The sequence below is a fragment of the Nicotiana tabacum genome, chromosome 15 (genome assembly GCF_000715075.1).
Source record: "Nicotiana tabacum cultivar K326 chromosome 15, ASM71507v2, whole genome shotgun sequence".
Classification (NCBI taxonomy): domain Eukaryota; kingdom Viridiplantae; phylum Streptophyta; class Magnoliopsida; order Solanales; family Solanaceae; genus Nicotiana; species Nicotiana tabacum.
Window position 1 is genome coordinate 99851595 of NC_134094.1, and position 72089 is coordinate 99923683.

Consider the following 72089-nt stretch of genomic DNA (forward strand, 5'->3'; position numbering starts at 1 on the left):
CATGTAACCATATCATAGATGCATCATTATAAGGTTTACATGGCAGGTGAATGGGCCCATATTCACCTTTGATAAATTTCATAATTCAAGGGATTCAATCCCAATTTTAGTTGGTATAATAATCGCGAGAACAAGTAACATAAGAGAATTCATAAAGAATCTTCTTCAACACTTACCCATGTTAATTCTCATTTATTTTACGCATCTAAATCAAGATTGCTCAATAGGCCATGCTTGATAAAGTTGTTTTGTATTAGTAAGCTTCAGGTTTACATCATGACATGTGCAATCGTTAATTAAACTTCCAGTTTACCGCGACATGGGTTTTATATCAATAAATATCCAGTTTACTCTGTCATGTAATTTCGCCATATTTTTTATTTGTGTAATACAAATCAGGCAATAAAGCGGGTAGTATTCATATATACATATTATCCCACTACAGTTGTAGTAATATAAAGATATTAAATTTTTATTATTTATACTCTCAATATAACCAACAACTTTCGCGAATACTTTAGAAACTCAATAAGTTTTTTTGAGACTTACTACGACACAAAATAATATAATTGGCTCTTCCAGAGCTCTCAATTAATTTTGTACTACCACTTATTCATCAATATCTATATGGTGAATAAGCTTTTAAGGAGAAAGTTATACCATTATGGTCATGGTCAAACTTATGCGCAAGATCTGTTTCTTGCATTACTGTTGTCTTTTAATAATCATATTGCTACAAATATTTTGGCGTATAATAAGTACGTGACCAATGACCATTTATGCCATAATAATGACATTATTTTCTTATTTCCTCTCAAACCTCCTTCTAGAGGTGAGTGTGGTATATACCACTAGCACGCTCATATTCTTCCAAAAATGAATATGTATTCATAAATCACATGTTGTCATATTCACATCATGAATAGACCATAATCATTTATATGTGCTTTACAAAATCTCATGTCAAATCGATGACAAATATTACTTTCACATAGTGAATGATTATTTTGATAATACTTATTGTTCTCGTTACCACAATGATGACGATTATAATTTCGTCTATTGCCACGTCCACATCCATTGATACAATTCATGGTAATAATTTTGTCTTCTTTAAGACGTATCACATACTGTTATCGCATTCTCTTAAGGGAATGAGAATGAAGCAAATTAATGGGACGGGTTTTCACTTCTTGTGCTCACAATCTTACATGAATTTGATCATGGCAAGACATAAAAATTTTACCACTTCGGGTGGTTATAATTTCTTGCAAACTCTATTAGAGTTATAATCAAAGTTAATTGTCTTTGTTGTATTTAAAATTAAATTATATAATATTAAAAATTTAAAAGAGAAAAATAAAGAAAAATACTTACCTTAAATCCAAAATTTAATCATGAAGAAAGTTAATGGAACAATTGACAATCATTATGCTCAATCCCAAAGCTTCTACTCAATTGGTTAGAGTCTTTGTGCTGATAACTTGTTATAAAACAATAAAAGAAAAAAAGAGTATTGCATAAAAAAGTAGGGAGAGAGAATTCTTATTGATTTGGGATCAATTACAATGGAATATGACCCCTCTATTTATAGGAAAAAAGTGACTTAGCCACCAAGTAAAATCCCTAAAATCTCTCTAAAATATAAACATTCACCTTAAATAAAACTCTATTTATAACAAGTTATTCTTTTTAGCAATAATCATTACTCTAAAACTGGGATTTACTCTAAAATTATCTTGGTAATTAATTACGCCTTTTTGTATCTCAAAACTGGGATTTAAACTTTTAATTTTACCGTTTATATATGTAATTTATTTATTTAATTGTAGGAGGATTGGGTGGTGAGTAGCTGGCACTACACAACAAAAGAAATCTGGAGAGGCCATGCTGTAAAACCTGACTCATCCTAATGTCCAGCGTGCCACAATCACGTGCATGTCACACGCGGCCACCTCAGTTTTTGAACTATTTTAAGTTGTAACTGATTCGGTCGTTTTCTCTTGCTTTTAAATAAGTATTGAAATCTAATTACATTTGTAACCACTTAACTATTTTCTCATGAGTTAGGAAGGAACATGCCACGCAAGTTATTGTCACCAAGTGGTTTGTTTCTCCACTTGTCCTAATTAATAAAATAACACTTCATGGAATTTAATAAGCATTAGCTGGTTTCTCACTAATGCAACCTTACTTAATTGTGTGATTAGTCTTTTTATTGGAGCATTGAGACCTAACCTATAAATTGTCCTGTTATTCGATATAATATTAATTAGAAGTGTACAGTTCCCAAGTCAATCATAGACTTCTTAATATATGCTCACTCCGTTAATTTTTACTTGACACGTTTTGACTTTTCACGTCTCTTAAAAAATAATAATTGACATAATAATTTTACCACAATAACGCTATTAATTGATACTCAATAATTGAACCCAAATTCCTAAATAACTTCTGAAGAAAAAAAATACTCCAAACAACAAGAGAATAAAAGATGACTTTAGTGAACTTTTGTGTTTAACGAAGGGGGATAATGAAGAGTTCTCTATCAATTCTAATATTGAGCATTGGAAAACGACAATTGACCATTATTTATTCAAGAAATATTGGCTAATGAATTAAGGGTAAAATAGAAAAAAATTGTCTTCTTTTGATATGCGTAAAGTAATAAGTAAAACTGAAAATCTATTTTTAGTATACCTGTCAAGTAAAAGTGAACGGAGGGAGTAGATTCGGAATAGATGGATTGAGAACATTGCATGGTAAAAATTTATTTGCAAATTAAATTAGTCCATTTTTATATTTTCAAGCCCAAGATCCCTTTTATCTTAAGACCCAAACTCATGCCATGTGTCAAGTGACATGGCATGTCCAGTCAAACTCAAAACCAACAAGATGATATCACTATTAAATGATGTGGCAATCTCAGTCCAAAATAGTGACCAATATCAAGAGTTGCAAGTATCTAAAATGACATGTCTTGGCCGATCACAATCAAGCTTATCACATAGCTTATGTGATAAGTTTGATGACTCACCTGAGCTAATCAGAATCAAGCATGAGAGTTTATATGTAGCTGAATTGTCCATCATCTACAATTATAAATAAAGGGGTTACATAACTCTCTGGAGACATTGGGAGTTCGAGAAGAGTATTCTGCAAATGGTGAAGGCATCCGCAAAGAAAGAGATCAATCATCAAGTGCATAGTTCTTCAACAAAGGAGTGATCAATGGAGTTTTCCTAGAGATCAATCCAAAACAACGAAGTGTTGCTCGACGTTCTTGGCAATTAAATATATCACAAGGAGGTTTGCATTTACATTCGAAAAGGATGCTGCTCAAGCCCTCGAATCACGGAGAACTTCAGAGAGGAAAATCAAGGGATACATAAAATTGTACTCATAAATATTTATCAATAAAATCTCTTTTTCTTCATATTATTTTTATTGCAGTTTATTTTCTGTACTACAGAAATTTATTGCGAACAAGTGTTCCTTAGAAATGGACTGATTTTAAATTTAGAATTCGAGATCACGATGAACATTTGGCAAGATTAGAAAGATCTATTTTGTTTCTAGTTACTTGATTGTCATTTTTTTGTATCAAGTGTATAAGGTAAAATATGCTATGACACGTGGCCGTACGAGAAAGGGACACGTGGAACCCAAGACAGAGGGATGGCTAAAGATCGAAGGCAACTGTTTCGTTTGTCACCGGAAAGAATAACGCTCATAAAGATGTGATAAATATTTTTTTCCCGGTAGCATTTAATAGAGAATATTCCATGGCATTAAGAGTAGTTACCCGTTACAAGAAATTTGCCATTTATATTCACCGTTATATCTTCCTCAATACCACTCATAAATGACATTAAAGAAGGGTGTGAGCACCTAATTATTTACCATATTTATTTATTTATTTTATCATTTTTAGTATGTAAATAGTTTTCGAGTTTAATCTACATATTTTAGCTTTTGTTTTACCTTTTATAGGTTTTATTTAAGAAAATTAAAAATGATAAAAAAAAGTTACATTTTTAATATAAGTTTTATCTTCATTTACAAAGAAAGAAAGAAAAAATTCCAAAAAAAAAAAGATATAGCTTTTCTTTAGTTTAGTGCAATTTTAAAATTTAGAGATTTTCGATAAATACGTGGAGTATGTAATAATTTTACCTTGTTTTTACTTATTTAGTAGGAGTAGTATTTTATTTTAGTATTTTTTTTATTCATCTTTTGTTTAAACAAAAAAGAGAACAAAAAGAATTAGGAAGAGAACCAAAAAAAAAACTGTCACATGTCAAAGATTCCTCCTATATCCTTAGTAACAGATTTTGGCACAATTCCTCACTTGTGCACTCCACACGCGACACTCCTGACATTTTAGAAAAATATGCTCTCAAGTCTCAACAATACACCAGATCCTTTTTATTATTTCACTCCAAGCAATCACCTTATAAAAAAGCCGAACCTGAAAAAACAGAGAGAGCGAAGGAAAGAAAGAGCAGCGGCAATTTCTTCTTCTTCACCGAGTTGTAAAACCTCCATTATAGCCTATAAAACTCTAGGAAAACACCTTTGTTTGCACCCCAAAAATGTAGCAGCTTTCTCCCATAAACTTTAATCCTTTTTCTTCATCGATAAATCATAACAAAATCAGTCAAAACACCACCGAAAATCAGCTGAAAATCCATAGCAAAAACAGTCCAAAACGTGCCCTCCTCAGCCCAAAAACAGCTGAAAATGTAGCCATGAAACCCCAGTTCGAAAACCAATCCAAAATATCATGAAATCCCATAAAATATCCGCCCTCACAACATCCTCTCTACGGGTCAGTGAAGGGGTCGAGCCCGTCGAAGTCGACGTGCTGAAGGTTCCTGTTGGTTGAGCTTGTTTGTTGCTCATTTTGGTCGCCGCCTTGTCCGGTCTGTTAGATTCATTATCTCGAAGTTCTTGTCCGGCACTTGTTTCTGCTGTACAACTTTGTTCAAGGAATTTTATTTATTCAATCAATTGGAAAATCAATTTTTGGCTTCACAAAAGGTCCAATTCCTTACTTACTTTTACTTTTATATTATTCTATTAGTGAATAAATATTTTATAAAAGTGCTTTCTTTTTCTGTTTGAAAAATCTTGAATGTCGCCATATCTTAATGTGTGTTAGCATACTTTAAAGATTATTGATTTTTAAATACGATTTGTCTCTTAAATTAAGTTAAGTTACTAAATGAGCTTACAGTTATTTACTTGGAGTTGGACATGGGATATTCGAATAATCGAGTTGCTTCTGTTTGTTTAATAACTTGAAAGGAAGATGCTGTAGAAAATTTTGATGACAAAAGAAATAACTTTTCGAAAAGAATGATTTTAGATTCTTGGGCCAAAAGAATTCTGTCATGGTCTATAATAGTAAGCTAGCATATTTTAATAGGTATGAAATTAACTCAAAAGGTGGAATAGTTGGAAATATTTTTAAATGTGAATAACTTGTCAATACTCCTAATAGCTAGAACAACTTCACTTCTTTCACAATTTCATATCCATAAATCATAGCCTCACAACAATCTCAAATATAGCGAAGAAACAAATCATTCAAATCGCTAGTATGCTTTAAGCACGTTCTTAATTAATCAACTATCGTGATTATGTATACATTCGCGTGGCATAACCATGATTCCCGAAAATAAAATCCAAGTACGCGTTCGCGTGACGTTGGCCAAAAATAATCTTAATAATTAATAAAGCATGATTAATTGTATACACGTACGCGTGACATGACTTTAGCGCACTTAATAAAACGGATTTACGCACATATGATCTGTTTCAAAGATAAGTTCATAATTAAAAGCGGCAAAAGGTGAAAACTCACATAGGTTTTAAAATATGTAATTAAACAATTAATTAAGCCAAGTATGATTAAGAGCGACCTTGCTAAAACCATAAAATCTGGGAGTGCCTCACACCTTCTCCCGGATTAATAAAATTTTTTACCCGGTCTTCTGTATTTCGCGGACTTTAAACTTAGTCAATTTCCTCGATTTGAGATTTTAAAATAAACCGGTGACTTGGGATACCATAATAATTATTCCAAATAGCGACTCTAATTAAATAAATAATCTCATTTCGAATAATAGCACTTTAATTGAAAAGACTCCCTATTCTTCGAAAAAAGAAGGTGTGACAAAGGGCACGACCCTAGGACCTTCTTCATAGCTATAAATAGTGAGCTCAGTTGTCATTGTAAAGGACACGAATTTTCTGGCAAACTTATGCTATACTCTATACAAAGCTCAATCCAATCTTATCTTCTTATTTCTTGATTTTCTTTGTTGTTATGCCCGGAAACCATGTTCCCGGAATCATTGCTTCTGTTGTTTCGTCTATATCATAAGGCTAAGTATTGTGCAATTCTTCAATTATTTATTTATTTCAAGATCATATTAATTCACTTATCTAGAAACCACGTATAAATTCAATTGTACCATTTTACAGGTAAATAGTTTGGCTTCCATCATGGGGCCTAGATAGTCGTGCAATTAAATCGATCCTTGCCTTTTTTAATAACGTGTTTTGATTGTTTTTGTCTTAAAAAAGATCATAAGGCATGGCAGATAACACTGTTAAGGACATGCGCAACCCCGAGATTCAAGGGGATCAGCCTCATTCCGAGGATTCAATCAGTGACACCCATAATGAGGGGAATGATGCTACACCAGTGCATGACAGGCAGTATCCTCGACATGTTCGGGGGACCACTTCCGATGACGCTGATGAGGAACATGTTGTCGACGAAATAAGGGTCTTGCAAGAGCAACATGAGATCATTCTGGGCCACCTCACGTGACATGATAAAAGTATGACGGAGTTGAAGCAAGCATTGTCTGGAGCTTCACATAATGCAAATAGACGAGATCCAATTTCTCCCGGAGTTCCCACGAATCAAACGGCACGGAGGATCGACAACAACACTCCAGGGGTGAAATTGGCTCTGATGGGGCAGGGGGAATGGATATGGCCTCAACAATGAGAATGATCCGTTCAAGAATGAACTTTTATGATTCATGAGGGAAGTGAACGCCCGCATGGACCAGATCTCGGGCGCGCCACTAGTGCTGAAAGGTCCGGACTTGAAAATGTATACTCAATTGTCATACAAGCCAAGTGCGGCATCAGAGTTAATCCTGAAGCGATTTAAAATGCCTGAAGTGCCAAAGTATGACAGAACTTCAAACCCTCAGGTGCATATTACCACCAACACAACGGTGATAAAGGGAAATGATTTAGCCCCTCACGAAATTGAATCTGTGCTGCTGAAGAAATTTGGAGAAACCCTCAAGAGGGGAGCCTTGACATGGTATTCGCTGTTACCTGAGTATTCCATAGATTCCTTTGAAATGCTTGTTGATTCTTTCATCAAGGCTTATGCCGGGGCAAGAAAATTACAGGCCCGAAAGGATGACATATTCAGGATTGCGCAAGGAGAGTCCGAGCTGCTACTAGAGTTCGTTACCAATTCTAGAAGGAGAGAATGTTGCTCCTGGCTGTCCCAGATGAATGGGTGACTGAGGCATTTACTAAGGGATTGAATCCGAGGAGGTCAAACGCTTCCCGAAAATTGAAGGAAAACCTACTTGAGTTTTAAGCAACGACCTAGGAGGATGTCCACAACCGATATGAATCAAAAATAAGGGTCGAAGATGTTCACGTTGGTTTTTCATCGTCAACCAAAGGACGAGAAAAGAATAATGAAAAATCAAAGGATGATTATAACGCGGACATGCAGACTTCGAGGGGTCGATATTTCCCCTACGAACGAATCGAATACCGCATCAGAGGTTTTCAGGTAGCGAACAGGTTCACCATTGACAGGAGGACTGATCATGGTCGGAACAATCGATTACTGTAGGATAAAGAAATGATAGGATAGCTAGATTATCCTTACCCCAAATTATCAGAATACAACTTCAACGTCATTATAGTGGAGTTGGTATCGTCCATGAGAAACATCAAAGAAGCACGGTTCCCAAAACTGATGAGATCTGATTCCAGCCAGAGGGATCCTAACTTGTGGTGTGAATACCACGGGATGAATGGCCATCGGATAGGGGACTGTCGACATCTTCAGAAATAAGTGGCAACATTACTGAAGAATGGTCACCTTAGAGAATTCTTGAGTGACCGAGCTAAGAACAATTATGGTCATAACCGAGACAACATGAAACCCTCGAAAGTAGGAGAAGATCCCTGTCAAATAATCAACATAATCTTCGGAGGGAACAAGATTAATGGGGCCACCTTTTCAGCAGCAAAGAAGATGAAAGTATCAATAATGCATAGCAAAAGGCTTCGGGAAGACGATATCACTTTTATGGAGGAGGAAACAGACGTATTGTTGCTACCACATAACGACACACTAGTAATTTCTTTAAATGTGCTAGATTTTAAGATTAAACGTGTTCTAGTGGATCCAGGGAGTTTGGATAATTTCATACAATGGACGGTATTGAAGCAAGCTAAACTCACCGGAAGCATTATTCCGGCCACAAAGCTCCTCGCTGGATTCAACCTCGCAAGTGTGACAACTTGGGGAGAAATTTTATTACTCACGAACGCTGAAGGAGTAATGAAAACAACTCTTTTTGAAGTGGTAGATAGTGATATGGGATACAACATCATTCTAGGAAGGCCATGGTTGCACAAGATGAAAGTTGTACCATCAACGTACCATCAATTATTGAAGTTTCCAACGCCCGAGGGAATTAAGCAGATAAGGGGTGACCAACCGGCGACAAGGGAGATGAATGCAATTTCGGTCTCCAGTAGCAAAGGAAAGGAACACATGGCATAGCAATTATAAGGATCAATACCTACTCCTGAACTAGATGAAGTTAGCCAGGCATCGAAAAATTATCAGGTGCCGAGATATTTCCAAGTTCCAGAAGAGACCGATGTAACGAAGTCCACATCAGAAGAGATGGATCAAGTGGCATTGTTCGAAGAATTCCTAGAAAGGAAATTCCACTTGGGGACAGGACTGCACCCAGAATTCAGATCCGATCTCATTAAATTCCTTAAATCTAACGTCGATTATTTTGTATGGTCGCATGAAGATATGATAGGCATCCCGACAGAGGTAGTCGTACACAAGTTAAGCTTGAATCCTAACATACCTCCGGTAAGACAAAAGAATGCTGAAGCCAGAAATAAATTCGTCAAAGAGGAGGTAACCCGCTTACTTAATATTGGTTCGATCCGAGAGGTAAGATATCCAGACTGGTTAGCTAATGTAGTAGTAGTTCCTAAGAAAAATAATACGTTTCGCATGTGTGTAGATTATAAAGATCTTACCAAGGCGTGCCCGAAAGACTCGTTCCCATTGCCAAACATCGATCAAATAATTGATGCTACGGTCGGGCATGACTTAATGAGTTTCCTCGATGCTTATTCCGAGTACAACCAAATTAAGATGAACCCGGAAGATCGGGAAAAAACTTCGTTTATAATGAATTTCGGTATATATTGTTATAATGTGATGCCCTTCGGGTTGAAAATTGCCAAAGCCACTTATCAACGACTCATGAACAAGATAATAGAAAATCAAATAGGAAAAACTATGGAAATTTTTATAGATGATATGCTTGGTAAGTCTTCAAATGTAGGTGATCATCTTAAACATCTGCAAGAAACTTTCGACATCCTAAGGAAGCATAATATGAAACTTAATCTCGAGAAATGCGCGTTTGGGGTCAGTTCTAATAAGTTTCTGGGATTTATGGTATCCCAAAGGGGGGTTGAGGTAAACCCCGATAAGATCAAGGCCATAAAAGATATCCCGAACCAAATATCAAATGTGAAGGAAGTACAAAGGCTTACGGGGAGATTGACAGCTTTGAGCAGATTCATTTCCCGGCCGTCAGAAAAATGTCATCATTTCTTTGCACTACTCAAAAAGAAAAATAGTTTCGAATGGACCCCAGAGTGCCATCATGCTTTGAGGGATTTAAAGAAGTATTTATCAAGCCCTCCATTTTTTTCAAAACCAAAAGAAGGGGAAACATTGTTGGTTTACCTCGCGGTCACGGAAGTTGTGGTAAGTGCGGTTTTAGTCCGAGAGGACGAAAGTACGCAATCACCCATTTATTATGTTAGTAAAATTTTAACAGGAGTAAAAACTCGTTACCCACATTTGGAAAAACTGGCCTTAGCTCTCGTAGTCGCTGCTCGGAAGTTGAGGTCCTACTTCCAATGCTACCCAATAGCTGTGGTGTCTACTTTCCCTTTGCGGATATCCTCCATAAACCCCGATCTCTCGGGTAGATTGGACAAATGGGCCGTTGAAATGAGTGAATTCGACATAGAGTATAAGCCGAGGACTGCAATGAAGTCACAAGTCTTGGCTGACTTCGTGGCCAATTTCAGTCCAGGATTATTGCCTCTAGCAACCACAGAAGTAGTAATGGTGTCGGAATCGGCATCATGGGTTTGGACCTTATTTACGGACGAAGCTTCCAACGTAAAAGGGTCTGATCTCGGTATAGTCTTAATCACGCCTTCGGGGGAAACCCTAAGGCAAGCCATCAGGACGGTCCATTTAACTAATAATGAATCAGATTATGAAGCTTTGATTGCAGGGCTCGAGTTGGCCTGGGGACTTGACTCCGAGGTCAGTGAAATCAAATGCGACTCACAGCTGGTGGTAAATCAGGTCTACGGGATCTTCGAGACCAAAGAGGAGCGCATGCAACAATACGTGGTAAAGGTTCAAGCTCTGCTGGTGCGATTCCGAGAGTGGTCAATTACTCATATCCTAAGGGAAGAAAACGCAGAAGCAAACACATTGACAAACCTAGGATTATCAACAAAAATAAAGGGATCGGAATCCAGGACGATAGTACAATTGATGAACTCAGTCCTAGATACAGATGCTTACTATGAGGTGAATTCAAATAATCTGGTCTGGAACTGGAGGAATGAAATTATCGATTATCTCGAACATGGAAAACTACCTGAAGACCCTAAAATATCCCAGGCACTGCGCACCAAAGCAGCGTGATATAGCTCCAAGGGAGGCCAATTGTATAAAAAATCTTTTCAAGGCCCACTGGCCAGATGCTTAGGAGCGTCCGAAGCTAACTATGTCATGAGAGAGGTTCATGAAGGGATATGTGGCAACCACTCAGGCACAGATTCCTTAGTGCTAAAGTTAGTAAGGGCAGGATATTAGTGGCCCCGCATGGAATAATATGCCAAGGACTTTGTACGAAAATGTGATAAGTGTCAACGTTGTGCGCCACTAGTGCATCAACCGACAGAACCCTTACATTTGGTTATATCTCCTTGGCCGTTGATGAAATGGGGGATGGACATCGTCGGACCACTACCACCGTCTCCCTGAAAGGTAAGATTTCTTTTAATTTTGACTGACTATTTTTCTAAGTGGGTGGAAGCAAGCCCTTATCAAAAAATCGGAGAAAGCGAAGAGGTGGATTTCTTATGAAAAATATAATTTGCAGGTTCGGAATACCAAAAGAAATAGCATGCGACAATGGGCCACGGTTTATCGGCTTAAAAATTACAAAGTTCCTCCATGATTTAAAAATAAAGAGGATCACATCCTCACCCTATCATCCAAGTGCAAACGGTCAAGAGGAGTCGACGAACAAAGTGATTATTTAAAACCTCAAGAAAATGTTGGAAGCTGCCAAAGGAAACTGGCTGAGGAATTACCCGGAGTTCTATGAGCATACCGAACTACGGCCAAGTCGAGCACATGGGAAACTACTTTTTCCCTCATATACAGTGCATAAACGTTAATCCCGATAGAAGTAGGGGAACCCACCTTGAGATAATTCCAGACAGATGAGGAATCAAACAACAAAGCAATGCTAGTCAACTTGTAACTGCTCGATGAACGCAGGGACTTGGCACATGTAAGAATGGTAGCTCAAAAGCAGAGAATAGAGCGGTATTATAATCTAAGATCCAACCTCCACTATTTCAAAGTAGGAGACTTGATCCTAAGGAAAGTAACTCACAACACCCGGGAGCTCAACGCGGGGAAGCTAGATCTAATGTGGGAAGGCCCCTACCGGGTTTCAGCTATTACCGGAAAAGGTTCATACGAGTTGAAAAACCAAAATAGAGAAAACTTGCCCAATAATTGGAATGTGGCACACCTCAAAAGATATTATTGTTGATGAACATTATCCTATCAGAAAGCATACTACGAATACAGCAGCAATAAGACCTTTAATAGCAAGGCACAAAAGCAAAGATCCACTTGGGGATGGTTAGATAATCTTTTTCTTTATAGCATATCCCCACCAGGAAGTTAAGTTTGCTATTGAGCAAAGGTTACCCGATCATTCACAAGCACAAACCACTAGAGGGTTGTTAGATAGTACTTTGCTCGATAGCATAAGTTCCTAAGGGGAAGTAAATTGTGTTACCAAGTTAAGGATTATCTAGCAATGCATTAGTGGAATCTTCTAAGATACAAGACTTCCCGTGTTCCAATTCGCACTCTTCGCATTCGAACACTGGTGGGAATGATATGAGGATACGACAACAATGATCTTCACGTCGACCGGAAAATGAAAAACCAGAAATATAATTACATCATCGGGACCGGTGATTCTGCGGTCAGCCCCGTAGAAATAAGTTGTACAAGTTAGCCACAAGTAATGACAATTTCTTTTCAGCATAGCAAATGCTTATGTAATTTTTGAAAATAGAAGGAATGAAATAAAATCCTTTTTTTTTTATCTTGTTTCTTGTCTGAACGATGAATTAATATTGTCATTTCAAAGTTAAACAAGTACTTCAAATCCTAGTGTCGTAATGAACAGAAGACGTCCTCTTCAAGAGCGCCATAAATATAAGAGGGCCCTCTCTTATAAAAATCCTCACGTTAAACGGTTGGTTCCGGAAGAATTTATGCCTGGAATAAAAAATGCCTTTAGAGAAAGATACACCCGAAGCCGTATATGAAAAGACGCAAAAAGTAAACTTGCGCAAATATTTATCAAAACCCTCACGAAAAAGGGCTGACGCCCAGAGCCAAAAATGCTTTCGGGGAGAATACACCCAAAAGTTCATATAATAAGACGCAAAAAAGTTTGCGCAAAATTCTTAAAGAAAATGAAAGATTAAAGACTTGTATAAATATTCTAACGATAAGAAGACTCAAACAATACTTGAGCAAAAGATATTTTTATTTACAAAAACATGTCAAAATGGCACATGTACGAGAGCACTACAACATTTAAGGCCTCCAGCCACCCCTGAAAAGTATGGCCTAAGATGTCAAGAAGTGTAGTATTTGATCAAAGGCAACACTTTACGCCTTTAGCCTACGCTTTTACGGGGGTGGTCTAAAGAACCGTAACCTTTGACCTATGGCCACGCTTATTACGAGTCGCCTTAGAAGCCACGCTTCAAAAGTGTAGTCAATGCGGTAAAAAAGCTACACTTATATTTTCTCTTATAGCCACGCTTTTTATGACATAAAGCTACATGTTTGAAGCGTGGTCTTTAGTTCCTTATAGACCACATTTTTAAAGCGTGGCTTCTAAAGCAACAATTATCAATCATAGCGCTAAATTGCCTGTCCCTATGGCCACATTTTCTAAACGTGGCAATTTTGTGTACGCTTTAAAATTATTTTTAAAATATTTATATTTGCCACAATTGTGTGGTTAAGAAATTTTAGTTGCCTACAATAAATTCTATATTCACATTTGTTTCAAGCATATACATTATGGTCTCAAGCATTAAATAAGATAATAAGTAACACAATAAAATAGGTCAAATGCATATACTTGAAATAGACTTGAACAAAGAAATATAATTTGTGTAGTATTGCCCATACTAATAAAGCACTACTTCAAGTTCACTAGCAATAAATGCTACAAAACAAAATTTATTCGTATAAGTATCAATAATAATAAATATCACAATTCTTCAAAAAAGTCTTCCCCGTTCACTTCAATAGGTCAAATTGATTTGTAGCCACCACTTCCAGTTGCATCACCCGCATTTTCCTACACATTCAAAATAAAATTAAAAATTAGGAAAAAAACCTATATATAGTATGCAGAGAACTTTGCCTAGATAACCCACAAAGTCAATACGAAAGCATATGCATAATAGTAGTATGTAGATCTGAAAAAGACAAGAATCATTGAATATCTTCGTAAGCTTGCATAAACAGAGTCTCAAACCCAATCAACAAACTAATAAGGTATCTATAACACGAAAAAAAGAATCAAACTGCTTACAGTATACACATAAAATAGTCAAAGTTGTCAGTTTATCCCACTGCAAACCATTCATCAAAACTAATTAAAATGCATTGAGAAAATTTGACAGTAATCTGGACTCTAGTTTAAGTAGATCTAATAGTACCTTCAGAACACACAGACACACAAAAAATGTGCGATCAAGAAGTTCTCTGTATTGAAAAATATTATAACAACTGATGTTAGGTTTCCAATAAAAAATCTCCACTATCATATTAGGCAAAGTCATCTTACCACTGCCAAATGTAGTTACTAAAAATACTTCTTTTTATCCTTCTACGTGGAAGCCATATCTCGCACAAAGCTTCTAGCCCAACTAGAGGAATCCAAGAATGATTCGAGAATCGGATGTTGAAAATGTGGAAAGGCTATTGACAACCACAAAGAAATGTTATGTGCATGAATCCTATCACAGGATTCACAACATACCATCTTCATGTAGCCTTAATTCTTCTTCAGCTAAATAATAAATTTTCTCTAACAGACCTTAGAGCTTATCTGCGCTTTTCACCTTTGATAACACTAATTATCCATAAGATAATAAAATTGACTGATCCTCAATGAAAGCAGTCCTAATGTTTTAATCTATGACAATTTGCTCCAAAACGACTACAGATAAGCAAATTTTTGTACAAGAAGAGGTACATGCATCAAATTCAAGTAGCTTTTCGATATTCAATTTAAAATATCAAGCCATTTCATACAACTTTTTATACTCCTCTTCACCTCTTTGTACTATTAGCATATATATACCAACAATCTGACTCTACATACCAATAAATGGGAGAAAAAAAACAAATATAGAAAACAAGTTAAAGTACATGATTAATTCCATGATTTGAAAATACAAAAAAGCAAATCAAGTAGCTAAAAGCGAGTAAAAGATTTAATCTTTTTACAGATTATAGGTTCAAAACATTATATATAACACAACCATGTTATTGTTTAACACAACCATCAAAAGCAAATAGTTTACCTTCTAAAAAAAGGTAAATAATTTAGAAAAGCATAGTCTTGTAAGTTAACCTGAGGTATTTTTCGAGAGTATGAAATATAAATACCTTTTCAAAACTCGGAGCATGAGTTGAACTAGAAGAATGTGGTAGATTTTGGCCTCTCATAGCTCGTGCACTACTTGCATCAACAGGTGAAGGAAGATTAGATCTGGCACTCCCTTGTATATCATGAATATCCAGTCCAGGGTTATTTTATACCAACTGAATAAAAACGTTTCGCATTTCTTCTGTCATCATTTTCTTCATTTCTTCCTTCAGAGAAATCATTTCATTAGCATGCTTTTGTTTAGGCTTGTTGATTTCCTTATCTTTTTTCAGAGAGCTTATCGTGACCGATCTACCATAGCATCTAATCCGACCAGGTTGCTCCTTTCCAAATACAACGCTAAATGCATCATCTGGTGTTTCTCTAGAACTTTGATAATTTTGAAGTCCAGACTGTCAAAAAAATATATTACTGAACATCACTTACAAGTCAAGATAGAATGAACACTAAAATAAATTTCAACAAGTCAGGTTAGATTAATGTTCTTTATGTGAAAATCCTTTCAATCGAACAGAAGAAACACACAACAAAATAACAATGAACAAAAGGAAATAATGACCACAGAAGGTTCGTAGAGGAAAAGGGTTATGAGCTTGTTGTATTCTTTCAGTGATCTTGCAACAACTACATTTTTATAGAGGAAAAGCTTCAGCAAGCTCATAACCTTGTTCCTCTACAAGTTTATAGTAAAAAATATTTAAAACTTACTAAAAACATCGTTAAAGGAGAAATTATTCCACTACTAGAATAAACAGTGTTATATAAATAAAACAAAGAGGAGTTATTAAATAAATAAAAAAATAAGTTTGATAATGATCCCTCTACAAGCATACTCAAAACTATGCAAATTAGTGAAAAACAGCTAAATGCCTAGAAATCTGAAACACTTACACTTGTTTCACTCATTCATGTTTCAATCTGTTTGATTTAAACTCGATTCTCACATCTGTGATGACCTAAAATATCATCTTTAAATTTAATAAGTAATTCTATGTTCTAAGACCTCAAAAAGTACCATTTATCATTCCTCGACTTGTGTGCGCAGTCCGTACAATTTTTCAAAATTTTTTATGTGAAATAGAGCCTTAAAACTCAACTAAGTTGACTTTGGGCAATATTTTGAGCAAACAGACCCAGATCAGTATTTTGACTATTCCGATAGGTCCGTATCGTGATTTGAGACTTGGGTGTATGCCCGAAATCGAATTTCAAAGTCCCTAGCCCGAGATATGAAATTTTGATGAAACATTAAAAGTTTGAAAGCTTAATGATTTCTAAGAAATTTTTGATGTTGGATTTATTGACCTAAGGTCCGTATTTTAGTTCCGGAGCCTGGTATAGGTCCACTATAATATTTATGACTTGTCTGCCAAATTTGGTGAGAATCGGAATTGATTTGACATGATTCGGACGTCCGGATGTAAAAATATAAGTTTTAAAGTTTTCATAAAAATTTCCTTTGAATTGGTGTCCGATTCGTAATTCTTGGTGTTATTTTGGCGATTTGATCGCGCAAGCAAGTTCGTATGATGTTTTAGGACTTAGGTGCATGTTTGGTTTGGAGCCCAAGGCGCTCGGGTTGGTTTCGGGTGGTTAACAGATCATTTTTGGAGGACCGGGTTGCACGCCGTAATAGACTTATTAAAAGTCCATATTGGAGGATCGAGTTGCACGACGCAACAGACTTATTTAAAAGTCGACATACATATATATATTGGTGGATCGGGTTGCACGCCGCAACAGACCTAATTAAAATGAATATATTGGAGGAGCGGGTTGCACGCCGCAACAGAACCGAATGTGAATATATTGTGAGAGCGGGTTGCACGCTGCAACAGAATTGAATGTGAATATATTGTGAGAGCGGGTTGCACGCTGTAACAGAATTGATGAAAATGATAATTGGTTATAAATGTTGAGTTGGCTTCAATTATTATAAATAAGTTACCTGATTTATTTCTATTATTGTTGTTGTTACTAATATTGCGTACATGTAATGTAAGTGACCCACCTTAGCCTCGTCATTACTTCGTCGAGGTTAGGCTCAGCACTTACCAGTACATGGGGTCAGTTGTACTGATATTACACTCTGCACTTCTTGTGCAGATTTTGGAGTTGGTCCCAGCGGTGTACCATAGACTTGCTCGGATTTCAGCTACTTGGAGGAGACTTGAGGTATAACTGTATGGCGTCCGCAGTTCTGAAGTCCCCGTCTATTTTACTTTAACTGTGTATTTATTTCCAGACAACTTTATTTTATTCAGACCTTTATTTGTATTATTCTAGAAGCTCGTGCACTTTTGACACCAATTTTGGGATGTTATTTAGACACCGTTGTTTTTATGGATTATTCACTACATTTCAGATTTTACTTCCGCATTTTTTCTTTGATTATTAATAAATTTATAAATTATTTTCAAAATAGATAATATTATTCTAACGTTGGCTTGCCTAGCAAGTGAAATATTAGGCACCATCACGGTCCGAAGCTGGGAACAATCGGGTCGTGACAGTTGGTATCAGAGCACTAGGTTACATAGGTCTCACAAGTCACGAGCAAGCTTAATAGAGTCTGAAGTATCGGTACGGAGATGTCTGTATTTATCTCTCAGAGGCTATGAAGTTTGGGAACAATATCACTTCTTTCTTATTCTGTCGTGCGATTTTATTCTATCATCGATGATTGAACCATTCTACTCTTATTCTCTCGTAGATGGTGAGAATACGTAATACCTCTACCGATGGTCAGGGACCAGAACCCCCGGTGGCAACTATAGCCAGGGGTAGAGGTCGAGGCAGAGGTCGTGCTAGAGGCCGAGGTAGAGCTCAGTCCAGAGCTCGAGTAGCTGCACCTGTTGAAGAACCTCAGGTGGACCTTCAGGAGGAGGTTCCAGTTCAGAATGTACCAGTTGGACTAGTTCAGGTCCTGGAAGGATTCATAGCCACTCCAGTACTTCAGGACGCTCTAGTCCTTTTGGTAAGTCTTATGGAGGGCGTGGCCCAGAATGGTACATTTCCAGTGGCACCAGCCGTCTCACAGGCTGGGGGAGGAGCACAAACTCCCACTACTCCTGCTCCAGAGCAGATGGCTCCCCAGAATCAGGCTCCAGCTGCCCCACCAATTGGGGTAGTTCAGCCAGTTGTTGCGGCATAGATCGGTGATAGGCCCGCCATGTCTTTTGAGGCCTTATTGAGACTGGATAAGTTTTCCAAGCTCTTTCCAGTTCACTTCAATGGTACACCTTCTGAGGACCCACAGGATTATCTTGAACGCTGCCACGAGGTGATGCAGAACATGGGTATAGTTGAGACCAATGGGGTTGATTTTGCTGTATTTCAGATAACGGGTTCCGCCAAGAGATGGTGGAGAGATTATACATTGACCAGACAAGTTGGATCGCCTGCACTTACCTGGGAGCAGTTCTCTCAGCTATTTCTGGAGAAGTTCCTTCCTATCACACTGAGGGAGGAATTCCGCAAGAAATTTGAGCGTCTACAGTAGGGCAGTATGACTGTTACTCAGTATGAGTCCCGTTTTGTGAATTTGGTCCATCATGCTCTCCTTTTACTACCTACGGAAGGAGAGAGAGTGAGGAGGTTTATTCAGGGACTCACTCACCCTATCAGACTTCAGATGGCCAAGGAGACCGGAAGTGAGATTTCTTTTCAGGCAGCTGCTAATGTCGCAAGGAGGATCGAGATGGTTCTTGCACAGGAGAGGGCAGAGGTCCGATAAGAGGCCTCGTTAGTTCGGTGGTTTCAGTGGTGCCTCGTCTGGAGGTAGAGGTAATTTTAGTAGGGGTCATCCTCCCAAACCGTTTCATTCAGCACTTCATGTATCTCTCGGTGCTTCAGGGAGTCACAGTCCTATTATGCCTTACTCAGGGCAGTCAGCATTCAGTGCACATTCTGCTCCTATCAGTGCACCACCAGTCCAGAGTTACTACAGCAGTTATCCGTCCCATTTGGGTCTGCTTAAGCTTCAGCAGCCACGGCATCAGAATGGGTGTTATGAGTGTGGGAACATTGGTCACATTAGGAGGTATTGCCCTAGATTGGCGAGTAATAGATCTCGGCAAGATTCTCATACCATCATACCGGCACCGGTTGCTTCACTGCCTGCTTAGCCAGCTAGAGGTAGGGGTCAGGCAGCTAGAGGTGGAGGTCAGGCCATTAAAGGTGGGGGTCAGACCGTTAAAGGTGGAGGCCAGCCAGTTAGAGGTCGTCCCAGGGATGCAGTTCAGAGTGGTGGGGCCTAGCCCCGATTTTATGCTTTTCTAGCTAGGCCTGAGGCCGAGTCATTTGATGTTGTGATCACAGGTATTATTCCAGTTTTCCATAGAGATGCTTCAGTTCTATTTGATCCAAGATCTACTTATTCCTATGTGTCCTCCTATTTTGCCTCATATTTGGTTGTGCCTTGTGATTCTCTGAGTGCTTCTGTTTGTGTATCTACACCGGTGGGAGACTCTGTTGTAGTAGATCATGTCTATCGTTCGTGTGTGGTTACTATTGGTAATCTTGAGACTAGTGTGGACCTTCTACTTCTTGATATGGTAGATTTTGATGTCATCTTGGGTATGGATTGGTTGTCCCCTTATCATGCTATATTGGATTGTCATGCCAAGACAGTGACCCTAGCTATGCCGGGGTTACCTCGGTTAAAGTGGAAAGGAACTCCTGGTCATTCTGCCAGCAAGGTTATTTCTTATATGAAAACTCGGCGTATGGAAGAGAAAGGGTGTCTATCCTATTTGGCTTATATTTGCGATCCCAGTGCGGATGTCCCTTCTATAGACTCAGTACCAGTTGTTCGTGAATTTCCAGAAGTATTTCCTGCAGATTTGTCGAGGATGCCACCCGACAGAGATATTGACTTCTGTATTGATTTGGCTCAAGGCACTCAGCCCATTTCTATTCCACCATACCGTATGGCTCCGCCAGATTTGAAAGAATTAAAAGAGCAGTTACAAGACTTCCTTGATCAGGGATTCATTAGACCCAGTGTCTCGCCCTGGGGTGCATCAGTATTATTTGTAAAGAAGAAAGATGGCTCAATGCGGATGTGTATAGACTATCGGCAGTTAAACAAGTCTACTATCAAAAACAAATATCCGCTGCCAAGAATTGATGACTTATTTGATCAGTTTCAGGGTGTCAAGGTATTTTTAAAGATCGATTTGAGGTCAGGTTACCATCAGTTGAAGATTAGGGCATCTGATGTCCCTAAAACAGCTTTTCAAATTCGGTGTGGGCATTACGAATTCCTAGTGATGTCATTTGGGTTGACAAATGCCCCAGCAACATTTATGGATTTGATGAATCAGGTGTTCAAGCCTTATTTGGATTTTTTTGTGGTTGCATTCATTGATGATATCTTGATTTAATCCAGCAGTCGAGAGGAACATGAGCAACATCTTCGAAGTGTGCTTCACAACTTGAAGAATAATCAGTTGTATGCCAAGTTTTCAAAATATGAGTTTTGGTTAGACTCAGTTACCTTTTTGGGGCATGTTGTATCGGCAGAAGGCATAAAGGTGGATCCTAAGAAGATTGAGGCTGTTCAGAATTGGCCTAGACCTACTTCAGTTACAGAGTTCCGGAGTTTCTTGGGTTTAGCAGGTTATTATCGTCGGTTCGTGGAGGGGTTTTCATCTATAGCAAGCCCATTGACCAGATTGACCCAAAAAGGTGTCTTATTCAGATGGTCAGACGAGTGTGAGTTGAGCTTTCAGAAACTCAAGACTGCTTTGACTACGGCACCAGTGTTGGTATCACCCACAGGTTCAGGATCGTATACGGTATATTATGACGCATCTCACATTGGGCTTGGTGCAGTATTAATGCAAGATGGCAAGGTAATTACATATGCGTCACGGCAGTTGAAAGTTCACGAGAAGAATTATCTTATTCATGACTTAGAATTGGCAGCCATTGTTCATGCGCTGAAGATTTGGAGGCATTACCTCTACGGTGTCTCGTGCGAGGTATTTACTGATCATCGTAGCCTTCAGTATCTGTTCAAACAAAAGGATCTTAATTTGAGGCAGAGAAGATGGGTGGAGTTGTTGAAAGACTATGATATCACCATTTTGTATCACCCCGGAAAGGCCAATGTGGTGGCAGATGCTTTGAGTAGAAAAGCTGTGAGTATGGGCAGTCTTGCGTATATTCCGGTTGGTGAGAGGCCATTAGCTGCAGATGTTTAGACTTTGGCTAATCAGTTCGTGAGGTTAGATGTTTCAGAACCCAGTCGGGTTCTAGTTTGCACAGTCATTCGGTCTTCTTTATATGAGGGCATCAGAGAGAGGCAGTATGATAATCCTCATTTACTTGTCCTTAAGGACACGGTGCGGCACAGTGATGCCAAACAGATTGCTGTGGGGGGAAGATGGGGTTCTACAAATGCAGTGTCATATTTGTGTGCCTAATGTGGATGGGCTTCGTGAATTAATTCTTGAAGAAGCACACAGTTCCAGGTATTATCCGCCAAAATGTATCAAGATATGCGGCAACATTATTGGTGGATGAGAATGAAAAAGGATATAGTTACATATGTAGCTCGGTGTCTGAATTGTCAGTAAGTTATGTACGAGCATCAGAGACTGGTGGTTTGCTTCAGAAGTTAGAAATTCCTGAGTGGAAGTGGGAGCGTATCACTATGGATTTTGTTGTTGGGCTTCCACGGACTCAGAGAAAATTTGACGCAGTTTGGGTCATTGTGGACAGGTTGACCAAGTCAGCATATTTCATTCCAGTGGCAGTTACCTATTCTTCAGAGAGGTTAGCTGAAATTTACATTCGTGAGATTGTCCGCCTTCACGATGTGCCCGTGTCTATTATTTCAGATCGAGGTACGTAGTTTACCTCACATTTCTGGAGGGTTGTACATCGTAAGTTAGGCATGCGGGTAGAGTTAAGTACATCATTTCATCCACAGACAGACGGACAGTCAGAGCACACTATTCAGATATTGGAAGATATGCTTCGCGCTTGTGTTATAGACTTTGAAGGTTCTTGGGATCATTTCTTGCCACTTGCGGAGTTTGCTTATAATAATAGCTACCAGTAAGCATTCAGATGGCTCCATATGAGGCATTATACGGAAGGCGATGCCGATCGCTAGTTGTATGGTTTGAACCGGGAGAGGCTCGGTTGTTGGGTACCGATTTGGTATAGGATGCCTTGAATAAGGTCAAGATTATTCAGGATCGACTTCGCATACCTCAGTCTAGGCAAAAGAGTTATGCCGACCGTAAAGTTCGTCATATTGCATTCATGGTTGGAGAAAGAATATTGCTCCGGGTTTCACCTATGAAAGGGGTAATGAGGTTCGGAAAGAAGGGCAAGTTGAGCCCTAGGTATATCGGACCCTTTGAAATTCTTGAAATGACGGGTGAAGTAGCCTACAGGCTTGCATTACTACCTAGTTTATCAGCGGTTCATCCGGTGTTCCATGTGTCTATGCTACGAAAATATCATGGTGATCCGTCCCATGTGTTAGATTTCAGCTCAGTCCAATTGGACAAAGATTTGACTTACGAGGAGGAGTCGGTGGCTATTCTAGCCCGATAGGTCCGACAGTTGAGGTCTAAGAGTTATCCTTCAGTTCAGGTGCAATGGAAAGGTCAGCCGGTAGAGGCATCAACCTGGGAGTCTGAGTCGGACATGCAGAGTATATATCCACACTTATTCACCAGCTCAGGTATTTTTTTTCTAACTCCGTTCGAGGACGAATGTTTGTTTTAGAGGTGGAGAATGTGATGAACCAAAATGTCATCTTTAAATTTAATAAGTAATTCTATATTTTAAGACCTCAAAAAGTACTATTTACCATTCCTCGACTTACGTGCACAATCCGTACAATTTTTCGAAATGTTTTTATGTGAAAAATGGATTAAAATGTGAAATAGAGCCTTAAAACTCAACTAAGTTGACTTTGGTTAACATTTTGACCAAACGGACCCATATCAGTGTTTTGAATATTTTGAAAGGTCTGTATCGTGATTTGGGACTTGGGCGTATGCCCGGAATCGAATTCCGAGGACCCTAGCCCGAGATATGGAATTTTGATGAAAAATTAAAAGCTTGAAAGCTTAATAATTTTTAAGAAATTATCGATGTTGGATTTATTGACCTCGGGTCCGTATTTTGATTCCGGAGTCCGGTATAGGTCCACTATAATATTTATGACTTGTCTTCCTAATTTGGTGAGAATCGGAGTTGATTTGACGTGATTCGGACGTCCGGTTGTAAAAATATAAGTTTTAAAGTTTTCTTGAAAATTTCCTTTGAATTGGTGTCCGATTCGTAGTTCTTGGTGTTATTTTGGCGATTTGATCGCGCGAGCAAGTTTGTATGATGTTTTAGGACTTGGGTGCATATTTGGTTTGGAGCCCCGAGGGCTCGGATTGGTTTCGGGTGGTTAACGGATCATTTTTGGACTTGAGGAAACTACAGAAACCTATTTCTGGTTTCCTTCTTCGCGTTCACGAAGAGCAAATTGGGGCTGACACATTTTATGCTTCGCGTTCGCGACAGAGAGAACGCGTTCGCGAAGGCTTGAGGTGCGAAGCTTCGCGTTCGTGATCGAAGCCTCGCGTTCGCGAAGGGAAAGGGGCTGGCCAGGACAATTGCCTTCGCGTTCGCGAAGGCCAAGCCAGGCAAGCTTCGGTTCGCGAAGAGTAAAATTGGACAGCACAAATTTGTGCTTCGCGAACACGAGGCATTGACCGCATTCGCGAAGGGTAAAAATCCCAAAAACAGATCTTATGTTCTGGAAATGGGGTTTCGACCCATTTTCAACTCTTTTTCATTTTTGAGCTCGGGTAAGGCGATTTTTGGACGATTTTCACGGAAAAATATTGGGGTAAGTGTTCCTTATCCTATATTGATTATATTTTATGATTTCATACTCATTTATATCATGAATCCGTGAATTTATAGAAGAAAAATCAGATTTTTATAAAATCTTTCAAAAACAAAAATTTAAGATTTGAAGGTCCATTTGACATCGGAATTGGATAATTTTTATATGGTTGGACTCGTCTCGGACTGGATGTTCGGATTTCGTAAATTTTTTCGGGATTTGAGATGTGGGTCCTACTGCCGAATATTTTAATAAATTTTGCATTTTTATCCAGAAAATTTATAAATTCATATGGAATTAATTCCTATGATTCGTATTGAGTATATCGAATTATTTGTGAATAGATTTGAAGCTTTTGGAGACAAATTTAAAAGGAAAAGTTGTGGTCGAGAAATTGATTGGAATTTGCAAAGCGAGGTAAGTGTCGTGGTTAACCTTGACTTGAGGGAATAAAACCCTTAAATTATTTGTTATGTGAAATGCATGTGAACGACGTATAGGCAAGGTGACGAGTGTCTATACGTCATCAAATTAATTATTTGCCTGCTTACTTGAAAAATCATAAATTATTTTAAAATAATAAATTAATTATTATAATAATTGTTTCTCTCCTATGCTTTGTCAAATATTAATTCTTGAATTCCTGCATTAATTGTTACATGTTATTTGAATTATGTGTTTTAATTGTTATTGACACTTAGCATATTAAATATTAAACTGCCTATTTTCTCCCTGATTTTCATAATAATTTACTATTTGTCATTGTTTGTTTCATAATTAAATCATAATTATTGTATGCTTATTGTCTTATAATTTTATATCAATTGTTGCATTTATTTGGAAAATTTCTTCTGCAAGAATGGGTAAATGAATATGTTGGAGGAGCGGGTTGCACGCCGCAACAGAATTGATTATAATGAACATATTGGAGGATCGGGTTGCACGCCGCAAACAGACTTATTAAAAGTCCATATTGGAGGATCGGGTTGCACGCCGCAATAGACTTATTTAAAAGTCGACATACATACATATATATATATATATATATATATATATATATATATATATATATATATATATATATATATATATATGGGTGGTGGTGCAACACCGCAACAGACCTGATTAAACTAAATATATTGGAGGAGCGGGTTGCACGCCGCAACAGAACCGAATGTGAATATATTGTGAGAGCGGGTTGCACGTTGCAACAGAATTGAATGTGAATATATTGTGAGAGCGAGTTGCACACTGCAACAGAATTAATGAAAATGACAATTGGTTATTACTGTTGAGTTGGCTTCAATTATTATAAATGATTTACCTGATTTATTTCTATTATTGTTGTTGTTACTAATATTGCGTACAGGTAATGTAAGTGACCCGCCTTAGCCTCGTCACTACTTCGTCGAGGTTAGGCTCAGCACTTACCAGTACATGGGGTCGGTTGTACTGATACTATACTCTGCACTTCTTGTGCAGATTTTGGAGTTGGTCCCAACGGTGTACCATAGACTTGCTCGGATTTCAGCTACTCGGAGGAGACTTGAGGTATAACTGCATGGCGTCCGCAGTTCTGAAGTCCCCGTCTATTTTACTTTAGCTGTGTGTTTATTTCCAGATAGCTTTATTTTATTCAGACCTTTATTTGTATTATTCTAGAAGCTCGTGCACTTGTGACACCAATTCTGGGATGGTATTTAGACACCGTTGTTTTTATAGATTATTCACTACATTTCAGACTTTACTTCTGCATTTGTTCTTTGATTATTAATAAATTTAAAAATTATTTTTAAAATAGATAATATTATTCTAACGTTAGCTTGCCAACAAGTGAAATGTTAGACGCCATCACGGTGCGAAGGTGGGAACATTCGGGGCGTGACAACATCTCACTACAAAATTTGCCATTATGCATCTGAGTGTTGCCGCTAAATTTACTTCTTGTAAACTATTTGCATTAAATACCATATCGCGCTGTAGCAATCATCTAAGAATGTTGGATGTGGCAGAAATTAGAAATTCAGGAAGCGAGTCAAGCACCATAAAAGAAAAGGAAAAAAAATAGTCTTCTATAGGCTACTCAATAATAAATGAAATATTCCGCCCCGCCCCAAACACTAAAACAATACGAGCAAGATCTTATTCTTAGAGTTAACTGTCTAGAACTAACAAGGGATAGACAACCCCTAAGAACTCTATTTGCTAACTATTAGAATCACAAGTCCAAAAACTTTGTTACTTCATTTGTTTTGACAATTAGTTTGTTACATTTCCACTATTTTACTTCAACTCTTGACCTTAAGATGGAAATGAATAACACGAACAATTAAAAAAAAATTCAAAAAGTTTAATGAACCTCAAAATTTGGCCAAGAGTATCAATAGATTTTTCAGCGACAAGAATAGTAACCATTTTAATATGAAGTTTCACACAAACAGAACTAATTTTTGTTCCCAAGTACCCCCTTATTCTGTTGCCAAATTTCGTCAACTTGTCACTATTCATTATTTCACAATAATTTTTCAGTTTTTGTAACATTGTAAATATTTTTTAAAGAATAAAGCTGAAACATTACAAGAAACACATTCAGTTAATGAGAGAAAAAATATAATAACAAGATCTTAACTTGCAACACGACTTACTATTGCAACTTGAGTATCCGTATAAACTTCCTTCCCTTTTTTTGTACGGGTTGTAATAAACATTTCAGACTTTGATGGTTCCTCGTTGTTCTCTTTGGTTGCGCGCTACAAATTACATCAAAGAAAGTAAAAAACAAACATCAATGTGTTACGATAAAGTACAAAAAGAAATGGAAGTCAGATTTTTTACAAAGTGTTGACTAAATATTACCAATGCCACGCGTACTCTTGCGAAATTAATAGGTCCCATTCGATGCCTCCACTTTTATTTTTTTCGATTTTCAAAATTTAACTCGCTCATAGCCTAACACCAAAAGAAGTATATTAATTAATAAATCAAAAAGTAAAAAAGATATAATGCAACAGAGTAGAAATGCACAGTTTAATCTTACTTGGACATCTAAGTCCTTCCAATACTTAATCAATTGGCGGAATTGAACTTCTGGTATCTCATTCGGACGATTTTGTAGCATATCTTCATCAGTAGCATTCCTATTGAAATATTTCATCTTAATACTTCTCTTGTGCCGCCTCCAAGCACCACGAAGACCAGCCATTACCGACTTCTCTCCTTCTGATGGAATTATGAACTTGGACTATGCAAAATAACGTATATTTATCTTCACTTAGTAGGAAACATACATAATAATACAATTGAAAAATTAATTATTCTTACGTTGACATATTCCCACATTCGTTGCTTAATATTCTTTGACACAGCATGCCAACTAGTATGCACCAAGGGGATAAATCTAGGATTTCTTACAATTGTTCGTATAAAGTTGGTCAAATCAGACATTCTCTTGTCAGTTGGTCCCATTGCTTGTCCTTTGTCAAATGTCACCTCCTCTCTTTCTTCAAAACTTCTTGCCTGAATATTCTTACATGTTGTTTTTCCTCGAACTCTTTTTTTCTCTGATGTCCCTAGATTGATATAACAGCCAAGACATAAGAAAAAAATTACAATATGAAAAATAATTACAAGGTTTAATACATAACACCTATAGCACAATCGATGTTCATATCGTCGTCTCCGACAAACTCATCATCACCAACTTCTTCTTGTGCAGCAAAATTAACCAATTCTATTTCATGCTCATCAATAAAAGAGGATGACGTAAATCTGATTTCATTTACTGCGTGATTATGAGGATGTTTTTCACCACCAACGTGTATCCCATATTTTTCAATAAATTGATTAAGACTCGTCGATGGTAGGACTGAGTTTGTCTTTACCTTTTGGCAATTCTGTAGCTCCTGGATATCAAGTTGTTTCTCTCTTTCACCTTGTGTTCTTCCAATCATACGGGAAATGTTACGATCTACCTTTGAAGATGATTGGAGCATGGATATGTGCATAGGTAATTTACTCATTCCTTGTTTTTGAATGGGCTCCTCCAATTGAATTAACCTTTGTTTACTTTGTCCTTTTCTTGCAATATTATGTGAAGTGTTCAGATCTTCCCTTGAAGGCGATTGAATTGATTTGTACATAGGTAATTTACTCCTTCCTAACTTTTGAACTGACTAATCGGATTGAGTTAACCTCTATCTACTTTGTCCTTCTGATGTTGGAGGTATATGATTTTTCCTTTTAACTCCAAGTAATGCCTGCTCTTTCACAGCTTTGTCCTTGCAATCATTAGCAAGATTTTCTCTCTTAATCTGAATTTCTTTGGCTAACTCAGCACTTGATCGGTATTGGAAATCAAAACCTATATTCTTTTTTTGGATTCAAAACTTTTTTCTTAAGAGCTGCCGCTTGATTCATCATACATAAAAAAAAATTAAATTACTTTAGCCCAACAACTGGTAAGAATATATAACAGTATGTGAGAAGGTAAATATTTAAGAAATTAGATACATAACAACCCCTAGTCTATCTTTGTTTTCTTGGATACAAATACAATCACAACATACCCAGTATTATCCCACACCGTAGGGTCTGGGGAGGGTAGATCCCACATTATCAAACCCATTAAGAAGCCCAAGACAAAAAGTATAAACTGATATTCCAGGGAAGATAAGATGCAAAATCTCAAAGTTGATGAGAATGCAACAAGGAAACAACTTGAGAGTTAGAGACAGAGGCGAAATAAACCAACTCTAGTCACATGTCAAAACTTTTACACATACATTGCCAATACACCAGAAACAAGTAAAGGTTAAGTAAAACATCTCTTTCTTCTGGCACCAGTGATTTTATTGTGATAAATTAATTAATATTTTCCTTTATCAAAAACAAAATAATTTATTGATTAAAGAGGGTAAGTGTAATGTCACGACCCAAAATCTATTAAAGTTCGTGATGGCGCCGGACACCGTTGTCAGGCAAGCAAAAAATAAATACTTAATTTGGTTATCATTTTTAATATTTCTAAAATCATATTTCCTTCAATTAAATAGTAAAGGATGGAGTTTTCAAAATAAATAATAATATCTTTAAAAATTCCAATACAGTGAAATTCATAATTCGCCCAAGACCCGGTGTCACAAGTGCATGAGTATCAACTAGGAACACAAAATAAAATACAACATCTGTCCGGAATGCAAGTTGGACAGGAAAATATATATACTCTGAAGGAGACTCTGCTGGTTGTGGACTCGTAATATGGAATGTAGCTCACATAAATCCCCGTAATAATCATGCCTCTGCGCCCACAAGGCCACTAGACGTATATGAACCTGCACAAAAATGGACAGCACGTGTAGCATGAATACGTAAATCAATGCATACCCAGTAAGTATCCCACCTAACCTCGAAGAAGTAATGACGAAGGGTCAAATTCGACACTTACTAAGGGCCAACAATATGATAATATGAAACTCTAATTAAGCATGATATATATATATCAATAAAAACTCAGATCAAGAAATAACTGAACAATTCATCACCCTATTTAAGGACCCAAATCACTTCCTTCATTTTAAACAAATAATCTTTCAAATAATGAATTTATACCAATTATAAAAGAAACTTCCAGTTCTATTATCACACACAAAATTTCACCGAGGACGTTCGGCCCGATTCAACATAAATGTAAATTGTGTACTGCCGAGGGTCGAACGGCACGAACCATAGATGCATCTATTACCACGCTCGCGAATCATACATGCGACACAGCCTAATATAAATTATCAATAACTCATAACTCTTTCTTGGCATCTATTACCACGCTCGCGAATCATACATGCGATACGGTCAAATATAAATTATAAATAACTCATAACTCTTTCTTTATTATTTTCAAAATAAAGACAATTCAACTTGAAGCTTTTAAATCCTTAAAATCCCCGACTTAGTTTCATTTGATACAATTAACAAATATAATCAAATAACAGTATCCACAAAGCATGATGTAAACCTAAAACTACCAGGACATAAACATGAATAGTAGCTACGTATGGACTCTCGTCACTTTGTGCGTACGTAGCCCCCACAAATTAACAACACATATTAATTAAGTTCACCTATGGGGTAAATTCCCTCTTACAAGGATAGAAAAGAGACTTACCTCGCTCCGAAGTTCTAATACCGGCTCCCAAGCCCTTCCAACAACTCAAACCGATGCCCAACGCTCCAAAACTAGTCAATAAACGTGCAAAATCATAAATACACACTCTAATACTTATTATAATCTAATTTATAACAATCCTTAACTCCGCTTGAAAAGCCGATAAAATCACTCTCAGGCCCACCTGCCCGGATTCTAAACATTTTCGAAGATAAACCTTACCCATATCACCATAAACTCAAATATATAATTTATTCCCAATTTCATGCCCAAATTCGTGGTCAAAATCCAAAAATACCAATTTCTAGGGTTTTCTATAAAATTCCAAATTTCTACAAATTTTCATGTCTTAATCCATGTATAAACCTTGTATTTAACTCACAACTAAAAGAAATCACTTACCTCTTGATGATGATGGAACCCCCCACACTTTGAAAAGAATCGATTGGCATTGGGGTTGATAAAATTGGACTGAGCACCAGGTCCCTCAATGATTGACTATGAAAGAATGAACATGTAAAACAATTAAAAAGTATTTTTTGGCAAGTTCTAACTCATCTCTATACTGTTACAGGTAGACATACATGGCAAATATAAAGTAAACAAGTAGCTAATGATGTTGCATCTTGGTAAAGGGATGAGGCTTACATTTACAAAACTAAGTCAGGGAACCTAGTTCTCTTGACACAGGTTAGTAGTTCCTTCGTATTCTCATGCACATTTTTAAACGGCTATAAAAGTACCACATCATTAAAAGTTTCAATCTCTCTCTCTCTCTCTCTCTCTCTCTCTCTCTCTCTCTCTCTCTCTCCATCTCTTAAAACTCAAATATCACACATGTTGCTAAATGACCCGTCTACCCGGTGATTCGTACCCATTTATAACATGTCTCTCACTTCCCCTAAATAACCCCCAAAGTTAGTCTCTTTCCTCACTATCTACATCAAAGCCAAAATTTCCATTTTCTCTCTCAAAGAAAATACTTTTCTTCTCATGTCCTCACTATAAATCTTCACTTTGTCTCAAAATCCAAAAATTTCAAACGTCTCTAGTGTAGTCCTCACTGTGTCCTCATCTCATGAAGAATAGGAACGAGAATCGGAGTCTACTCTATCACCCAGTCCAAACCCCATACCAGACCAACAACTACCCACTACTTCCTCTCCAACCCAATCGAGTTCTGGTTCTCACCACAGTCGCAAGACTCGGAATCCCAAACGATTCATTGCTGAGACCTCTCCTTCTGCTTCGCCAGAAAAAATGGCAGAAGGTGTAACAGTAGACAGTGATGAAGGTCAATAAGTTTCTAGTCAAAAGGCTGGGGAGAGTGATGAAGCCCAACATGATGTGGTTCGTTGTAGTGACGCATCAGTAGCGCCTATTTCAAGCTTCGATTTGAATATTGCCAACCCTATAGGTAATAATCCTCTTGTACCCTCTGACTCTACTTTGGGGGTAAATGAATAAGAAGACATTGAGAATATGCTGTTAATTACTACAGAGGGAGGTTTGGTTGGTGGTTCTGAGGGTGTTAATGAGACTATTGGATCTCAGGAGGAAGGTGAAGGTCATAAGGAAAAGGGTAGGGAACTGGTGCCACTTGAACATCTGGCACATGATAGTACTAGTAGGGAAACACATGAGGGAACTTATCACTCTGCTCCTACTTAGGATGATACTCCCTGCTCTTCGAAAGATCCCCAAGTCAGTACTGATCCTGCTCACTCTCCTCACTTTAATACTGAGCTGTTAAACATCGTCTTTCCTGAGATGAGATCTCTTTCTGAGGAAGAGAAACAACAGTGAAGAAGACTGACAATATATCTGTAGCAAGCTTCTTTACGGCTAGGAATAGGAAGGCAGTTCCCAAAGAGCCCACTCCTAAAGGACCCACTCCTAGGCCGCAAAAGAAGGAAGCTTTTGAATGTGTTCTGAAGAAAAATAAAGACGAGAAGAAAATGAGGAGGCTGGTGAAAGGGGGAAAGCTGGTGAATGAGGAAGAAGTGCCTCCAACACTTGTTGTTGATGTTGATGATGAATAAGTGAATGAGGAACCTACTTCCTTGATTCGTAAGTTCTCTAAGAAACATGTGATTCCAAAACCCCGGAGAGAGACATCTGTGAAAGCTGTAGAAATGAAAAATAAATACTGAGGTAGACAAGTCTAGTGAAAAGGTGTCTGAAAAGTTTGGTGAAACTTTGTCTGAGAAGTCTGGTGAGAAAGTGTCTGAGAAGTCTACAAAGAAAGAGAAAAGTGTGAGAAAGTCTGTGAAAATGAAGGTTGGTGACAACGATGAACCTGGTTCCTCCAAGAAAGCCAAAGTGAGTGAGGCCAAGGATGAAAGCAGAGAAAATCTGAGAAAACAAAGGGTACTGCGGGGAAGAACATTTACCCCTAACATTCTTGACATGACGGGGATGCGCTAACTGATTGATATTTGTGAATTTCAACATTGGACATATTTGTTCACCAATGAGAGCCCTAAGGTGTATGAGGAAGAAGTGTGTAGCTTCCACGCAGATATATTCACAGTGGAAGAGGATAACATCTGTTTGAAGGTCAACGGCGTAGACTTTGTGATGGACGAGGCTGTGTTGGGGAGCATTTTGGGAGTGCCTACTGAAGAAATATCATCCATTGAGAGGACCTGTTCTCTCAATTTCAGAAATGCCATTCTGAAGGATGATGCAATGCAACAAGGGGAATGGGTGCACAACAAGGCCCTCCCTCCAGTGTATCAACTGTTATTCGAGATGGTGAACAAGGTTTTGCTTCAACATACAGAAAAGCGTACCATTATGCCACGAGAAGACCTGTTCCTAATGGAAGCACTGGATTCCTATACCACAATCAATCTACCATGCCTTATGATCGAGCATATGAAGAAAGTGACAGACTTTAAGGATGATAATCATGGGTTGCCCTACGGGTTCTTGGTCACGAAGGTGTGTTCAAATTCTTCAAAGTCCCTTTGGGAAAAGAAACAATGGGAACTCGCAAGCAAACCTTCTCCAAAACCACCTTAGAAAAGTGTGAGTGCATTGATAAGAAAGGAGGGGTTGGCAGCAATTCCACTATTTCTCAATTGATTGATGTTCAGAATGCTCCCAATGAAGAGATAAGGAAGTTGAAGGCACGTAATGTTATTCTTGAAAGGCAGCTTAGTCAGGCCCAGGAGGCACCTGATTCCAGTAGTGCACCTGGCATAGAGATTGCCCTTCTTAACAAGGAAAATGCATATCTCAGGAAACAAGTCGAGGACCTGAAGGAGCGGCTTCTTAACGAGAAAGTGTATGTAAACGCCCGAATGGATATTTTTCTCAGAACCCTTGCCTCTTCATCCGTGCCCCAGTGACAAGTGAAAAGTTGTATGTCCTACCTTGGTCCCTTTTTTGTTTTGTTGTTTTTGTGGCTGGTACTTTTAAGTTATTTTGATTTTTGAATGGTTATGTACCAATGGTACTACTTTTCTGTTCTCTTTTCCTTAAAATTACTGAGCATTCCGTATATACTCTTTTGCTATGTTTTTATCCATATTTATGTGCACACATGTGGCATGAGTTAACTATAAGTGCCAAAAGGGGGAAAATTAATTGAGAGGGAGAACAGGTTCAGGGCGAAGTACATGATTCTGGTTTTAAGGGGGAACTTCAATTATAAGTTTGTCATCATCAAAAAGGGAGAAATTGATAAGTTATGTGTGCCTTTTCATATTTTGATGATCTAACAAACTTTATGATAAGAACCAGATCAGAAACCTGTTACACATCCTCAAGGTGCCAAAGCACAACAAATCTCAAATCGGGCACAAGTTCCAACAGCTAGAGTTAAAGATACGACAGAGGGAACAAATTGACATTAGTTCCCTTGCTGACTGTACCAGTCAACTTCTCACAGCTGTAAAGTGGCTGCAACTGTTTCTCTGCACACATGCAACAGTGTAAATAGTGCAACAGTCACATTTTGGGGAATGCCTTGTACCGGATATTGCTTGCATCATCCAAGTGATGTCACTTGGATATTATTAACATGAACCAATGAAGAAAACACACACTTGCACATCTGAAAAATTAATCATGTTTTCTCTCAAGAGTGTTGACATCTTGCAAGTGACTTCCAGGCTTCAAGAACAAAGAACAACGGAACGAAGGACCCGTTTCTAGCTCTATGTTATCAATATGTCCTAAGTTGTATTGTGCCTTTGTTAGAATGAATTATTTGTAATTCCTACTTAGCTTAGCTAGAAGCATTGTGTAGGAAACCATTTGTAAAACCACAAACATTGTGTTTGTGTCTTGGCTAGAGTTAGTCGAGTGGTTAGCTTTGTAATAGAGTTATTACAAAGAGGCTTGTAATAGAGTTATTACAAGTGAGTGATAGATTAAGAGTTTTATTCCTAGGTTACAATAGATTGTAATCTAAAATTGTTCGGTTAGTGAAGTTGAAATCCTACGAGTGTAGGTCGTGATTTTTAATCATGTGAGCTGAGCGTTTTCCACGTAAAACTCTGTTGTGTCATTTACTTATCTCTTATTGTGTATGTTCTGTGGAAACTGATAGAGAACCTGGTACCATATACAATTTGGTGGATCCTAAGTTTCATCAAAATACAATATTGTAATTCCCCACCTTCAAGTCTTATAGAAAATGTAAAGGACTTATACGTCCTTAATTACTTCTGCCACCATATATCTACAAGTATTGTGATGCATTTTATTGTAGTTTTGTTATACTCTATTAAAGAGCCTAATATCATGTTTCTAACTTGTTAAAACTGCAAATAAGACTTTCAAAAATTAGCCAGCTATACAATAGTATAAATATCAACTTAACTGTAGTTAGGTCCATTCAGTTGAACTGAAGATAAGCTTGTCGGTGAATGTGCAACTCTATACACACTCCATGAGCATTTTCTACTATTCTATCGAACTCAAAATTCTTAATTATTTTTTTAACGTTTAACCCTGTTGCTTTGATTTGAAACATGCTCAATAATACATCTGAAAAAATATATAGGGTATGAAAAGGCAAACAATTATGTGAATACAGTAATAAATAATCGAAAATTCAAGGAAAAGAAAGCACAATGTCAAAGTAACAACTACTATATGACTCCGTTACTGTGACGAACGTGAAAATAAGAGTCACATGAAGGAGTCAGTTTCATCCAATATAGCAAGAAATTAAGTGTTTTACAACTAAAGTAAAGCTAGAGACAGTCAATTCATTTTTTAGATTTTCTAAGTAATATACAACTTGTTCGATTATATAACGAAGCGAAAATAATTTAGATATTGAATTCACGTGTAAATTAAATAATTAGCATATATAGAATTTACACGAGTTATCTCTTGAATCGTAAACAAAATAATTTTATCTCATTGGTCTCCAGTGCCAAAGTAACACAGTCACAACCTCCAAAAACGTCCCACAATTCGTGTAGACGAAATTTCAAGAAAAAAGCACCAAATTTTCGTCCAGTTCTATGGAGGAAAAACCCATGTATATATAGACACGTTTTTAAGATAAAAATCCTTTGCCAAAACTTGTTGACCAAGAAAAGGTTTCGTTTATTTCCTAATATTTAGACACGGTAGACACCATAAAATTTACTTAACAAGGCTCCCTATTATGGAACTAATTAATATCTATCATAATAAATTACGAATTATTCCGTTAAAATTTGTAATTGCACTCCTTAGTTCAATTTTGAAATTCTTTCATAAAATCTTATTTAACTCCCAGTGTTTTCATATACTAATCAATCAAAATAAATTACCGGCAATTAAATTTATTGATTACTTCCTTTGGACTTTTGCTTAACTTATTTCATGTTCGGATACAAAATCCACCGGCCGGGTTTACACATAAAAACTTATAAGCTTTCATAAAGGAGTATCATCAATCTCAAATTAAAACCGAGATATGGATTCTATAAACTAATTACTATTTCGTCAATGTATATCATTATTGTCCAATTTACCAGGCTTATTGACCTACGAAAGAATTTCGTCTTTTAATAGATCAAAACAATAAAAGACACACACAACTAATAATAATTATATCAAGATTAAGAGTATATGTACATTGAATGAATTAGAGAATTATTTCATTAAGTTAGTATAAAATACTTATCTCCATTTGATCCGTTCAATACATACAAAATGTACTGGCCCAAGAAGTCGGAACTAAACCATTCCCATAATCAAGATAAATTATATTTAATCTTGTGCTACAACCATTGGTTTATCCAATTCTTTCATTAGTTTGTGCACATAAACTTTATGACTTATAAGAACCGATGATTTGATCTTTCGTGTATAAGCTAAACTCTATACACTAAATCATCATATATTATATAAGCAAAGGACATTTAAAATAAAATTTTATTGAATTGAATAAATAAATAATTGTTCCATAGGAGTACTGTAACAAAACACACGGTTTATAGTATATCTTAATACAACTAGTATTCATCATATTCAAACTCTTGATCAACTCCATATTCTCCAGCCTTAGTCTTCTGCTCATTAAAAAACACACATAGAACAACATGAGCTAACAATCAAAACGATAAATCACAATCATAATTTATAAAAATAAATATGAAAAGAAGCATAAATACCTCTGCAAGCATCCTGTACTTGTTCCTCAATTGAGTATTTGCCTTGCTCAGGAAAGAACTAGGCGACATGGAAATCCTCTATAGACAGAACAAAAAAGGATATTGAGCTAATTAGTCATGACAGTTTTATTAAATGTATTGATATTTCTATTACAAGGGAAGGTGGACATTGCGAATCAAACCAATATCTATTGTATGGAAAATTCACACTATTAGTAAACCCCATAAGTTTGGGCGATTTAGTGACAGTTCAACAAAGCGTAAAAAGCTCAAAAACGATATCCAACGAAATTGATTACAACCTAAATTATGAAATTATTAACGCTCATCTAATTAGTTCACAGGATGAATGTATGCTGATTATTAATAGTATAGAAATTAGAATAAAGCAATAATTAACACTGGCAAGATTGTAATACGAAATTGTATTGGTGGGGTTAAAAAGGGCATAGATGAACCCTGGAACGAAACAAAATAAATTATATAACTTAAATACCAAAAATAAAAATAAAGGAAAAAAGATTGTACAGAAAAATCAGACGACAAGGATTCAAATCAAGATCACTATATCAAAAACGGTATATAAGTTGTATGCACTAATGATGTAAAAACTTTACGCAGTCACATTATTTATAATATATAATTATAGGTAAATATCTATCATAAGCATTCATAATTAACAATATCATAATTCATGAATTTAAGAGAATTTAATTCTGTGACAAAGTACCTTTGTGCAAGCTTCCCTTCTAATGTGAGGTGCAAAAACCCGAAGAGCCACCTTAAATATACGTATTGAGTAAGACTTTTCAGTACTTTAGAAGTTGAGGGAAAACAATTAATTGGTGAAGAAGGAAAGAGAAATAAAAATGAACATACAAAAAAGAATACCGAAAATAGAAAATTAACACTATGGATAAACTCTCTCTATATAAAAAAATTTAGAAAGCTCACCCCTTCAAATTCGGGTTGATACAAATCTTCGCCATCTTCAGAAGTTGTCTCTGGCCAAAATTGAAAAATATTATGGAGGTGCTCGTTATCCTGTATTTCCAATCAAATAATTATGAGATGCAATATTAACGTAATTAATATTCAAAATGCATGAAAAACTTAAGAGGATGAAACTAACTAACCTTCATGTGATTTTTAAAGCCATCGCCTAGATATCTTTTTAAATAATTAATCTGTCACAGAAGTGCATTTGAAAGACTTGTTAATAAAACTTAATTAAAGCATAACAATCATTAATATTTTCCCTGAACATGAAGTTGTCTTTGTTAAAAAGTATTTTACTCGCAATATGAGATTATCTGACCCAAATTCGGATTTAGATAGTCCAATACAGATACAAGACGCCGGATGAAAAAAAATCACTGACATTTGAAAAGAAAACAAAAATTGGGAAAGTTTACCTGCTTCACGAGGGAAAAAGTGCTTAAGGTCAATGTAGTTTCACATATTGTGAGTGTGATTTTCTTTTCACTATTATCCTGTAATGAAATTGACAGATTATTGGTTAACAAAACAAGAAAACTTTGCAAATGTTAATTAACTCTTGACATAATTAAGTAGGAAATTAAAACACCTCAAGAAGTTTTAAAGCATTTTCTTTGGTGACACTTGAAGCTCTTATCAATATATCATCTTTCATGTCTTTTAAGTTTGCATAATTTTCTGCATCATCTGAAAATTTCTCAAGGCTGCCATTTTCAAAAATTACACCAAGTGCTTCTACGCAGGCAGAATTGACATTTTGATCATAATCTTCCTCTAGTTGTTTCAGCAAATACGAGAACAACCTGCACCAATTTGAAGAGATTTAAACTGAAAATATAATTGGAAAAATTAATTCAAACTAATCACAAAAAATAATTTGTATATATCATACCCTTTCCATTTCTTGTGATTAACACACCATCCATTTATTTCTGAAAGGAGAAGAGACCAGGCAGATATTGCTGCAGCAACAACCTACAATATAGCAAAAGTAAAAATTATTATGATTTGAAATTTATGTGTTCGGAATTTTAGGACCCGTTTTCCCATAGATTTTTTTTTCTTTTTTCGAATTTTTCTTCAAAATCGTGTTTGTCTATGAAATTTTGCATGTTTTGGAGATTTTTCGAAAATAACTTTTTTTTTTCCAAATGAAATGCATTCCAAACATAATTTCAAATTCCAAATACTCCCTCCGGTCCACTCTAAGTAATTTTTTTGTGGTCCACAATATTTAATTTTTTAAGATATCAAGAAGGAAATAACTTCTACTTTTCAAAGTTGTTCATGGAGTAAAGAGTCTGAGAGTAGTTTGTTATATTTCTAATGAGCAAATTAAGGTTAATATGGTCAATTTTATTACTAATTAATGTTAAAAGGTGGATTCCTTAATATGTGTGAAAAGAGTCAAAAAAATTACTTAAACCGGAGGGGAGTACCATTTTTAACTTAACTCCAAATATTACTTTTTTTCAAAAATTATAATTTTTATTCAAACATCTGCTTAGTCTTTTTAAGTTCCATTAAAATTATCCCGTGGATGTTTGTATACAAATATAGGATTTGGACTAAAAGGTAAAGCTTTAATAACATATCGAGAACGATAAAACAATAGTGCATAAAAAGTAGCTAGCAAGTATAATTGAAGGACGAAGGACTTACACTGGGTTTTGTCTCTTTTTCATTCATGATTTTCCAAATAATCTCCATGGATCTTTCTGTTTCATCAGTATTTTTGGCACCAATAAGGGTGACAATAGCCAAACATTCTAATACCTGGTAATTTTAATTTAATTTCATGAAATTTGTCCAAAATTCAGATAAACATAAAACTATTTCATATCATATATTTAAAATATATCAAACACAAAAGTTTACCTTGGCAGAATGAGATGACTTGGATTTGAGAACTTGAGGAAGAAACTCTAGTGAATATTCATATATCTCATGTGCATGATCTCCAGCCCCAAGTGTTATTGCTAACAATCCTACATCCCAATCAATTAATGAGTACAACAATAGTACTATCAACTATAGTCTACAGGGCAAGACGTAGAAGTCCAGATATGGGTTCGATCGAATCCAGTAGATTTTGGTCAAACATGATATTTGTATTAAGAAATTTATTAAATATGTACTCATATATTAAATTTAGAAATCAATTATTAGCACTTGAAGTTATTGAAATCGTGGCCGAGAAATATCACTTGTGTAATTTAATGGAAATATGTACAAACCTATAAGTTGTAGTGCAAGATCAATTTCCAAAGCAGAACCCCGCTTCAACGAATTTTCGCATCGGTGTGTTAAAGTAACACAACTGAATAAAACATACACCAATGATTTAATCAGTATATTTCCCTAAATATTGTTATCTGCCAATTAAATTTCAAAAAAACAATCAGCAAAATTAAATATATTACGTACATATTCTGAGCAAATTCATATCGCACCGCTTTCTTAAATTCATTGATCAATTTGCCTAGTGCGTCTTCTCTTATGGATCCCCTACAATTAAAAAAAAAAAAAGAAACCAAGTCATATATATTAATAGCAGATCATTCTAATTTAAATTTTAAAAGTTTAACTAGGGAAATTGAAGAAAAAGAAAAGTGTAAGAACTTACTTCTTTTTATACAGTTCTTCTAAATAATCACAAACAGTTTTTGATCTTGAAATTGGACGCTTAATAAGCTTTTGACGCCTCTTTCTGGGTTTCGTTCTCTCAAACTCCGTACAATCTGAATCTGTCATTGTTCTTGAATTCTTCACTGAACTTCTCTTGTTACGTAATATGTTATGTGCCTTTGATTTCTGTTGATGTTTTTCTTGCATGATTAATTGTCCCAAGTATTTGTGAATTTGGTTGTCTTTCTATTTATAGTGAAAGAAATTTGCATGCGACAAGGAAAAGGAAAAGGGAACGATATTAAGCTGCCTTTATAATTTCTATGTTGGAATTTCCATAAATTGAACTGGTCATTCCGTATTCAAATTGAGAAAGGATTTGTCTGGACGCTATTAGGTTTAGAGTAAACAACCGTTTTAAACAATACATACATGTCTCCTGCGTCAAAAGGAGTAATTTTATTCTTAACATCAGGAATAAGGGAAAAGTGGAGTTGTAAAAGGAAAAATAAGGGAAGTGAAAGTTAACTTGCATACAAACTTAAGACCTGAGGTTTAAAGTTAGGTTTTGACAGAGCCGGAGTCTGAGTTAGAAACTTTCGACTCACAATCGGCCAAAATCAAAAAGTATTGTAAATTTTAACTATTCTTCAAATATGGGTCCTAAAAACGGCTATTTGTGCACTTCCCAGTTCCCCCATCACTCATCAGAATATATACAGAATAAAGAGTTCCACAACTTTATTGCAATGAGACTCAAATGTGCTTAATAGTGCTGGTGTAAATTCTAATGATTACGTTAGTGTATGAAGTGAAGTTGTTAAGCTAGATTAATGATTTATTATGTAATATTTAACTTTCTTTAGGATAATTTACTATTGTATATGACGCCATATTAATATATGATCACTTGAAGTTCAAAATTACGTTTGATTACCATAGCAAATAACTAAACGTGAATAAAAATAGTCATTAGGCTCTTGGAGTCTTGGTTTACTAGAAGGAATTAACAAACAATAGATCTACGTTAGGTTCATTTTACTCATTCTGGTACTTCTAATTTGAGAGCGTTGGTTTCAGTATCCCAACTGTTTACCACCTATGTAAGTTAAGTCAAGTTCCAACTCCCTACAAACATCTCCCAAAGATGGCGTTTGTTTCCAGATTCTTTCCAGCTTAATTAAGGATATATCTCATCGTTCATGTCCTTTCCTTTTTGTGGTTGAGGCCTTGAGGGTGGTCTCTGGACAAGCTTTCGCACAACTCGATTATTCCACCGAATATGTACTACCTCGCACCAGCACATGTATCGAATAACTTTGTCCACCAAAACTTAAAATTGGGTTTAAACTCTAAAAGGGCAATTGTATATCCATGCAAATACACTAAATGCAAAGGCTTCCAATTCCCCAATCTTGTCCTGTTACTCGCACATATAATTGGAGGTTGGATTCTATCAGCAATGGAAAATGTTTTTAAGTTACACAATAGACCAAAACAAATGTAAGAACTACCTCTGACACAAACGTAAAATGTAAGCAATATCCACAGCTTAAGTTAAAACTTCCAAGATTCCTACTCCACGCCTTAATAGAATGTGTATCATTTTTCTCTAAATTAATGTTGAGATCCAGCACAAGTCATGTCCATACAAAACCAACCAAATATCCCAGAAGCAATAATAATATTCAGCTATTATATACCATCTTAATTAACAGAGAATTAAGCAATAACCCCAAATATTATCAAGGGACTAGATAAACTTATTTGTGTCACATGACAGCATAAGCAATAAATGACACATCCCGTCAAAACAGCATCCCTAAGAACCATGGTTGTTATAACACAATCAAGATGAGGAGGATCTGGATCATTAAGCACCAATCATAAAAACGTAAAAATAAAACTGAACAATCAATTAAGCTTCAATCCCAAATTAGCTAAGGTTGGTGGTATGATTCCTCAGTATCTATCAGAGTTACTCTTTACGCTAACATCTAGAGACCTCAACTCTCCTCCTTTATTTGGGTTTGTGATCACATAGAACCTCAACTCTCTTGCTTTATTTGATTTTGTGATCACATACACTCAGACAAGTTAATAATAGCAAAAAATGTGAAGAATCGAAAAAACAAAAAAATAAACGCATCCCTCACTGACTCCCAGAAATAAAATATAAAATCAAGTCAATCCCGTCCGCATCAATGGAGATTAGTGTCAGATATAACAAAGCACAGGCAGAATCTAGACTTTATATCAGGAACCCTCAATCTTATGCATGTTACTGAAGAAAGGCAATAAATCAGAAGGCTCTCACATAAATGTTTATTGATCCAACATTATATATATCGATCTACATAATCCATAAACAGCACAATGAGATCTCAGTACACCTAAATTGACTAAAACCTAGAGTTTTTCTCACTGCAGAATCAATTAGACGAAAACTAAATGACCTCGGTGCAACTTTCAAGACTCGGTTTCAATGGATGAGGTTTCCCCAGTGTGAGCAGAAGACTCCGAAGCATTCGCCAGCGACTCTGATGGTTTACTTTCAGCTTCCGGGGAAGTGGTAGCAGCAGATCTAGACTTCACAGCGTCCAGCATACGCTTGCTAATCTCCTTGGAGTATACCTAAAGCAGATACATATCCACCATTTAGTCACTGGATCTTAAGAAGTACAGTTTATTATACATATACATGGTAGTATTCCTAAAGAGATACATATCACAATTTAGGTGTAGAGACGGATCCAGGATTTGATGTTTATGAGTTCCTCCAACAACATCAAGTCAATATACAATAATAACTAGGTTCACGATCAACTATTTATAGATATTTAATGAATTTCTTAATAAATATAGAGTATCTAGGCAAAGGCTATTATATTCACGTGAACTCCTAAGTTACAAGCTAGATTCGTCAAGAAGTGGGTGAGATATAGTACATTATACTCTCTTTGTCGAAAGAAAGTCTTTTGAAACATGTGATCTAAAATAAACCATAGACATTTTTGTGGCTATAAATCATCACTCAGTAGCGGAGCCAGGATTTTTATGAAAGGAGTTAAAATTTAAAGAAGTGTACACAAGAAAGTCAAGGGAATTAATACAGAGTATATATAATTTTTACCTATCTAAACAGTGTAATTTACTGTCACTGATCTCATTAAAGGTAAAATATACAACAACAACAACAACCTAGTATAATCTCACAAGTAGGGTCTGGGAGGATAGAATGTATGTCCCTACCCTCGGAGGGGATAGAGAGGTTGTTTACGAAAGACCATAGCCTCGAGAAGAAGAAAAATAAATAATAGAGTAAAGTTTATTTCAAACAATAGAGAAGAAAAATGTAAAGTATAAAATCAAATAATTTCAAAATATAGAAATGACGAAGTAAAGAGTAGCAGATAAATGACTAAGTACTAGTATACATAAGTCTCTTTGTATATACGTACAATGGTTAAAGTTGAAAGTAGTTGAACCCTTTACGTACCTGAAGGATCTCGATTCCATCATCGTCAGGGGAGACAGAGGATCCAGCAAAGGTAAAGGCCTCTTCCTCTATGCACCTGGCAATATCTGAAGCCTCTTCATTTGTGAGAGTGCCGTAACGTTTCGAGAGGATAGAAGGGGTAGAGAGAGTTTCGATGAGACGCTGAATGACGGCGTCACGGGTGCGCTGTGTGGGTGGCCAAATTCTGAATGAAAAATTTTTCTGGGTATCGTGGGAATTAGTGGGTTCTAATTGGGTCTGTGGAGTTTCTTCCATTTCAGCCATTGATGCGGAAGGAGAGATTTGGGGATTTTGGGTTCTGTTCGGTTCTTCTTCTTGCTGGTGTAAGCAATTTTGAAAGAGAGAAATTGACGGGAATTATTAATTGGTAATGAAGACAGAAATTAAATGCATTTACCTATTTCTCAAAAGGTGAAATTAGGAGTTGCATCTCTTCTCCTTTTTCTTTTTAGGGCCGTTTGTCGTTTGGCCATTAAGACAAAAATCATTTTTTTTTTTTCTGTATCCTTTTACTTTTTCAAAAACGCCATAAAAATTTCAAATATCACTTGAAGTTAAATTTTGATTTTTTTTTTGAAAATTTATAAAACTCTAAAAAATTATTTTTTAAAATTTTCACTTCAAATCACTCACAAAAATTAAAAACAACTCCAAATAGTACTCATGTCCAAACACAACTCTAATTTTTAAATATCATTTTAACTTGAATTTTTTTTTTACTTTTTCGAAATTTCACAATTCTTATATCCAAACTGTTACGACCCAAACTCACCTATATGTCGAGATGTCGCCCAACATCTCATCTAGGCAAGCCAACTAATGATTTAAATATATATTCATTTCTTTAAAAATTATCCGAGTAATTAAACTCTTCGAAATTTCAAAATTTAAGAAAGTTATGAGAAAATAAGATAAATTAAAATACAAGTAAAATAATTAAATCCACAAATTCTACTAGTGTGTGTGTCAAGACCTGGTGTCACAAGTGTATGAGCATCTAGTAGATTATACAAAATTTTAAATACTGTCCGAAATAAAATAGACAGAATACAAATACAAAAAGAGGCATTAGTTGCTGCAGAACGGCTCAGAAAGGCAGTTCACCACTAAGCCTATGGATAACGTGGGTGTGCGATGATAGGTCCTCCACTAGTACCTGCCTCAGATCCTGCACAAAAAGTGCAGCAAGTATAGCATGAGTACGTAAACAACGTGTACCCAGTAAATATCAAGCCTAATCTCGAAGAAGTAGTGACGAGAGGTCGGCTTTGACACTCATTATGGGTCCATAATATTACAATAGAATATATTGAATTAAACATGATTTTTAGATAAACAACAATAATTTTCTTAACAAGCAAAAATAATGAATTCCTTACATTTCAATAATTTCCAATTTATCAATTAACTTCATAAGCAGCAATTAAAATATCAAGGTATCGTGTAATTTATTATTAGGCACGATTTCTGCCGAGGTCGTACGGCCCGATCCAGAGTGTCGTGTACACTACCGAGGGACGTGCGGCACGATCCATAGATTTATCTATACTGCCGAGGCGTTCAGCCCGCTCCACAAGAAAGGAGGACATTTTCTCTGGAATGAGAAGTTATTATAATATTAATACGTAGGATGTTCAATCTCTATTAACAATTCAATAATTTACACAAAATTCGAGTATACGAAGATTCGATCTTTTACTATTTTCTCAAATAATTTACAATATAATTCTAGTATTTTAATTAAATAAAAGGAGCAATTATCACAAGTAATTCATGATTTGAGTCCTAAACTACCCGGACATTAACATAATTAGTAGCTACGTACGGACTCTCGTCACCTCGTGCGTATGTAGCCCCCACAATTAGCAACAACTATTAATATGAATCACCTATGGGGTAAATTCCCTCTTACAAGGTTAGGCAAGAGACTTACCTTATCTCAAAGCCCACTTCACGATCACTATATCGCGTAAAATCTCAATTCGGTGCCGAAACTATCCAAAAGTTATATAAAATAATTAATACATGCTAAAAAATTCGAAATTAGACTACTAAATAAATTACCCTATCCAAAAATGGTAAATTCCTAAAATTCACCCTGGAACCACGTGCCCGGATTCCGAAAAATTTTAGAGAAAATCGTTACCCATAATCTCAAGAACTCAAATATACAATTTTCATCCAATTCCATAACCATTTTCGTGGTTAAAATCTCATTTTTATACAAATCTAGGTTTTTCCTCTAACCCATGATTTCCACAAATTTATAGGTTATAATCTACCCATAATCTATGTATTTAACTCAAAGTGTGTAGGATTAACTTACCTTCAAGTTGTTAGTTGAAATCCCTTCTCAAAAGCTCCAAAATCGCCAAAAATAGAGGAATTACTGGCTAAAATGGCTGAGCCTCGCCCATTTAAAACGTTCTGCTCAACAGTAATTTCGCACCTGCGGAGGGCTAGCCACACCTGCGGACAAAGCCTCGCAGGTGCACGTTTCCCTCGCCTGGCCAAGCTTCTCATCTGCGCCCTAAGGGCCGAACCTGCGCGCTCGCAGGTGCGCCAAAAATCTCGCTCATGCGATCCCTGGGCGTGCTTGGCTTGTCCGCTTCTGTGCCTCGTGGCTCGCTTCTGCGGGCTCTCACATGCGGCTGGCCAAGCGCAGGTGCGGTTGCAGCAGAAGCTGGAAGCTTTAGCTGCTGCTCCAAAGTCCAAATTTGGTCCGAGCCTCGTCCGGTTAACACCCGAGGCCCCCGGAGCCCCGCCCGAATATACCAACAAGTTTGAAATCATAAAACGGACTCGCTCGAACCCTCGGAACGTATAAAATAACATCAAAACTAAGAATCATACCTCAAACCAAATTGATTCAACTTAGAATTTTCAAATTCTTCAAACTTACTCTGAACGTGCCGAAATATACTTATACTACTCGGAATGATATCAATTTTTACGTGCAAATTTTAAATCACCATACGGAGCTATCATCAGGCTCGAAATTCCAAACGGACTTCAATTACTCCAAAACCTACTCCAAACCAAATTTAAAGAACATTAAACCTTCAAATAGTTGATTTTCACTATTAAGCGTCGAAACGCTCCCGGGTTGTCCAAAATCCGATTCGAACATGCGCCCAAGTCCAAAATCATCATATGAACTTATTGGAACCGCCAAATCCCGATTCCAGGGTCGTTTTCTCAAAATGTTGACCGAAGTCAAACTTGGGCTTTTAAAACCAAATTAAGGAACTAAGTGTTCCGATTTCAACCCGAACACTTTCAAATCCCGAACCAACCATCCTCGCAAGTCATAAATTAATAAGATCACATAAGGAGAGTTTTATTTAGGGGGATGGGGTTCTAAAAGTCAAAATGACCGGTTGGGTCATTACATTCTCCACATCTTAAACAAACGTTCGTCCTCGAACGGGTTTAGAATTATACCTTGAGTGCTGAATAAATGTGGATATTTGCTCAGCATGTCCTCCTCGGCCTCCCAAGTCGCTTCCTCGACTGGTTGGCCCCTCCACTGGACTTTTACCGTAGAAATCTTCTTGGACCTCAACTGGCAAATCTGTTTATCAACAATGGCAACTGCCTTTTCTTCATAACCCAAGCTCTTATCTAGATGAACCGTGCTGAAGTCTAACACATGCGATCGGTCGGTATGATACTTCTGGAGCATAGATACATGGAAAATTGGATGAACTCCTGATAGACTTTGAGGCAAAGCAAGCTTATAAGCAACTTCCCCAACTCGTCTCAACACCTCAAATGGTCCTATAAACCTTGGGCTCAACTTGTCCTTCTTCCCTAATCTCATGATTCCCTTCATCGGCGAAACCTTCAAGAGAACTTTTTCACCCACCATAAACGATAAATCACGTGCTTTCTAATCCGCGTAACTTTTCTACCTGGACTGTGCTGTACGAAGTCGCTCCTGAATTAATTTTACCTTTTCCAAGGCATCCTTTACCAAATCAGTACCATGTAACTTAGCCTCACCGGGCTCAAACCATCCGATGGGCGAACGACATCGCCGACCATTGAAAGCCTCAAATTGAGCCATCTCGATGCTGGATTGGTAACTGTTGTTATAAGCAAAATTCGACAAAGGCAAGAAACGATCCCACTGACCTCCAAAGTCAATCACACATGCCCTGAGCATATCCTCCAAAATCTGAACTGTCCGCTCTGACTTCCCGTCGGTCTACGGATGAAAGGCTGTGCTGAGCTCTACGCGGGTCCCCAATTCACTTTGTACGGATATCCAGAAATATGAAGTAAACTAAGGGACTCTATTTGATATGATGGAAATTGGCACACCGTGCAATCGAACTATCTCCTGAATATAAATCTAGGCCAACCTCTCTGAAGTGTATGTAGTTGCGACCAGAATGAAGTGTGCCGGCTTGGTCAACCTGTCGACAATAACCCATACTGCATCAAACTTCCGCAAGGTCCGCGGTAACCCAACTACAAAGTCCATAGTAATGCGTTCCCATTTCTACTCGGGTATAGTCATCTGCTGAAGTAGGCCACCTGGCCTCTGGTACTCATATTTAACTTGCTGGCAATTTAGACACCGAGCTACATACTCAACTATGTCCTTTTTCATTCGCCGCCACCAATAATGCTGCTTCAAGTCACGATACATCTTCGAAGCACCTGGATGAATAGAATACCGAGAACTGTGTGCCTCCTCTAGGATCTTTTTCCTCATTTCATCCACATTAGGAACACATAGACGATCCTGGAGTCGCAGAACACCATCCGCGCCAATAGTAACTTCCTTGGCACCACCCCGTAGTACCGTTTCTCGAAGAACCATTAAGTGTGGATCATCAAACTGGCGAGCCTTGATCTGCTCAAATAGTAAAGACTGGGCTACAACACATACAAGAACTCGGATGGGTTCTGAAATATCCAGCCTCACAAGTTTGTTAGCCAAGGATTGAATATCTAAAGCTAATGGTCTCTCCTCTACTGAAATGAAAGCCAGACTACCCATACTCTTCGCCTTTCTACTCAAGGTGTCGGCAACCACATTTGCTTTGCCCGGATGATACATGATAGTAATATCATAATCTTTTAGTAACTCAAGTCATCTACGTTGCCTCAAATTTAGGTCCCTCTGCTTGAACAAATGCTGCAAACTGTGATGATTAGTGTAAACTTCACAAGACACCCCATAAAGATAATGCCTCCAAATTTTAAGAGCGTGAACAATCGCAGCTAACTCCAAATCATGTACCGGATAATTCTTCTCGTGGGGCTTCAGCTGACGTGAAGCATATGCAATAACTCGCCCTTCCTGCAACAACACACAACCTAAGACAAGGCGTGAAGCGTCACAATACACTGTATACATCCCCGAACTGGAAGGCAACACTAACATTGGTGCTGTAGTCAATGTTGTCTTTAGCTTCTGAAAGCTCACCTCACAATCATCAGGCCATCGGAACAAAGAGCCATTCTGGGTTAATTTGGTCAAAGGTGCTGCAATAGATGAAGAACCCTCCACAAACCGACGATAATAACCTGTTAAACCTAGGAAACTCCTAATCTCAGTCGTCGAAGTGGGACGATGCCAATTATGAACTGCCTCAATCATTTTAGGATCAACTTTAATGCCCTCGTTTGATAACAATATGCCCCAAGAGTGCTACAGAATTTAGCCAAAACTCACATTTGGAGAACTTAGCATACATCTTTTGTTCCCGCAGTGTTTGAAGCACCACTCTCATATGTTGCTCATGCTCTTCCTTACTGCGCGAGTAAATCAAAATATCATCAATGAAGCCAATGATAAACAAATCAATATATGGCCTGAATACCCTGTTCATCAAATCCATAAATACTGCCGGTGCGTTAGTCAAACCAAAAGTCATCACCAGAAATTCATAATGACCATATCTAGTCCGGAAAGCAGTCTTCGGAACATCCGAATCCCAAATCTTCAATTGATGGTACCCCGACCTCAAGTCGATCTTAGAAAACACCCTAGCACCCTGCAACTGGTCAAATAGATCATCAATACGCGGCAAAGAGTACTTGTTCTTAATGGTGACTTTGTTCAGTTGGTGATAGTCAATACACATTCGCATAGTTCCATCCTTTTTCTTCACAAATAACACCGGTGCACCCCAAGGCGATACACTTGGTCAGATGAACCCTTTTGCTAATAACTCCTCAAGCTGTTCTTTCAATTCCTTTAATTCTTTCGGAGCCACGCGATACGGTGGGATATATATAGGCTGGGTATCTGGAGCTAAGTCAATACAAAAATCAATATCACGATCTGGTGGCATGCCTGGAAGATCTGAAGGAAATACATCGGAGAACTTTCGAACTACAGGCACTGAATCAATAGCTGGAGTCTCTGCAGTAGTATCCCGATTATAGGCTAGATAAGCCAAACAACCCTTATCGACGATATGTCGAGCTTTTAGAAAGGAAATAACATGATTAGATGCGCTAACAGACGAACCCTTCCACTCCAACCTAGGAAATTCCGGCATAACCAAAGTAACAATCTTAACATGGAAATTTAGGACGACATGATATGGGGATAGCCAGTCCATGCCCAGGATAATCTCGAGGTCGATCATATCAAGCAGCAGAAGATCTGCTCTAGTCTCATAGCCATAAAATATAACAACACAGAACCGATAAATCTGATTCACAACAACAAAATCGCCCACAGGAGTGGACACATAAACAGGAGTACTCAAGGACTCTCGAGAAACACCTAGGAAATGAGCAAATAGAGAGGAAACGTATGAATACGTAGATCCTGGATCAAATAATACGGAGGCATATTTGTCGCAAACATAAATAATACATGTAATCACTGCATCTGAGGCCTCTACATCTGGTCTGGCCGGAAAAGCATAGAACCGGGCTGGAGCGCCACCTGGCTGGCCTCCACCTAGCTAGTCTCCACCTCTAGGACGGCCCCTACCCACCTGCCCTCCATCTCTGGGTGGTTGGACGACTGGTGGAGTAACTGGTGCGGTAATCATAGGCTGCTGACCCTGCTGCACTGGTCTACCCCGAAGCCTGTGGCAGAATATCTACATGTGACTGGAATCCCCATACTCGTAACAACTTCTCGGTGAGATGGGCTGCTGACTAGAAGTAACTGAGTAACCACTGGAAGAACCCTGAATAGCTGGTGGGCGATAAGAACTTTCTGGTATAACACTGAAATAAGGTCGCATTGGGGCACCCTGAGGAGACGGTGGTGCTGGATATGGGGGCATGCTCGACTGCCCTCGCACGAACTGACCTCTACCCCCAGACGGAGCACCTCTGAACTCTCCAGAATATCTAAATCGCTTATCCCTCATAACCTGCTCTCGGCTGCGTTGACGCACACCCTCAATCCTTCGGACTATCTCTACAACCAACTCATAAGAAGTCCCCATCTCAACCTCTCGGGCCATAGTGGCCTGAATGCCAGTATGTAAACCTGCAACAAACCTCCACACTCTCTCTGCCTCAGTAGGGAGTATGACAAGTGCATGGCGAGATAACTCAGAGAATCTCGCCTCATAATCGATCACTGACATCTGACCCTGCTGGAGCTGCTCAAACTGAAACCGCAACTCCTCCCCCTGGGAGGGTGGAATATACCTATCTAGGAAAATACGGGTGAACCTGTCCCAAGTCATGGGAGGAGAATTTGCTGGTCTGCCAAGAAGATAAGACTTCCACCATCTACGAGCTCTGCCCTCCAGCTGAAAAGTAGCAAAGTCTACCCCATGAGACTCCAATATCCTCATATTGTGCAGTCTGTTCCTGCATCGATCAATGAAATACTGGGGATCCTTATGTTGCTCACCCCCAAAGACAGGAGGATGTAGTCTAGTCCATCTGTCTGATAGTTTCTGCGGCTCGGCGGCCGCAGCTGGTCTGGGCTCAGGTGTAGCTGCTGCCACTGGCTGGACTCCACCCACGGGTAGTGCACCCTGGGTTTGATATACAACATCTGCCTGCCCATGAGCCTATGCGGTAGGGGTTTGTGCTCCCCCACCTGCCTAAGATATGGCTGGGTCTGCTGGAAATAAACCGGCCTGAGTCATAGTGTCCATGAACCGCAACGTACGTCCCATGACCTCCTGGAATCCCGGTGCAGACGTGAAATCCACCGGAGCTGGCTCTGCTATGGGCACCTCGCCATGTTCCTCAATGATAGGATCCTCTGCTGGACCCACTGGTGGCATAACTGGAACAACTCTGGGATGTCCTCGTCCCCTACCACGGGCTGGAGTCCTCCCTCGGCCTCTAACAACAGGGAGAGTACCTCTTCCCTAGTCTGGAACTTCATTAGAGCACGTTCTCACCATCTGTGAGAGAATAAGAGAAAGATATTTAGTACTACATTATTTGCATGATGGGAGATGAAGAAAGGTAGTTTTCCTAACACCCTATAGCCTCTCGAAGATAAGTACAGATGTCTCTGTACCGATCCGCAAGACTCTATTAGGCCTGCTCATAACTTGTGAGACCTACGTGAACCTAGTGCTATAATACCATGTTGTCACGATCCAAACTCACCTATAGGTCGTGATAGCGCCCAACATCCCAGCTAGGCAAGCGAACTAATGATTTAAACATATATTCATTTCTTTAAAAATTATCCGAGTAATCAAACTCTTCGAAATTTCAAAATTTAAGAAAGATATGAGAAAATAAGATAAATTAAAACCTAAGTAAAATAATTAAATCTACAAATTCTACTAGTGTGTGTACCAAGACCTGATGTCACAAGTGTATGAGCATCTAGTAGATTATACAAAATTCTAAATATTGTCCGAAATAAAATAGACAAAATACAAATACAAGAAGAGGCACTAGTTGCTGCAGAACGACTCAAAAAAGGAGCTCACCACTAAGCCTCTAGATAACGTGGGTGCGCGCCGATAGGTCCTCCGATAGTACCTGTCTCAGGTCCTGCACAAAAAGTGCAGCAAGCGTAGCATGAGTACGTAAATAACGTGTACCCAGTAAGTATCAAGCCTAATCTCGAAGAAGTAGTGACGAGAGGTCGACTTTGACACTCACTATGGATCCATAATATTACAATATAATATATTGAATTAAACATGATTTTTAGATAAACAACAATAATTTTCTTAACAAGTAGAAATAATTAATTCCTTACATTTCAATAATTTTTAATTTATCAATTAACTTCATAAGCAGCAATTAAAATATCAAAGTATCGTGTAATTATTATTATTAGGCATGATTTCTGCCAAAGTCGTACGGCCCGATCCAGAGTGTATTGTACACTGCTGAGGGACGTGCAACACGATCCATAGATGCATCTATACTGCCGAGGCGTTCGGCCCGCTCCACGAGAAAGGATAACATTTTCTTATGAACCTCCGGAATGAGAAGTTATTATAATATTAACACGTAGGATGTTCAATCTCTATTAACAATTCAATAATTTACCCAAAATTCAAGTATATGAAGTATCGATCTTTTACTATTTTCTCAAATAATTTATAATATAATTCCAGTAATTTAATTAAATAAAAGAAGTAATTATCAAAAGTAATTCATGATTTGAGTCCTAAACTACCCGGACATTAACATAATTAGTAGCTACGCATGGACTCTTGTCGCCTCGTGCATATGTAGCCCCCACAATTAGCAATAATTATTAATATGAATCACCTATGGGGTAAATTCCCTCTTACAAGGTTAGGCAAGAGACTTACCTTATCTCAAAGCCCACTTTTCGATCACAATGTCTCGTAAAATCTCAATTCGATGCCGAAACTATCCAAAAGTTATATAAAATAATTAATACATGCTCAAAAATTTAAAATTAGACTATTAAATAAATTACCCTATCCAAAAATGGTAAATTCCTAAAATTTACTCCGGGCCCATGTGCCCAGATTTTGGAAATTTTCGGAGAAAATCGTTACCCATAATCTCAAGAACTCAAATATATAATTTTCATCCAATTCCATAACCATTTTCGTGCTTAAAATCTCATTTTTATACAAATCTAGGTTTTTCCTCTAACCCTTATTTTTTTTACAAATTTACAGGTTATAATCTATCCATAATTTATGTATTTAACTCAAAGTGTGTAGGATTAACTTACCTTCAAGTTGCTAGTTAAAATCCTCTCTCAAAAGCTCCAAAATCGCCCAAAAATGGAGGAATTACGGGCTAAAATGGCTGAGCCTCGCCCATTTAAAACGTTCTGTTCAGCAGTAATTTCACACCTGTGGAAAAAGCCTCGTAGGTGCGAGTTTCCCTCGCCTGGCCAAACTTCGCATCTGCGCCCTAAGGACCGCACCTGCGCGCTCGCAGGTGCGCCAAAAATCTCGCTCCTGCGATCCCTGGGCGTGCTTGGCTTGTCCGCTTCTGCGGCTCGTGGCTTGCTTCTGCGAGCTCGCACCTGCGGCTGGCTAAGCGCAGGTGCGGTTGCAACAGAAGCTGGAAGCTTCAACTGCTGCTCCAAAGTTCAAATTTGGTCTAAGCCTTGTCCGGTTAACACCCGGGGTCCCGCCCGAATATACCAACAAGTTTGAAATCATAAAACGGACTCGCTCGAACCCTCAGAACGTGTAAAACAACATCAAAACTAAGAATCATACCTCAAACCAAATTCATTCAACTTAGAATTTTCAAATTCTTCAAACTTACTCCGAACGTGCTGAAATATACTTATTTTTACTCGGAATGATATCAAATTTTGCGTGCTAGTTTTAAATCACCATGCAGAGCTATTCTCAGGCTCGGAATTCCAAACGGACTTCAATTACTCCAAAACCTACTCCAAACCAAATTTAAAGAACATTAAATCTTCAAATAGTTGATTTTCACTATTAGGCGCCGAAATGCTCCCGGGTTGTCCAAAATCCGATTCGAATATATGCCCAAGTCCAAAATCATCATACGAACCTATTGGAACCGTCAAATCCCGATTCCGGGGTCGTTTTTTCAAAATGTTGACCGAAGTCAAACTTGGGCTTTTAAAACCAAATTAAGGAACTAAGTATTCCGATTTCAACCCGAACCCTTTCAAATCCCTAACCAACCATCCTCGGAAGTTATAAATTAATAAGAGCACATACGAGGTGTTTTATTTAGGGGAACGAGGTTCTAAAAGTCAAAATGATCGGTTGGGTCATTACACAAACGACACTTAATCTTTTGGCCATCACATAGTATAAACTCATTGATAATTGATACAATTAATTTGAATTCGTACCAAAAAAATAAAAATAAAAACAACGCAGAAAATTCATCTAACTATTCTTTTTAAAAAGAATTTAAGGAATCCTTATCATTTCACTACACATGTCACAAATTCAATGAAGTTGGAGTAAATGGATTGTTTGTTATGTACACGCTACATATGCTTAGATGTTAGATGCCTGTATGTACATTCCAAAAAACTTCGCCTACAAACTATGGACGTTTCAAGTTAGTCCAAATTTTTCTTTTTCTTTTTTTTTTTAAAAAAAAGAAAAATATTTTAAGCATGACTTATAGAAATATGTTTAGTTCTACTCACCAGTCACCATGCTTGGGTAGAGAAGCGAAATTGTTAAATCGCTGAATGAGTTTTGCAAAATAAGTATAATATGATAAAAAAACTCAAATTTGGTCTTTCATTTCTTTTGAATTTTGGCTGATGATAGAGAACTTCCACCGCATAGAATCAGAGGCGGATCTAGGATTTCATGGCTTCGGGTGTCACTATTTTAATGTAAAACGACCATTAGTGAAGAAGATTGAATTAGGGTATATATTCAGTCGATTCGATCCGTTTTGGATTATTTCGGTTCGATTCGATCCGTTTTAAATTTATTTAAAATTTATTTTATGCATAAACAAATATGCGATATACCCTTTCCATTTACATGTAGTTGATTAATATTATATTATGTCTTTGATGCATCACTATAAAAATAAAATTATAATTAATAAAATAATATTATATGGATAAAAAGAAAATGATTAGATTACATCCATCCAAATAAAATACGAACATCCAGAAAAAGACAAAGGAAACAAATATATAATATAAATTAATAATAAAATTAGAATTGTATAAGAAAAGTGAATATTTAAGATGAAGAAAATAAGAGAAATGAACAAAAAGAAAAGAAAGGAAACAACATTTTGTTTACTTATATCGAACAGAGGCGGATATCAACATTTTATCAATTTGTTTACTTTATCACCTAAAAGAACAATGTCCTATTAAATCGAACAAAGGGGATCTAGGATTTTATGGCTACAAGTGTCACTATTTTAATGTAAAACGATCATTAGTGAAGAAGATTGAATTAGGATGTACATTTAGTCGATTCGATCCATTTTGGATTACTTCGGTTCGATTCGATCCATTTTGAATTTATTCAATCCAATTTAAAATTTATTTTATGCATAAACAAATATGCGATATACCTTTCCATTTACATGTAGCTGATTAATATTATATTATGTCTTTGATGCATCACTATAAAAATAAAATTATAATTAATAAAATAATATTATATGGATAAAAAAAATGATTAGATTACATCTATCCAAATAAAATACGAACATCGAGAAAAAGACAAAGGAAACAAATATATAATATAAATTAATAATAAAATTAGAATTGTATAAGAAAAGTGAATATTTAAGATGAAGAAAATAAGAGAAATGAACAAAAAGAAAAGAAAGGAAACAACATTTTGTTTACTTATATCGAACAGAGGCGGATATCAACATTTTATCAATTTGTTTACTTTATCACCTAAAAGAACAATGTCCTATTAAATCGAACAGAGGGGATCTAGGATTTCATGATTACGAGTGCCACTATTTTAATGTAAAACGATTGTTAGTGAAGAAGATTGAATTAGGGTGTACATTTAATCGATTCGATCCGTTTTGAATTACTTCGGTTCGGTTCGATCCATTTTGAATTTATTTAATCCAATTTAAAATTTGTTTTATGCATAAACAAATATGCGATATACCTTTCCATCTACATGTAGCTGATTAATATTATATTATGTCTTTGATGCATCACTATAAAAATAAAATTATAATTAATAAAATAATATTATATGGATAAAAAGAAAATGATTAGATTATATCCATCCAAATAAAATACGAACATCGAGAAAAAGACAAAGGAAACAAATATACAATATAAATAAATAATAAAATTGGAATTGTATAAGAAAAGTGAATATTTAAGATGAAGAAAATAAGAGAAATGAACAAAAAGAAAAGAAAGGAAACAACATTTGCATCTAGATCCCAGGTGTTGTGCATGGAATTTCACACTTCAACCATGGCACCTTCGGTCATTTTGTGACTTGGGGTACCACTTGTTCCTTATGTAGGCGGTTTAGTAAAAAATACTAGTATGTATATAAAACTTTATCCGAGTAACTGGATGGCGTGCCACCCCCATTTAATACATAGATCCGCCCCTGCACAGAATTCGTATAACAAGTTCTTGTCAAGCATGCATTAGACTTTCTTCTTAAGTTTAAGTGGTTTAGTGTCGGCTCAAGGGCAAAGCCAGTAAACTAATGGCTTTAGGCCCCAGAATTTTAAGGGCCCCTTTTCAAAATTAATAATAAGTTCACTTTATGGTAATTTTCCTTCAAAAAATAAAATTTTATTCTGATATCAAGTTATCAATTTCTATAATTAGTTGCTGCTATGTTTTCCTTTAAATTTGAAATTATTGTTTTTTTCTATTTTTACCTTATAGTAGTAATATTGCCTTTGTTATTTTATCAGAATTCTGCTATGGCAACTATAAAGCATGAGTTAGGTTATTCAATATTATTTTTTAAAAGTTTAAGGCCTCTTAATAAAATTTGGTTTTAGGTACGGCAATTTCAATACAACTACTATCTACAGTCCTTAATTTGTAAGAAAAAGTAGCTTTCTCCTTTGAAACATTGCTATTTACTGAAGAAGGTAAGGGAGCCTGAACTGCTAAGTTTTAAAGGAAGATAGGTGGAGGATGGTGTTAAGAGGTAGAGACGTAGAGTGGTCCAAAATAAGGTGGATCTAAAATGACAGTTCACCTTTGGGGGCTACTATTACAACGACAATGCAAAGGTTTTCGTTTTTTTAGAGAACCAAAAATCTTAACATCCTTTGAAAAAACCTTATTGTTTGTGCCAAAGTTACAGCACGACAAAACTTCTTCCGATTTTTCAAAAAGTTTATCATTAATTTGTCGTTATTTTTGATTTCAATGTGGAGCACCTTTTCCAAGTGTGCATTTGAAACTAGATGTTGAACTGAGTTGAGTGCTGTAATATTAATACTCTCTCCCTCATTATTTATCTCGTGATTCTCTTTTATACGTCCTTTAAAAAATATTAATTAAAAGGATAATTGGATTATTTTACCCTTATTTATGTCTTAAGATATAATATTTTCTCATTGAATATTTATTCTATTTATATGTTATCTACATATTAAAAATAATAATTATTATTAAGAATAAAATGGGAAAAATAAGATTTATTTTATCTTGAACTTCTAGAATGACAAATAATTTGAGACAACTATTTTTAATTAGAAAGCACAACTGATAATTTGAGATGTAGGGAGTTGAAGTTAACTCTTAAAACTCATTCATAAGGTAACCGAAGGATGATTTTAGAAACATTCATTAATCTAATACTTGATCCTTTAGAAATATTAAGGATGAACATTAAATCCAGCCAAAGAATTCCAATCAACAAGTTTATTAATATCCCATCAATATGGATTTCAGCTTTAAGGGTCGTTTGGAAAGCCATCAGGTAATTGGAATTGGTTTAATTACAAGGGTAGTAATTATATAGCTTAGTAATTACACAGTATTATAATTACGATGACTTATTTGTTTATCATAATATAATTACAGTGCAATTACAAATATACTATTTGGTTGCACAAGTGTAATTACACAATTAGAATAAATTATAAATATAAATTTAATTATTAATTAAAGTTAAGATTGAACAAATATATGCCTTTATAAATGATATTAAATTTAAAATTTAAGATACATATTATTTCTTGAAAATATATTAATTACTAATCATATATTTGCAACTAATATTGTAAAATAATTGACATATATTTTTCAAATTAATAATATTTTATTTTAATTAATTATAAAAACTAAAAGCACATATTTTGTAAGAACGTTATGGAGTGCTTGATAAAAATATTTATATTTATAAATATAATACCATAACATTACTCAAATATTTTATGAAAAAAATAATCTATCAATTCTAACTGAAAAATGAATGGCATGCAATATGAATTAATAAGTCAATACTACTAAAGCAAATAAAATGGAACCGAAAATATAACATAAATTCAAAATTAACATAATACTCTTATTTAAAATTAAATTAAGCGTCAATATAATTTAAGTAAATATAATTCAAAAGAAAAGGAAAACATAAGTCTATAACTTCATTCAACAATGAGATTCTACTTTAATGACATCACTCATTATATGCCAAATTTATTAATGACTCGTTATTTCTAATATTAGGAGGTGTAGTTTCGAAACTAGAATAATAGCACAATTATGCTAAATGAAGAAAATAAAGAAAAATAAAATTTTGAGAAACTATATGAAATCACAAAAAAATAAAGGTTGGAAAATGAAATATTATATATTAAAAAGTAAGATCATTTTAACATAGTTAAGTTTGCATATAACCTCATCCAATAACAAAGTTCAACTTTAATGACAACACTCGTTATAAGTCAAGTTTGTGAATGACTTATTATTTCTAAGATTACGAAAAATATTAGAATAATAACATAGTAAGTGTAATAAAAAAAATAATTAAGAAAGAACAAAAATATGAGAAATTATATAGAAACACGTGAAGTAAAGGTTGGGAAATGAGAAATAAGGAAATAAAAGACAAATAACGTAAAAAAATATAATATTTGAAAGAAAAAAAGAATTTAAAAAGTTAAAATAAAAAATAAATTAAAAAGAAAAAAGAATAGAAATAAAAAGTAAATTAAAAGAAAAGAAAAGAGATTCAAAAAATAACCTTGTAATTACATCGTGCCTCCCTTGAGAATCGGAGAGGATAATAATACAAGTAATTACTTGGTGACAAACATATCAAACTATGTAATTACACCCAATTACACACACATCCAACTACGTGGTGACTTTCCAAACATGCACTAAGTAAACTTTTATTTAGAAACCTTTATTAATCCAATACGTAATCCTTTTGATATATTAAGGATGACCATAATATAATTGTAATCAACAAGTTTATTAATATCCCCTCAATTTGTATTGACTTTAAGTAAATTTTTATTTAGAAAAAGATAGAAAGTTGTGGTGACAAAGACTAATAATATTGGAATTGAACAAAGATCATAGATTCTTCTTCCGTTAGCAGTAAAACAGCTCTAAGTCACATCAAATACAACACCAAGCTTTAAAATTCGATCACATGCACCAACAATATTTAATCAACAGAAAGTGATAAACTTACCAGGGTCAACATCTCCAGCAATCTGAAGAGCATCTCAGTTAGCTACTTTACAAAAATACTAACATCAGACATTTTCATGTGCATTTGTTATACAAAAATAACCTATTTTTAGGCTACAACATCCACATTTATGTACATTTATGGATATTCTATGAGGTAAAAAAAAAAATACAACGTTAAAGGATCTTTCAATTTTTCTATGTTTGATTGGCTTAAATATTTTAAAAAATATTTTCCTCGTTAACTCATTTTTCTCCAATTGGAAGAAAATATTTTTCCTATCAAAAGGGAAAATATTTTCCAAAATTCTTTTTCAACCTAATGTCCAAATTAATAATCCTACGATAAAGAACAAATTTAGATTAACTTAATGTCCTTCAACACGAAACAATGAATAACTCACAATACAAATTAATAATCCTACAATCAAGAATATATATTAGATCAGTGGCGGACCCAGAATTTTATGCAAGCGGGTTCAATCTTAGAAGTAAATAACTTTAGTCGTAAAATAGTAGTTATCAAGTGGGTTCAAATAAAATATTTATACAAAATTTACGCAGCTTTAATCCTAATTTATACATATACACAGTATTATTTTTTGATGAAGCGGGTTCAGTTGAACCCGATTGCCACCACGTACGTCTGCCTCGGTATTAGATTACTAATGTCCAAATTAATAATCTAAATTAATAAATTAATTAACACAACACATTTAGAGATAATATCAATTTATTATCGTCTCCACAGGGATTTGATTTAAACAGTGTTCGGATAATCTCTAGTTGATTACTATCCAGGAAAATTAACACTTGATTTTATAACTGTTACTACTGTGAACTACTAAAAATTAAGCAAATAACAATTGCTCACAAAAGACAGTAGATGAGCAACAAAGAAATATCAATGAGAGGGATAAGGGTATTTGACTAGATAGGTGAAAGATAACTGACTCGGGATTCAATTCTTGATTTAATATTCACTCTATAATACAGTTGATTCTCACAAATTCAACTGATAATCAGATTGCACTTGAAGTTAATGTTCCTCTTTCGATTAAACGTTAATTCAGTAGTTAATCCAATTGAAACACGGTAAACAATTGCAACAATCAAATGATGGTTATGATCTAAAGGGTAACTTCTCACGAATATTTTCCTATTTTCTAGTTCGATTAACAATTCAAAGGGCTCTTTCGATTACCTATTTAAATCACGAATTTAAAGTAGAGCATAAGATGTGAAGAAATTCACTATCAAACTCCTCTTTCTATTAAGCAAAATAATGAATAACTCACAATACAAATTAAAGCTCCATCAATTAATTCTAACAATTATCAAGAATCGAATCCCTAATCAAGTTATCGAAACACCGTATCTGTCAACACCCTAATGGAAATTACTCCATAATAATGGAGTAATACATCTCAAATAAGTTTAAGAACAAAGAAAACATCAATTCTAATGATTCGATACAAACTCCCGCATTGCACCGATTGCAGGTTGTAGTATTGATGAGTTCTTGAGTCTTCTTACCTTGGTTGGTTCTCCAATCTCCCGTAGGTCAAAAGTTTCACATACTAGAATAGAGTTTAGTAGCATCTCATACCTCTTGCTAATGTTACTCGCCCTTTGACACTTGTCACATGCAGCTACGTACGTCCGTGTGTCTTTGTATAAAGTAGGCCAATAGAAACCGGTTTCCATGACCTTTGCTGCAGTGCGATTTCTACCATAGTGTCCTCCAGCTACTTCATCATGGCAATGGGAAAGAATGCTTGCCTTCTCTCCTTCAGGCACACACCTTCGAATCACACCATCTGCACACAGTTTAAATAAGAAAGGGTCATTCCAAAAATGACCTTTTACCTCACCTTGAAGCTTCTTTCTTTGATCACGAGAGAGGTTACTAGGCCGCCATCCACTAGCCAAAACGTTGGTTACATCAGCATACCAAGGCGGTCTTACGGAGACCGCAACAATGAAAAAAATCTGCTCATTAGGGAACTCTTCTCTTACGTCAACTATTTCAACCGGAGGTCTCTCAAGTCGAGATAGATGATCGACGACTTGATTTTTTGTGTCCTTCCTATCTTTGATCTCCAAGTCAAACTGTTGGAGCAACAATACCCACCGCATCAGATGCGGATTGGAATCCTTCTTACTCAACAGATATTTCAAGGTTGAGTGATCCGTGTGTACAATTACTTATCATTAATTTGTCGTTATTTTTTGGTGTCAATGTGTATACTCCCATGAGGAAAGGCAGCTTTTCCAAGTGTGCATTTGAAACTAGATGTTGACCTACGGTGAGTGTTGTAATACTTCATTCGTAAGGTAATCAAAGGATTATTTTAGAAACCTTTATTAATCCAATACGTAATCCTTTAGATATACTATTAAGGATGACCATAATATAATTGTAACCAACAAGTTTATTAATATCCCCTCAATATGTATTTCAACTTTAAGTAAACTTTTATTTAGAAAAAGATAGAAAGTTGTGATGACAAAGAGTAATAATCTTGGAATTGAACGAAGATCATAGATTGTTTAGTACTTTAATCATGTTGCCACGCACTTTGCACATTGCTTCTAATGGTGTAGCTTTAGGCATAGTGAGACCTTCTCCTTCAGACATGTCAATTTGTTCTTTGCTAATTTTCCTCCAATCAAAGCACTGAAGCAAAGTTGCCAATGTCAGTGCCACAACTCTATTAGCAAGGCCAGCAGCAGGGCAACTCCTTCTTCCTAATCCAAATGGAATTAACTTCAATTTGTATGCATCAACTTCCAATCCTTCAAATCTTTCTGGCTTGAAACTTGTTGGATCATCCCACAGTTGAGGATCCCTGTGCATTGCCCAGGCATTGACAAGTAGCATTGTTTTACGTGGCACGTTGTAACACCCGATAATACATTCATCCGATGATTCGTGCGGTGATAGTAATGGTACTGCTGGAAATAATCGTAGTGTCTCATACACTATGTTTTGGAGGTAAGGTAACTTAGGAATGTCTGATTCATCTGCTAGACGATCTTCGCCGATAACTTGATCGAGCTCCTTCGTAGCCTTCTCTAATTTCTCGGTGTGGTTTAGTAAAAGTGTCAGCGCCCATTCTATTGTCACTGATGAAGTGTCAGTCCCTGCAGTCAAGAGTATCTGAGAATGTAACTGAAGTTAGGACGGAGAGAATTGGACATTTAGAAAAGTACTACACTCGAGTATTATGACATAAATCTTGACACTTATGCATCAGTCTACTTCTAGATTTTGTACATATTATAGGCTAGCTGGAAAAAGGCCTTGCTATAAACAGATGCAAATTAAACAGCATTTACGAGGTGGATTTAACCCTTCAATATATATGAAAAACATTTTCTCACAAATGTACACATACATAGTAACTCACTCCCACACGAACCTGCAGACTCTAAATTATGAATCCGCCTATTAGAGCAACATGGGTTTTTTAGTATATTGCTTTTACACTTATCGAAAATATTACTCTAGTGATCAAATTTTGTTCATGGAACGTACCAGTATAATTCCTTTGATGATGTCGTCAGTGTAGTATTCAGGTTCTGAGTCTTGCAAAGCTAGCATTTTGCCAATCATTGTATTTCTTCTTTCTCCAAGTTGGTAAGTTTCGGTACTTTTATGTCTATGTCCCTCTATAAGCCCCTGTAGAAATTCATCAGATTTCACCTGCAACTTTAGCATTTTCTTTTCTAGGCCATGAAAATCAAACCACTGTAGAAATGGCAAGAAATCCCCTGTATTAGATGCTCCACTCAAAGCAAAAAGTTCCCTTATGATATCGCGAAACTGCATCGCCTCCTCATAATCTTCCACTTCAACTCCATAATATTTCTTTCCTGCAACCATCCTCATAATTATATTAAATGACAACTCTGATATTCTTGATCTCATTTCTACTAAAATGAAATTTCGCCTCGAATCTAATTGGTACAAGTCTTTTACTAGTGCTTTAATCTCCTCCCTTCGGATATCAGCAGACATGTTTAATCGAGCTGTAGAGAATATCTCAACTGTAGTAAGCCTTCGAAGATTTCTCCAAAGAGGACCATAGGGAGCTGCCCCTATTGTAGTAAAGTTGTAGTTCAAGAGCTTGCCAACGAGAAAACGAGGTCTATTGGCAAAGATTGTATCATTTTTTGTGAAGCATTCTTCAACAGCAGATGGAGAAGATATGACAACTGCAGAACGGAAACCAAACTTTAGGGAAAATATAGGGCCATACTTGTAAGAAAGTTGCTGTAATGTTCTGTGCAATGGTTGTTTTAAAAGTAGAAGATGACCTATAATTGGGATTGAAAAAGGGCTTGGTGGTAGCTTCTTGCTATGCTTTTGATAATGAAGAAAGAGTTTTGATAGGATAAAGAGTGAGAGAAAGGGTACAAAGGAAAAGCAATAAAACCAGGATATTTCCATGAGTAGCAATTCAAAGGTGAGTAAGTGTAAGTTATGAGAGAAGTATTAGTGACTTGTTACAAGTTTATAATTGTCCATTTTAAGAAAGAAATATATGGGTAGTTTACGTTTTGAGCAAGCAATATTTGGCCAGTTGTAGATTGTCAAGAATATTTTAGTGATGGCTTCTCCTTTTGACATTGACCAATGACTATTATTAGCAAATACAATAGTTAAAGTTTACTTGAGGTCACAATACTTGTTTGCCAAGTCTGTGAATGCGACTCTAATAGGACCAAAGTGTATTGGTGGACATTGTTTGTTAGTGTGTGTCTTTATTTTATAGGAAAAAATTACTATTAATAACCTTCATCTGCAATTGTGATCACCGACCACATAATCGCATGCCATAGCAAAAGCGACTAACTGTTTACTTTTTCTAGTTGATATACTACATAAATTATACACTGTTTATAATACATACTAAAAAAGCCTCCCTAAATATTCAAGGCAGGATGCTAATATCACTTATTTTTTTTACGTATAATCTTCTGGGTTTTACAGAATAAGATATGTGGCATGTGTGGATCTTTCCATATCTGATTCATGCTTTATTTAAGAGTTACAGTTTACGATATCAAAACACCAGAATAAGGGGGAAAAAAGTACCAGGAAATTGCAAGTGAACTCCAATATATAGCGGTAATTGACTAATGACTAGTAATTGGTAAATATTTATATGGCAAGCTTCAAGTCTATGAACATTGAATAGTAAAAAAACAGTATTGAAACCGAGAGATTTTTAACGATTATGAAGAGGGTCAGCTGCATTGGGAACTCTTCTTTTGGTTGCAAAGTACACCTCAATAGATTGCCTCATCAGCTTCCATTTTTGCTGTTGATGCACCTTCTGTTCTTCTGGCTGTTCCTCAAATGATGTCGTCTTGTACATGTCAACGAGCAATGAGTCATTATTTTCTGTAGAGATGACCAACAAGCATAGAAAAAGCAACAGCACAACCCTATGGACCAACCTCAATTGTAGAAATTTGTGAATTTGCATTCTACTGCCGAGAAGACGCTCTTCTTTTGTGCATGGGCTATACGAATGCGTGTTATAATCCTAGGAAAGAAAGTACGTAGATTTTTTAAGATCCAACTCTAAAAGAGGGAAGAACCAACAAAGGGAGCTAAGATGGCTTTCTGTTAAAGTATGGCAAATGGTGGAAATTAAAGAGAACAGAGGAAGAACAGAGAGAGAGAGAGAGAGAGGCCAAAGAGAGACGGGAGAGGAAAGACCCGAATCTCATTGAGTGTGCAAACAAGTGAACTTTTTGCTTTCTTTACTTTATGTTGAAGGTATACTATATTCTTTTTGCTTCAGCCTTCTCGGGAACTTTTCTTGAAAAAATTTCTTTACATATATCAGTACCCTAAGATAAGGCCACTCTAGTGCCAAATTGGGTTGATGCATACAGATTACACAACTTGACCCTATTGCTTTATCTCATGAGTATAGTTGGAGTTTTTCTGCAGAATTCAGAAGCTAGTCAACTTTACTTTTTGTAGCTACTCTTCTTTGCCAAGAACTTGTACTACTGGTTAAAACCTCCAAGATTGAGAGGTAAGCAGAAAACCAATTGTGTCGAATATTTGATGATGAAGACATCCAGATCTTCACTCATGTCAAGAATCAATCATCTTACGTGATCTTCTTCCTTACTTTTTTGTCTTTTCCCATGTTAATTCTAAGATGTGATCCGTCCATGTAAAAGTGGCACTTGAATCTGAATCCAAATTTAGGAATAAAGCATTTGCTTGCTATAATAAACTGTACATTTAGTGTTATGATCTGACAGAAGGATTTATTAGCACTTAGGAGATCGTTTTATTGCTGGTCAGAGTTATACGGGTATTAATAATGTAGGGTTAGTTATGTAAAAATAAGTTAGGCAGGAATTAGTTAAGTAGAGATTGTTATATTAGAAATATATATATATATATATATATATATATATTTAATTATTTTTTTTATTTTTTTATTTTTAGAATAAAATATTTGTTTATAATTATACCCTTGGCCTTCTTTAGTTATGTTTTTTTTTTTTCATTTTTGCGTTTTTATTTAGGCAATAATTTAGGTACTACTTTCACTTCCTCCTCATATAGTTGAACTGATGTCAAGTTGTAGGCATATTTTCACTCCTTATGTTTGGTGTTTTCATTCTCTAGTAACTACTTCAGTTCACTTTGTTTTAATTTGTTCCTTAAAAATTGTGAAAATAGTATGGGCTAGCCAGTTTTCGAAATATAATTGAAAAATAGTCAGTAGTTGCAAAGTCATTGAAAAATAGTCACTTTTTGCGGAAACACGAAAAGTTCCAGCATCTGGATTATGGAGCTCATGCGTATAAACTTCCAGCATATTATGTTGGAAATCCGGCACATTATGCTGAAATCTTATAAGTAAAAAATATTATTCAATTTGTATTACTATAATGAATAATGAAACAATAAACTTTCTGAAGCAGAAAAAAAAATAGAAAGTTAGCAGCAATAGAATGTCGAAATAATATTTGAAAATAATTTCGGAATAAGTCAAGCTCACTGAATGCACAGTGTGTCCTTAAGGAAATTATTCCCCTCAAGTACCCGAGGTGCTAGAATATTATATATTGGTACCAAAAACTCTGATGAACTTCGAACCACTCAATGGTTGTAAAACATACTAAAAAGTTTTGTGCAGAAGAAGAAGAAGAAGAAGATCAGAAAATTTCGTAAGAAAAGATTCTGGGATCAAGGCATATTTGTCGCGGGTCCTGAGTTATTCCTGGTTGAATTTTCGCTAATTAATTAATTAAATTAATTGAAAGAAAATTGACCGAAGTGAAGCAGAGCGACGACGACGACGACGCGAGGTTTACTTTCTTTTCAACACATTTAACACCAAGAGAAGTGTTTTTTCAATATAAACACATTCACTTTTCTTTCCACTACCAATGAAGGACACTTGCTCTTACCAAAGCAAAAGGGAGCTCATTTTTCCTTCACTTTCTTCTCTCCATTTCACATTCACCAATCTTTTAATCCCAACAAAAAAATCGAACTCCAATATATTATGCTGGAATTTTTCCGAATTTTTAAGGGTGTTTTTGTTCAGATTTTATCTTTACATGAAAAAGTTGCTCAATTTTGATTACTTTTAAAACGGTGGCTATTTTTTAATTACCAATTATAAATCTGGATAATTCTAATTATTTTTCCTTACAAGGCAACGCAAGGTATATACTAGTTGGCACGTGAAAGCACTGTAATCAAAACCATAAGATGAAACGTAAACTATCAAAGCCATATAATGCAACAATTTAGAGAGGACTAGTACACTATTATTTACATATATACGCAACTTACATAATTATATCGTTAAATAAATGAAACTAGGCACATACAGAGACAAATCAAAGTGAACTAACTGATAGCCTAGAAGTACTTTTTAAAAAAAAAAATATTTTTTATTTAAAAAGGTACTTTTGAGGAGAAGCAGAAGCAGTTTTGAAGAAGCAGAAAAAAAATAGCTTTTCTCCAAAAACACTTTTTAGAAAAGCGCTTTTGAGAAAAATACACTTAGAAGCAGTTTATAAAAGTTTGGTCAAACACTAATTGCTGCTCAGAAGTATTTTTCAAATTAATTAGCCAAAACAAACTACTTTTCACCAAAAGTACTTTTGAGAAAAGTATTTTTAAAAAAAAAATAAGCTGATTTTTACAGCTTGGCCAAACATGTTATAAGACTGATATTTATATTGTTCATCTTCCATATCGTCGGGAGGAGAATAGTACCAAGTATGTGAACAAAGAAAATGTTCCTATTTCAAGAAGTAATTATCAAACAGTATTTTTTCCAAAAGAAGTTCTCTGTTTCAGCAGCATTCTTCTTCCGTCCGCATTAAAACAGCTCTAAGTCACATCAAATACAACATCAAGCTTCAAAATTCGATCACAAGCACCAACAATATTTAATCAGCAGAAAGTGATAACTTACCGGGGTCAACATCTCCAGCAATCTGAAGAGCATCTCAGTTAGCCACTTTACAAAAATACTAACATCAGACATTTTCATGTGCATTTGTTATACAAAAATAACCTATTGTTAGGCTACAACATCCACATATATGTACATTTATGGATATTCTATGAGGTAAAAAAAAAAAAATACAACGTTGAAGGATTTTTCAATTTTTCTATGTTTGGCTGGTTTAAATATTTTAAAAAATATTTTTCTCGTAAACTCATTTTTCTCCAATTAAAAGAAAATATTTTTTCTATCAAGAGAAGGGAAAATATTTTCTAAAATTCTTTTTCAACATTCCTTGTCTTAGTTCCCTACCCACCCCCGCCACCTCTACCCCACCCACCCTCACTCACCCAACCGCCAACCTGTTAGGGATATAGTAGATATGCCCTAGATCCAATCTCATATGTGATGAGTTGAACATATTTTTGTGAATGTTATTTGATATAAAAATATATGACATTTGATATTCTTTTATCATAGTTATTATTAATTATTTGATTAACTTGATAAGGTCCTTGATTAAATTTTTAAAACTTGTCATCGTGATGGAGATCATGCTAATGAGAGTAAAGTTTCTTATAATTTAATGGCAGAATAGCCTCGTAGTCACTTGTAGTTGTTCGCGTTTGTCATCCCGGTCTCTATACTCAATAAAGTTTCATCCAGACACTTATAGTTGTTCAAAGTCAGTATTTTAAATCCCTCTGACCGTTGACTGGGTCTATATGGCAGCTTGACAGCTGAACTTGACAAAATACGTGTATTTCATGCGTATATGGAGCGTGAATATAATTATTTAACCCAAAAAATAATTAAAATGATAAAAAAAAAGAAGACAAAAAGTTAAATGCAGAAAGAAAAGAAAAGTCAATTAGTGCTTTCTCTCTTTTACTAACGTTAACTTGCTGCCCCCCTTTCAATCCCACCGTCTCCCCCTTCGTCACGATAGTACTCCTCCTCCCCATTTTAACCCAAAACCAATTGCAATAGTTCCCCCCACCCACCCACCCCACCACCACCTTTTCATCTACCAGTGACATCCCTCATCGCCAAGATCCAAAATCTCTAGTCAGCCAGTTGACCATGTTGGATTTTTCAGCCTTGTAGAAAAGACCCAAAAAAGTAATTTTCACGGCAACTACTAGAGATAGCCAATTAGACCATTTCTATTGGGGAACATTTATTAGGTGATGATGACCCAACTGAAGTGGGTGCCATTATATTTCAGATCTTGGTAACCTTTGAATTGGAATACCTGTGGCCATTAAAGTTAATGGATGTTAAGATTGTACCCATAATTTATTCTTTTTGGTGTCTTGCTCTATGGAGACAATGAACAGAGTGGGTTTTTCGGCCGGTGATGTTGCTTGTTGTTCTATGTCCCTGGTCCGCTCATTGTTTTGATTTTGGGTGAGGAAATCGGCGGCCAATGGTTGACGGGGGAGGCAGAAGCAGAGGAAAATAAGGCATAGAGGGTGGTGGTTGACTGTGTAAGAGGAAGAGAAGGAGAAGTAAAAATAATATTTTATAAAAATAAATAATGATGTGGTTTAATTTAGCTGAGGTGGATCTGATATGTCCTCCATGTCAACTCGAGTGAGCAACAGGCAGTGTCAGATGTGTTTAAAACATATGTTTTGATCGAGTTCAGGTGTTTGGTTGAAACTTCATAAAGTAGGAGAACCGGGATGTCAAACCCGAACAAGTAGAAGTGTCTATTAGGCTATTATGCCTAATTTAATCTAAATTTATTCTTGATCGTAATATTATTAATTTGGACATTAGTAATCCGGTTAGATCAATATTTATGTGATCGTCTTTATTGGATAAAGATTAGTTGATCTCATTAACTAAATCACATAGATAGATGATGCATATAGAGATATGATCATTGAACCGACTCATTGGATAATTCCTAATGGTTAGAATTACCATAAACTGTCAATAGGATATTCTCTTGAAGAATGTGATGTAACCGTTTCCTTTGACCTGAGATCGTCATAGTAATTGACAAGTTATTTATTGTGCTTTGATACTAGACACCTATGGCCCTAGGGCGATAGTTGAAAGGATATTGGGTATGATTAAATGCTTGTAGAATTAGTGATTGATCAAGATGGAATCTATCAACTCTTGATAATGAGTTTAAGCTCTATGTTGTCATGAATTATAAACGACCAAACTAAGACCTTAGCCAGGGCAATTGCATAAAAGAAGAAATGGGTTTCTTAGGTCATTCAATGGTCGATTATATTCGACATGAACACATAGTTAGTCGCCTATTAGGATTTGACAGTTGAACCATATCCTAGGGTGACCCAGAGCTATATGGACAGAAGGAATTACTACATTATTCTTCTACTAGTTCTTGAGAGTAAATTATATACTTCATTCTATCTGATCGTTAAGGAGTGTTTCTAGACGCCACCCTTGATTAGTATATTAATATGATTAATTTACTACTGGCCTAGTATTGAACCTATGGGGTCGCACACTATGTAACGACCCGCCTGATCGTTTTGAGTGTATTAGCCTCGATCTCATATTTACTGCTTTTTCTGTATTTGTTCCTGCTTATATGACTTGCCAGGAGGTCTTGTTTTTGTCTTCAGAGTGTTTTGGGATACTTAGTCGATAAAACGAAAGCTTAAATCTTAAGATTTTGACCGTAGTCAGAATTGTGTGAAGACGACTTCGGAATAGAGTTCCATCGGTTTCGTTAGCTCCGTTAGGTGATTTTGGACTTAGGAGTATGTCCGGACTGTGAATTTGAGGTCTGTAGCTAATTTAGGCTTGAAATGGCGAAAGACGAATTTTTGGGAAGTTTGACCGTGTCACGAACCCAAATTCCCTCCGTAGGAGGTCGTGATGGAACCTAGTC

At 36.3% G+C, this 72089-nt stretch overlaps 3 protein-coding genes and 1 pseudogene across 3 annotated transcripts; 1 reads left to right on the forward strand and 3 right to left on the reverse strand.

The window, feature by feature from the left end:
* Window positions 1-6604: 6604 nt before the first annotated feature.
* On the forward strand, window positions 6605-26795 carry LOC142169759 (uncharacterized; annotated as a pseudogene).
* Window positions 26796-36762: 9967 nt separating this feature from the next.
* Window positions 36763-40882, reverse strand: LOC107793697 (uncharacterized). The gene is made up of 13 exons (XM_016616101.2): window positions 40643-40882; window positions 40444-40524; window positions 40254-40336; window positions 39895-40004; window positions 39679-39792; window positions 38909-38991; window positions 38606-38819; window positions 38433-38510; window positions 38154-38204; window positions 37972-38061; window positions 37748-37798; window positions 37018-37095; window positions 36763-36915 (listed from the first exon to the last, which is right to left on the reverse strand). Exons 1-13 carry the CDS (start codon window positions 40849-40851, stop codon window positions 36859-36861), a joined length of 1299 nt encoding a protein of 432 aa, XP_016471587.2. The 5' UTR covers window positions 40852-40882; the 3' UTR covers window positions 36763-36858.
* Window positions 40883-42796: 1914 nt separating this feature from the next.
* LOC107793696 (MFP1 attachment factor 1) lies at window positions 42797-44564 on the reverse strand. The gene is made up of 2 exons (XM_016616100.2): window positions 44144-44564; window positions 42797-43278 (listed from the first exon to the last, which is right to left on the reverse strand). The coding sequence occupies exons 1-2, from the start codon at window positions 44426-44428 to the stop codon at window positions 43114-43116; spliced, it is 450 nt and encodes a 149-aa protein (XP_016471586.1). The 5' UTR covers window positions 44429-44564; the 3' UTR covers window positions 42797-43113.
* Window positions 44565-63115: 18551 nt separating this feature from the next.
* On the reverse strand, window positions 63116-66920 carry LOC107793695 (cytochrome P450 81Q32). Its single transcript, XM_016616099.2, has 3 exons — window positions 66168-66920; window positions 64240-66076; window positions 63116-63861 (listed from the first exon to the last, which is right to left on the reverse strand). The coding sequence occupies exons 2-3, from the start codon at window positions 65152-65154 to the stop codon at window positions 63241-63243; spliced, it is 1536 nt and encodes a 511-aa protein (XP_016471585.1). The 5' UTR covers window positions 65155-66076; window positions 66168-66920; the 3' UTR covers window positions 63116-63240.
* Between the last annotated feature and the right edge of the window lie 5169 nt (window positions 66921-72089).

Excerpts from the sequence above, each read along its gene's own strand:
- LOC107793697 (XM_016616101.2), bottom strand. The coding sequence starts at position 40,851 with ATGCAAGAAAAACATCAACAGAAATCAAAGGCACATAACATATTACGT. Across the intron at positions 38,062-38,153 it reads GCTTTAAAAATCACATGAAG|GATAACGAGCACCTCCATAA; the intron begins GTTAGTTAGTTT and ends TTGGAAATACAG. Across the intron at positions 36,916-37,017 it reads AGTACAGGATGCTTGCAGAG|AAGACTAAGGCTGGAGAATA; the intron begins GTATTTATGCTT and ends TTTAATGAGCAG.
- LOC107793696 (XM_016616100.2), bottom strand. The coding sequence starts at position 44,428 with ATGGCTGAAATGGAAGAAACTCCACAGACCCAATTAGAACCCACTAAT. Across the intron at positions 43,279-44,143 it reads ATGGAATCGAGATCCTTCAG|GTATACTCCAAGGAGATTAG; the intron begins GTACGTAAAGGG and ends TATCTGCTTTAG.
- LOC107793695 (XM_016616099.2), bottom strand. The coding sequence starts at position 65,154 with ATGGAAATATCCTGGTTTTATTGCTTTTCCTTTGTACCCTTTCTCTCA. Across the intron at positions 63,862-64,239 it reads TCATCAAAGGAATTATACTG|ATACTCTTGACTGCAGGGAC; the intron begins GTACGTTCCATG and ends TTACATTCTCAG.